Source organism: Periplaneta americana, chromosome 10 (genome assembly GCF_040183065.1).
Source record: "Periplaneta americana isolate PAMFEO1 chromosome 10, P.americana_PAMFEO1_priV1, whole genome shotgun sequence".
In the NCBI taxonomy this organism is placed as follows: Eukaryota; Metazoa; Arthropoda; class Insecta; order Blattodea; family Blattidae; genus Periplaneta; species Periplaneta americana.
The window spans coordinates 182200596-182272684 of NC_091126.1; the positions used below are offsets into that span (position 1 = coordinate 182200596).

General features: G+C 36.3%; 3 protein-coding genes across 4 annotated transcripts; 1 reads left to right on the forward strand and 2 right to left on the reverse strand.

Moving 5' to 3' along the window:
* Positions 1-1076: 1076 nt before the first annotated feature.
* Positions 1077-23908, forward strand: LOC138708233 (cilia- and flagella-associated protein 157-like). Of its 2 annotated transcripts, none has more exons than XM_069838571.1 (10): positions 1077-1311; positions 5791-5990; positions 7117-7285; positions 9748-9850; positions 12580-12733; positions 12812-12935; positions 15220-15363; positions 15565-15846; positions 21088-21209; positions 23273-23908. In XM_069838571.1, exons 2-10 carry the CDS (start codon positions 5863-5865, stop codon positions 23631-23633), a joined length of 1587 nt encoding a protein of 528 aa, XP_069694672.1. In that variant the 5' UTR covers positions 1077-1311; positions 5791-5862; the 3' UTR covers positions 23634-23908. The 2 variants fall into 2 exon arrangements, with proteins under 2 accessions (XP_069694672.1, XP_069694673.1); XM_069838572.1 differs by lacking the exon at positions 1077-1311 and adding an exon at positions 1348-1576.
* A 1860-nt stretch (positions 23909-25768) lies between these two features.
* Positions 25769-32364, reverse strand: LOC138708234 (ribosome biogenesis protein NOP53). The gene is made up of 8 exons (XM_069838573.1): positions 32202-32364; positions 31958-32125; positions 31438-31622; positions 29701-29862; positions 29105-29250; positions 28049-28269; positions 27332-27595; positions 25769-25888 (listed from the first exon to the last, which is right to left on the reverse strand). Exons 1-8 carry the CDS (start codon positions 32342-32344, stop codon positions 25816-25818), a joined length of 1362 nt encoding a protein of 453 aa, XP_069694674.1. The 5' UTR covers positions 32345-32364; the 3' UTR covers positions 25769-25815.
* Positions 32365-41552: 9188 nt separating this feature from the next.
* Positions 41553-59321, reverse strand: LOC138708235 (probable cytochrome P450 6a13). Its single transcript, XM_069838574.1, has 4 exons — positions 58377-59321; positions 52601-52822; positions 50574-50825; positions 41553-41719 (listed from the first exon to the last, which is right to left on the reverse strand). Exons 1-4 carry the CDS (start codon positions 59290-59292, stop codon positions 41553-41555), a joined length of 1557 nt encoding a protein of 518 aa, XP_069694675.1. The 5' UTR covers positions 59293-59321.
* Positions 59322-72089: the final 12768 nt, after the last annotated feature.

Sequence of the window (72089 nt, forward strand, 5' to 3'; positions counted from 1 at the left end):
CAATCATAGAACGTAAATTATACGTTTTCTAAACAAGAAATGTCTTTCGTAGGAGCCAAGTATTTCGTGGAGCAACAGTCTAACAGAGAACTGAAGGCTGGCACAGTTTAACTTGGGATGAAGGATGAACACTAGCACATAAATACTAAAAAATAATAACTTAAAAAGTTCTTTCCAAAAGGAACGTTCTGGTAAATGAATGTTAAAAGTTCAAAGTATGTTAATATGAAGATACTTGTGAAAACTGTTAAAAGTGAAATTTTAACTGCTGCAAAAAGTCGTTATGGTCGAAGCATTTTCGTTTTGAAAGCCAGTCTTTGACTATACTTTGTCTTTTTCCTCTCCTCTTCCTCAAATAGTAAACATGACTGCCGGAGATGCCCTCCAGCAGGATACAGCCAGCACGTGTTAGAGGAAACTACTTACAAGCCGCCACCGAATAAATACTCTTCGCCACAAGTAACACCAAGCCAGCACGTGTTGGAGGAAACTACTTACAAGCCGCCACCGAATAAATACTCTTCGCCACAAGTAACACCAAGCCAGCACGTGTTGGAGGAAACTACATACAAGCCGCCACCGAATAAATACTCTTCGCCACAAGTAACACCAAGCCAGCATGTGTTAGAGGAAACTACCTACAAGCCGCCACCGAATAAATACTCTTCGCCACAAGTAACACCAAGCCAGCACGTGTTGGAGGAAACTACTTACAAGCCGCCGCCGAATAAATATTCATCGCCACAAGCAACATCAAGCCAGCACGTGTTAGAGGAATCTACTTACAAGCCGCCACCGAATAAATACTCTTCGCCACAAGTAACACCAAGCCAGCACGTGTTAGAGGAAACTACTTACAAGCCGCCACCGAATAAATACTCTTCGCCACAAGTAACACCAAGCCAGCACTTGTTGGAGGAAACTACTTACAAACCGCCGCCGAATAAATACTCTTCGCCACAAGTAACACCAAGCCAGCACGTGTTAGAGGAAACTACTTACAAGCCGCCACCGAATAAATACTCTTCGCCACAAGTAACACCAAGCCAGCACGTGTTAGAGGAATCTACTTACAAGCCGCCACCGAATAAATACTCTTCGCCACAAGTAACACCAAGCCAGCACGTGTTAGAGGAAACTACTTACAAGCCACCGCCGAATAAATACTCATCGCCACAAGTAACACCAAGCCAGCATGTTTTAGAGGAAAGTACTCGTAATCCGCTGAGAGACTCTATCCCAACCCCGGCAGCCTCAGCGCCGACATTAGTGTCCCGACACCATCAACGGGGCCAGGATCAACTGAAGAAGGTTAGCATTATAACCCAGGAGGTTAACATTTGCACTGTTTTATTTCATTGCTAGGCCATACATGTAATTTTTAGATTATGTAAGTGATTTAGAAATATCAGTCTACTAGCCTACATGATAATTTCAGGGTATATTTCAGAATGTTATATATTATGTGGAGCTGCTCCAAGAAGTCAAAAGAAGAATAGCAATGGCAAGGGAAGCTTCAAATAGAAGAAGGACCATCTTCTGTGGCCCTCTGGAGGAAGAACTAAGGATGAGACTAGTAATTAATATATGTTTAATTTTAATTGTCCCTAAATCATTCCTGCATATAATTAATATATGTTTAATTTTAATTGTCCCTAAATCATTCCTGCATATAATTAATATATGTTTAATTTTAATTGTCCCTAAATCATTCCTGCATATAATTAATATATGTTTAATTTTAATTGACCCTAAATCATTCCTGCATATAATTAATATATGTTTAATTTTAATTGACCCTAAATCATTCCTGCATATAATTAATATATGTTTAATTTTAATTGACCCTAAATCATTCCTGCATATAATTAATATATGTTTAATTTTAATTGTCCCTAAATCATTCCTGCATATAATTAATATATGTTTAATTTTAATTGTCCCTAAATCATTCCTGCATATAATTAATATATGTTTAATTTTAATTGTCCCTAAATCATTCCTGCATATAATTAATATATGTTTAATTTTAATTGACCCTAAATCATTCCTGCATATAATTAATATATGTTTAATTTTAATTGACCCTAAATCATTCCTGCATATAATTAATATATGTTTAATTTTAATTGTCCCTAAATTATTCCTTCATATAATTAATATATGTTTAATTTTAATTATTCCTAAATTATTCCTTCATATAATTAATATATATTTAATTTTAATTGTCCCTAAATCATTCCTTCATATAATTAATATATGTTTAATTTTAATTGTCCCTAAATTATTCCTTCATATAATTAATATACGTTTAATTTTAATTGTCCCTAAATTATTCCTTCATATAATTAATATATATTTAATTTTAATTGTCCCTAAATCATTCCTTCATATAATTAATATATGTTTAATTTTAATTGTCCCTAAATTATTCCTTCATATAATTAATATATATTTAATTTTAATTGTCCCTAAATCATTCCTTCATATAATTAATATATGTTTAATTTTAATTATCCCTAAATTATTCCTTCATATAATTAATATATATTTAATTTTAATTGTCCCTAAATCATTCCTTCATATAATTAATATAATTATGTTTAATTCTAACTATCCCTAAATCATTCCTTCAGTTTTGAAACGCTCTTGCCAAATTCTGAGTCATCATATTTACTCTGTTTAATTTTTTTTATTCACTTTCTATTCATATATGTTTATTTTAATTTTCTTTCTACAAAATTTATGTAAACATTTAATATTGCAAAATTCATGTAGGAGAGTTTACTGAGTCCTTCTCGGCTACCTCCAATGGGAGGTAGTTATTACCTTATCTTAATACATTACATGTTCAACTAAAGTACCGTAACTTTGTAATAGTATACCGGTAAAATGAAATATATCTCTGCTATTTGTACCTACTTGATATGGAACTGAATTTTAATTGCCTTGTTTTTGAAATGCTGTAAATAGTAATGTGGAAGGAAATACATGCAGGAGTTATAATCTGATATAAAAGCCAAGCTTTTTTAACATTTGTTACTTAACGATGTTATACCAACTGTGAGTTCATCTAATATCAGCGGAATTGGTGATAGTCAGGTGAGACCTAGAATTCGCAACACATTACCTGAGATTCGCCTTACAACTATATACTTTATTTCAATGTACAAACACATCGGAAAAACTAAGTAGACCAACAAAATAAATATTATCTCTCTCTAGCATTATGATATGATAGAATATTCAAAACGAAATCCCTGTTTTAACCACAAGTCTATAGTTGTGATAGGTGATCGAAAACTTTTGACCAGTAGTGTACTGTATATAAACAACGAGGTTGAGCCATGTCTGAATGCAGTCTTGGATGAGGAGACAGCTCTCACCCATACCCCTTAGCCTGTGCCTGATGGGGCAGCTGTAGAACTGAGAACATTATCAAGTACAGATCGCATAATTAAAAATTTAACAAAAGTAGATTATTTCTGGATGTATGAACAAGTTATTATGTTGTTTTCATTCTGTAAAATAGCGATATGGAGCTTGGTTAAGCAGTTGACACTGGTATTGAGAAGTTTGGGTTAGGCCTACTGTTAGCAGTAAAGTGAACATACTGCATGTACCTTTATTAGACAATTTCGTACACTTCATGTAGGCTTAACTGAAACTAATCCTTTCTCGTTAGTTTTTTTATTATTTGGTGGGTTAAACACTACATTTTAATTTTTGTGTTTTACTATGTTGTGCCTTGCAGCTTTACGACTTTTCCAAGAACCCCTACATAATTATAATAGTATGTTCACCAGGAACTAGTCAGATCTTAGTTGTAGTCGCACTCTTGACATCGTAAAAGAGTTTTGGAGAATTCGTTTTGAGTTAACATAGAAACGCAGATATGAAAATAGTTTAAACGTGTTTATAGAACTTCAAAAGACGTATATTGATTGAAATCTAGAAGTTGTTTTTTCATGATTGCTGCTATTTGATCCATTCATTCATATTATGGAGAAGAGGGAAAAATGTAGGCAGCACTGTGTACCGTTGGCCATTCTTCGTTGCTATGGTTACTCATACCTCCAAATCAACAACTTGCTAAAGGCATACGAGTTTACTCGATTGTGAATTTAGTGGTCTGTGAAGTCCTTGTAAGTGATGTAACTAGTGAAATGTCATAACAAATTATATGTTTGGAAGTATAATTCATTTTGATTCCCATATTAGATGATATTTCAGGGCACACGCAATATTGCATATAGCCTATTTAAAAGTCAAGTAATATAATTTCAGTTATTTTGTTTAGAATGTTATACAGTATGTGGTTAACACACAAGAATTTTAATATATCCTTAAATTGCATACTACCGGTATCTTCTATGTTTATTACATAAAATTCAGTGAGTTTTATAAAAGAATTGAGAGTTGGAATAATAATATATAGTAGTTTACTAGTACCATAATGGAACATCATGCTAGTTAGATTAGATTGGATTTTTATTAACCCATAGAGGTACAAGCATTCATGCCATCGCCAGTGTACAACAACAATATAATATAAAAAACTTAATTCTAAGCAAGCTTCGTGTGCAAAAGTACAATTTTATTCCTTTAATTATTATAGAATGAAAGTGGAAAACAGTAATTATGGAATATACAAGGTAAAATAAATTACAAAACAACTTAGTACTAAATAACCTGAAAAAAAACAAGGTCATTCTTAATTATACAAGCCCTGTCTTCCAGTCTCCAGGCAGGTGTGGCACTGTTCCATCCAGTCTATCGTCTCATTTTCCCAGTCTTGTCTTCAACTCTGCTTACCTGGAACATAAAATGATCAAGGGCAGTATCTAGGAGAGAACATTAAATATTAAAACTTTAAATTTAAATATTCATTTATGCAAAATGTCATATATATTAATAAAATGTTCTTTACTCTTTCTTTTAATTTTCCCATGTTAAGTTCTTTGATATTTTGTGAATGTTTATTGTATAAATTGCTGCTTCTATGTGTTATGCTGTTAAGACTTCTGGTAAGGCTGTGGTAATTCTAGTGTATGTTTTGGATGTTCTAGTGCTATACTTATGACAGGTTAACTTATATAGGCTTATAGAGTACCGGTACTTAATGTGTTGCTAGCAAGAAAACAAGATACGTTTCATATAATGTGTAGGTCCTAATATATATATTTTATAATTAAATAGCTTAAATAAAAATCTACTCAAATTTTCATCCTATTCTGAAAGAAAACTGTTTTAAGATTTGAAATTGCAAATTATGTGTAAGGAACTTTCCATACCATTACTTAAGTTATCATATTTCCGGAAGAGGAGACACAATAAGAGATTTCAGCAGCCTACTTTCAATTTGGGACATGAGTTTTGTTGTGTTTTCTAAAATTGTTGTACAATTTTTAAGCATTTGACAACTTTTTGTTAACCCTTAAGCAGTCGAGCTTAACCACCCCACTCACTTGAACCGTTATTATCTCGAGTATGCGAATTCCGATTTCAAAAATATTTACGGTTATTGTTGCCTTACCAATTCCATTAAAGGCACTGAAAGTTTCAGAAGTACAGGCTTACTGAATGTTCAGTTACGAGCTCCGTAATATCTGACTGGGGTGTTCACAACACTCCACGCGACTACTTAAGCGTTAGGGCTGACATGAAAATTTGTTACGAAAAATGATTGATTTACATTTAAATAATGAAATGTAAAATAATAATTAATTGTATAATATTTTGTCTCTTACACATACATACTTACAATCATTTTTGTAACTTTATTTTCAGACTGGTTTCTCACGTACAGAAAGTAGGGGAGTTCAAATTTGAAGAAAATATATCACTGCACAGATTTGAAACATGGCGAAAAAAGGTGGGAAGAAAGGAGGGAAGAAGAAAGCAGAACCGTTGGAGTCAGATATGATGACAGAAGTTGAAAAGGAGCTTTTCCAGATCCAGATAGCTGATTTAACGAAAAAAATTGAGAGGCAAGTGTGCAATTTCACAAAGTTTATTTCTTCCTTACCATATAGGCTCTATTTGTGTTAGAGTCACCGGTTTCCTTTTTTCAGTTTACCTGAAATGTGGCAATGAACCACTCTCCTCTATAAAATGAACCCACAATAACCTTGGTGCTCTAATAGTCATATGAATGTACACACGTGATTCTCTGTCTATTAAGGAAATTTCTGGGGCAACTCATCTGAAGCTGAACAAATTTTTGTTTACAAAAAAAAAAAAAATGCTCTAAGGATAATGATAGGTGATGCATAAAAGGACATCATGTAAAAAGATTTTCCAAAATTTAGAAATACAGTATTGACCTTGCCTTGTGGGTTAAAACCAATATTACTTACTTACAAATGGGTTTTTAAGGAACCCGAAGGTTCATTGCCGCCCTCACATAAGCCCGCCATCGGTCCCTATCCTGTGCAAGATTAATCCAGTCTCTATCATCACACCCCACCTCCCTCAAATCCATTTTAATATTATCCTCCCATCTACGTCTCGGCCTCCCCAAAGGTCTTTTTCCCTCCGGTCTCCCAACTAACACTCTATATGCATCAATATACATTTAATATGATCAGAACATACATAATTTTAATACAAGACACAAATCAGATCTCCATCTACCCTCTGCTAGTCTAAGCTGTTGAAAAGGAATTCACCATTCGTGTATTGTGTACAGTTTTCAATGCACTGCCTATTTATCTTCAAGCTTTCAAGGGTCAAGAGAAAAGTTTATAACAGAATTAACAAAACTTCTCCACACTGATACCATATACTCAGCTGATGAATTGTTTGTTGTTGTTGTTCAGCCAACTTTCCAAAGATAGGTTTGAACCTCCTCATTGACACCAATAAGGCATCACTTATGAGACAACTAAGCCAGGAGATGTGTGTATATTATATTTTATATAACTCTTGACTTGTTCCACATCTCAAAGCTATGACGTTGATGTAAGATATATGGAATACAATAAATGAAATAAAAATTAAATGTGGAAGATTTCTTAATAAGGATATAAGCTGTCCCGAAACTCTGGGGAAATAATATTTTAATGTATGGGTGCAAAATCGAAAATGTAATCACAGTGACTGTGATTTTTACAGACTGAAAGTCCGTTGTTTGGAGCTGGAAAGGAGCAACGAGGAATATCAGAAGAGATACGATCAGCTGGATGAAGAGAGAGCAGATATTATAGCCTTCCTCAAGAAGACACTGCAGGAGAAGGAAGATGAAATAACGGAATTGAAAGAACGAATAGAAGGTCTTGAAAAGGTACAAAGGTACATCGATTGTGGAACTTCAGAACCTTCATGATTTTTTCTCGTGATGATGTGCTGTCCTTTGTATGCTAGGTGGGTTACGCCACTAGACCCGTTTCATCTCCTGAATTCAGCTGATCTCGCCAACATTTCTCCGACATGCCGGTATTTTGCCTTTTTTTCAATGTCGGCGTCATCTGAATGCAGATGTATCAGGCCAATGTGTTGTGTTGATGTTCACCTCAATCATTAGGGACCTTAAAAATTTGATATGTAAATGAAACTTTATGTGAAGGCAAAAAAGAAACATGTTTTGATATTTGTAGTTATTTTATTTGTTTATGAACATAACAGGCAAAGCCCAATTAGTCTACAATGTTCAAGACTTACAATTTACATAATTTATAAAACATAAACAAGGAAAAGGAAACATGTCCTTATTAAAAACAGAAACAAAATAGAAAAGAGAGAAAGGAAAAAAGAAATTGAAAATAAGGTGTGAAAGTAGCTTGAAAGTAGCTAATAGCAATATTCTGCAAAATGTATGATTACAAATTATTCTGTATTTAGAAAAATTCATATTGAAAATATCAACATTTGGATGAGACTGTACTTTATTGTACAGTATAATTATTGCAACATTTGGAAAACTGGGGAATTTTTGGTATGAAAAATAAATTTCGGAATTTTGTATTGAGTTTGGGTGCATATAATGTTAAATAATAAAATAAACTAACACAGTCCAACTTATTGTTGATAATTTTATAAAGAAAGTTTAAAGATAGACAATTTCGTCTAATTTGCAAACTAGTAAAATGGAAATGTTGAAGCATTGTAGTATAACTCTTGTAAGTAGGACAACTCAAAATTTAAAGTTTTGATAAACCTGTATTTTAGAGCTTGTGTTGCTGTGGAAAACTAAAGGATAGTTGAAATTCTCCAAATTGTGTTAATACTATAAATTTAAAATTAGAGTGTGTTAATTGGATTTTTCATAGCAACATATCTTAAAATTCAGGTTTCTCAAAACTTTAAATTTTACTATTTTCCAGTTCCTTCACAATAGTCAGTCTCCACATAACCCCTAGTCTGCCTTTTCGTCTACTTTCTTGTGGGTTCCATTCCAAGGCATCCATTTCCACTTTTCCACGTCAGTCTCTTGATCTGTTCTACGATACCTTAAAGTAGTGTGAATAGCAATGCAGAAGTAGAATAGGAATGAATTTTTTTTATTTCTCAGTTCCAAAAAATACACACAATAATCAGAGTAAGCATTGGTTCACTTGTTACGAATGAAGAAATAAATATTTTTTTTATATGTACTCTTTGGCATTAAAAAAAAAACATGAAAATTCATTCCTATTCCTATGCACCACCGTAGTCTCTGGGCCCGTGATAGTGGTGGACATGAAATCGTTACCATAAACCTCCTAACAAGAAAGCAACTCTTTGCAAATGGACGTTTTTTTGTCCTTCATACTCGTCAGACATCAAGGATTCTTTGAACTTTTTCGCTCTGTTGGTCTGTTGCAGCATGGCAGGTCCACAGTTGGATTAGACAGTGCTAAGCATTTTGCTCAGCAGCTGATGGTGCTAACATCCATAGACGTTAAGGTACTACCTATCTGGACAATTAATTTCATGAAGTTTTTGTGCATGTTACTCAAAAACTGTTTCAAATATCTGACCAAGATTTTTAGGGAATGTTTTTACAATCTTTATTTTTAATAATACCTACTACAAATTGAATAGTGTTAATAGGTTTTGGCGTACTATAATTCTTTTAACGTAAAAAACGTAAATGGAGAAAAAATTATTCTGGTGCATTTTTTCAAAAAATGTTCTTCCAATAGGGAATGAAAATTTTTGTGCGCATTAACTAGACCCAAAAGACTAAAAATAGGTAAGAATTTTTAGTGTAATATTCTTGGAAACATTTACAAAAAGTATTGATATTAAATTTCAGCCAAAAAAATTGTGGAATTAAAAAAAATTATATCTCAATAATAGTTAACATTTTTCAACCTGTAGTAGGTATTATTAAATATAAATATTGTAAAAACATTCCCTGAAAGTCTTGTTGAGATATCTTAACAGTTTTTTTTTATTAACGTGCACCCAAACTTCATGAAAATAATATTGTCGAGAAAGGCAGTACCTTCTTATCTTAAGTGGCTGGGATTTACCGTTCTACCAGAAGAAACTCATTACTTCAATGGCAGACTCCGTTTTGAAACCCACTGCTACAATATTGTCTATTGGGAAACCTTACTACTACGTCTGCGAAGCGTTACAGATACAATATAACTTACACACAACAAAAATAAGCAGAGAAAAAAATTGTTGCGTTACTTTTGGCTGCCCACCCATATTTCATCTTTTGCTATATTGGAAGTCAGAATTATACTGAGAGAATGCGTGGAATGAAAGTTACACAGATATGTAAGTGTAGGCATTACGTTTTGCTTTGTGCAGGCCTTAGAGGAAGAGAAGCAGAATCATAAGAAGATGGTAGAGAAGTTACAATATGAATTCAAGATTACTCATGAGCGACTGACGACTGAAATCAGACTTCTTAGTAAGTTCTCTTATTTTCTTTGTTCATTGCTTGGTTGATCTTGTTTCTGAGTGTTGTGTCCCTGATCAGTGGTATCTGGAGAAATGTGTAATGGAATAGATACCCTTCATCAGTATATATAAGTAACTACCCTGAAAACGATCTTCTGTCCCCATTACTGTGGAACATAGCAGGAAAACTTGTTCGCTAATGTTCTTGTTTCCATTTGCCTACTTTCCTAGCTGAGAATTTTCACCAGCATCAGTCTTCGTGGTGCCTGAAAAGCTGTTTGGTCAAAGTGGGCAGTAAGGTGACTGCCAAACAGTCAAGTTCTGTGAGGCCTCTGATGCTGTCCTGGGATTACGTGTTTATTCCACTACTTGTTTTCTTTTTCGTTTCTGAAGAGTTCGTCTAATTTTGTTTTCATTGTTTATTGAATTTTAATTTTGCTGCTTCAAATGATGCTGCAGAGTTGGTTGTTTTCAAATTGTTAGTACTTTTTTTTTGGCAAGAAAGTCAGCATGTTTACTGTCAGTTTCCGACAATGAGATGGAATCCATTGGAAGAAAATTATTTTTCCTAGATTTTCTAAGTGTTTTACAAATTGAATTGTCTCATTTATCCCACAATTTTGGTGTGAAGGTTTCACTGCCTTTTGGATTGTGCTTTTGAATTACATAACAATACTGCCTTACTGGAAGATTTGCTATGAGTAAGAAGTTGTTTCGGTGAAGTTGGTGCTCTCTCGTTCCCTTGTGTTTGGTCCTGGGCTGATGTAAGGTGAGAATAATTTATTATTAAATTCCACTTTGTAAATCTTGTTGTGGAAATGTTGTATTGATTGTTCCCAGAGATAGTTTTTGCAATACTTACAGATGTGTTTCTTTCTTGAAAATTTGTTCTGCAGTTCAACTTTGTTCACTGTTTGTGGTATGTCGAAAGATAAATCAGGTGTGAATTAAATACGAGGCGTATCCAGAAAGTAAGTTTCCCTATTTAAAAAAAAAAGAACACACACTTTCAGGAAAACATTTATTGGCAACAGGTACAGCAATGTTTCAGCTATTTTTCAACATAGCCACCATCAGAATTGAGACACTTGTCGTATCATGGGATCAACTTTTGTATCCCTCTGTCGTAGAACTCTGCCGCCTGTGAATGGAACCAGCATGTGACAGACGTCTTCAGCTCTTCGTCGTTGCCAAAATGCTCACCGGAGGACAGGAATTTCTTGAGGTGCAAGAAAACGTGAAAATCGCTGGGGGCAAGATCAGGACTGTAGGGTGGATGACCAAACAACTCCCAGCCAAATTCCGTCAAAACAGCTGCTGTGCACCGAGCCGTATGTGGACGAGCATTGTCATGGAGGAGCACAACACCTGCAGTAAGCATTCCACGCCTCTTGTTTTGAATGGCACGTCGCAATTTTCGCAGTGTTTCACAGTAACGGTCAGTGTTCACTGTTTCACCTCTTGGAAGGAAGTCAATGAGCAGAATGCCCTTCCTGTCCCAGAACACCATGCACATCACTTTCCGTACCGACAGCGTCTGTTTGAATTTCGTCCTGACCGGAGATCCACTATGCCGCCAATGCATTGACTGCTGCTTGGTTTCCAGGGTGAAGTGCGAAATCCAAGTCTTATCGCCCGTGACGATCCTGTCGAGGAATTCGTCACCGTCATCGTGATACTGTTGCAGAAATGTCAGTGCTGCTCCTAAACGTTGCATTTTGTGTTCGGATGTCAGGTTTTTCGGCTCCCACCTGGCACACACTTTTTTGAACAGCAGGTGCTTAGTGACAATCTCATGCAACAAGGATCGCGATATCTGCGGAAAATGGCTGCTCAGCTCCGTAATCGTGAAGCGATGGTTCTCCATGATGCACTGCCGCACCAGCTCAACACGATCATCATTGATGAGGGACGGTCGCCCTCTGCGCTCTTCATCATGGACACTTTGACGACCTTCGGAAAACTGCCTACACCAGCGACGCACCATCTGCTTACTCATGATGTTCGGCCCATAGACCTGACAGAGCTGCCGATGAATTTCAATTGGCGCAATGCTTTGTGCATTAAAGAACTTTATCAGTGACCGAACCTCGCAGGCGGCGGGAGAAGGAATAAGAGCTTCCATTTCGGACCACTGCTGCCACGCTACTGGCACCAGGCGGGACCTGTCCGGCTGGCATATGATTGATACGTCATAGATCTGTTACGCATGACAATTGACACGGCTAATTACGTTTACTTTGAAGGGGAAAAAATCGGGAAACTTACTTTCTGGATGCACCTCGTAATAAAGAATTAGTGTTGCGAACAATTCTCTCTGTCAACCCATTAAAACAGAGATGAACAAGAAGCTATTCTAGTTGGCGTTATCTTCCTTTTTCGGAATAAGTCAAATATCTGGAAATTATAATAAATATGTACAATTTAGAACAGACAGCTTGAGAATATTTTTCTACTTTGTTTTTAACTGTATTTGCTTAAAATTTGGAACAGAGATTCCTCACTGATTATTGCAGTCGGTTCCTGATCTCTTTTTGTATAAATTTCTTGCTAATCCAATTTCTCAATTTTTTGGATTAAATTGATTTACAAATATCATTAAATAAAACTAATGATTTGCTTTGTAAAATGTTGTCCCCATATTTAAAAATTCTAATGCTGACCTCTTCGTATTCCTGGCTATAAATAATATCCTGTATCAGTCCTCTGAAAGATAATGTTGTGTGCTTTAATTTTCAGCTGGGAAACTGAACTCGCTGGAAGAATTCCGTGTTCAACGTGAGGATATCATAAAGCAATTTAAAGAGCGAGAAAAAGAGATGGTGGTAAAGGAAGAAAAGCACAAAAGAACAATTCATGACATTGAGACAAAATTCATTGTTGAAAAAGACAAGTATGTGTGTCTGGAAAATATGACCAGTGCGTGACTTGAAATTTATACAGATTTATCAGATCATTTTCTGTGTTTCAGGTTAAAGAAGGAAATGGAAGCAAGAATTATTCAGTTGTCCGTGGATTTTCAAGATGCCACCCATGTTCAAATGGCTGCAACTACACATCGTGCAATAAGGGAAAATATTGCTGTGAACAATGAGGTAAAATTCTATCTGCTCTGCTTTGATGTGGCGTATTTAGCATTTTAACAATTTTAATAATCATCCTTTGGTATATCGTCTATTAATTATTTTTGGAGAGCTTTATAAAACATTGTGCCATCTTTATCTTTTCCATGTACAGATGAATGGACTGCATTTATGCTTAAATATCCTGTAAACATTTAAAAAATCATCTCTGCAGAAAAACGTGCCTTTGTAATAAACCTGTAGTTATTCTACAGGTTTATTACAAAGGCACGTTTTAATGTTTTAAATGTTTAGGTTATGAACAGAAACAAAATATTTCACAAAATTGAATTGTTTTAATTATGCAATGAATACTATTAGTGACATTTTCAAATCTTCTCTTGTCCAAAACATACAAGAATCAAAGCATTAAAAATTTAAAATATACATTTTCCCCCGAAATATGCATTTATGATTATCAAACACCGGTAACATTGTCTGTGAAGGTGCGACTTACAAGGTATATCATATCCACATACTATTAAATGCATAAAAAAAGAACATGCATTTCGCATACAAATCTGGGGTCTAATGATGATGATGACAACAATGACAAAAAATCACAGTAACAATGACGATCATGTTGGCCATGATGATAATGGGAGGAGGAGAAGAGTTGTGGTGTTAGGCTGGGTGCACACAGAATCAGACGCGACATGACACGGCATGATGCTACATTTTGCTTTACAACGCCTCCCGACAACTTAAAATGGTCTGTTTGCGACAACTGATTTGCTGGCTGTGTGGGTTTGAAAAACTGACCTAGGCTAGGAAATGGCGTCAATGAAAGAAGTCTGTCTATATGAGAAATTCTATTGTATTTGGTTATTATTTCCTAAGGACGCTTAATACGTCTAAAAATCTATATGATTGAAAGTCTTAAAATTAAATACTACTAATGTACTGCACAAACGTCATTTTGTATGTTTATGATTACTTTACGAGTCACAATAAAGAAAAATAATATAGTAAATCAATAATGAATGATAGTACTGTATGAAGCAGAGAATTAGACTTATTACAAATTATTATTACCAATATTATTATTCACATGGTGCTTTCATCTCATTTGGAATTTCTCACATGTTCTTAGAAACCACATTATTGTCGTGATATTGTTTCAAATAATAATAATAATAATAATAACTGCTCCCATTGGAGGTAGCCCAGAAGGACTCAGTATACTCTTCTACATGAATTTTGCATTATTAAATGTTTACATAAATTTTGTAGAAAGAAAATTAAAATAAACATATATGAATAGAAAGTGAATAAATAAAAAAAATTAAACAGAGTGAATATGATGACTCAGAATTTGGCAAGAGCGTTTCAAAACTGAAGTTATGATGTCAGCAGTAAGTGTCTGTGGTAGTTCAGAAGTCTTCCTGAAGCGTTCAAAGAACTTGGGAATCACACCACGAGCTCCAATAAGAAGACCAATCACCTCAATGTCTTCAAGCTGGTATTTTGCTTTGAAGTAATCAACTGTTGGCAGATAAATGTTGATCTTTTCTTGATTGACAGCCTCTGGCTGGCTACTCCCCATTTCAATCCTTATGGTAGGATCAATTATATATCCTTTCTTGGTAGTCTGGGAATACGCTATGATGTCAATACATCTAGAGGAGCCATCAGTAGCAAGGCAAAAAACTTCCTCTTCTACTGTCCAAGACTTTTTTCTTAAAGCAGCTGCAATTAAGGATCGAACATGATGGTGTCTGGCATTTCGGAGGAGTAAACCTCTGTTACACTGACCTAGGACGTGGGCAAGGGTTTCAGTCTCCGGGTAGCCATGTCTGCACCGGGATCCGTCCAAAGAGCGACCAGGTACTACTCTAACTGCTGCTAAATTGGCATTCATTTTGAGGCAGGTTGCCCATTCAGATGTAGTTTGTACAGAACGTATATTTCCTGTACCGAAACAACTAATTTATCCGCATCAAGCTCCATTATGAATAATGTGCACTACACAACAATAGTATTCGTAGATGGTGAGAGCGTGCAATCATAGCCACTACTAACACATGCGCAGTACACTGCAGCTATCAGACAGTCTCCTCGCGACGAACTTCTAGCAGTCATTCGATGTTGTCTCTCCGTGTCTGCTCGTGACCGTTGCGCCGCATCTGATTCTGTGTGCACCACATCATAAGAAATCAATGGGAGACAAGTACCAGCAGACAAAATGTCGTGTCGCACCGATCTTACAGTTTTAATTACAATGAGAACTAATGATGAATTTCTACTTACTGTATAGCTCAGCAGAATGGAAGAAATGCAAAGAATTCTAACAGAAGAAAATAAAAATCTGGAAAAAAGGTACACGGATTTTAAGAGCAAGATCAAGTCATGTGAAGAAGAGAGGGACAATATCATATCTAAAAACATGGTGCAGTCTGTGGTGAGTGTGTTGCAATCTATTCCTTGTTGAGTAACAGAAATAATTTTTACTGGCGAAATGATATGCAATGAAGCATAATATTTGTTTGAATTACATTATAACAACTCGCGTACATAATTACTGAAGTATAGACAATCGTGGGTTTCATACCGCTGCACTGTTGTGACCTCTCAATGTGTTGAACACGTTTCTTTCCCACAGCTCATCAAATGCTTGTCTGCGGAACATGACGAGATGTCGAGGAACGTCGCGTTGCTGAAGAGCGCCGTGCAGCACACAGCGCAGATGGAGGGAATGATGACTGAGACGACGCAGCTCCTGGACCGAGCGGAGAAGCAGATCGCTCTGTTGGAGGAGAGACTCAAAGCCATCGAGTACGAGAACTGCAGGGCCAATGCCGAGCTGCTGGAGCTGAGTGTTAACATGTACAACCTGCAGAAGGTGCTCACTGCTGCCGTTGCATCTGTGAAGCACGCTGTGATGGTGAGAAACATGCCGTTGGAGTTTTGACCCAGTCAGGGCTGATTACATTTTTAAGGGCTCAATATCTATACTAATAATAAATCTGTAGCCGAAATTTTTCTGGTAATTTTCGATTTTCCAAAAATAATTGGTCCTAACATATATAATTAACCGCCCTGAAATCGAAAATCGCTTTTTTGAAATTTTTGTTTGTATGTCTGTCTGTCTGTCTGTCTGGATGTTTGTTACCTTTTCACGCGATAATGGCTGAACCGATTTATATGAAAATTGGAATATGTTGTTTTCTAATGCCAGAATTGGAATATAAATTAAGTTCGTTGTAATTTAGAATTTAGGCTATATGGCATTCAAAATATTTGATTTAAAAGGAGGGTTATAAGGGGGCTTGAATTAAATAAATCGAAATATCTCCCTTTTTATTAATTTTCATGAAAAATATTACATAACAAAAGTTTCTTTAAAAATAATTTCCGATAAGTTTTATTCCATGCAAAATTTTTATAGGACTGATATTTAATGAGATAAATGAGTTTCAAAATTACAATAACAATGCCATCTAAGGCGGTGTAATGAAATAAAAAACAAATGACTTCGTCTGGACAACAACAATCGAAAGCTATGAAACATACGGTAGCTTACAGAGAATGTTTCTGTGTTTGTATGAAGTAATACCAGAAGGTAAACTAACCGATTTGTATAATTAATTATTATTTCACCATTGGAAAGTGTAGTTTCTCTAGATGGACATAATGCTATAATGTTATTACAGTAACTTCTAAGTGAATCGAGAACAGGTAAGATTAAAATAGCTTCTTATGCACAGAAAACTTGATAGGCATTCGTTTCCTGTATTTCCTAAAATAATTTTTATGGCCAAATGAGTGGTCTCTGGATCAAAATGATCGCATTTTAATTTTTTTAATACAGTTTAAATTAAGTAACATAATAAACGATTATCCTTCTATCAAACACGAATGTTCCCTGCATCAAATGTCCTATTTTAATTATGTAATTATGTCCTATTTTAATTATGTAATTACTTTATATTTATTTCTAACGGGTGCAGCGGAGCGCACGGTACGCCTAGTAATTAATATATTTGGAACGGTTTCTTTCAGAAGTGAAATCAAGTCAAAGATTCCGTGTCATACTCTTGTGTAATCTAAACAGAATCATTAACTGTTTGATCCTCACTTCATCGACTATTTGCAAGAGTAGGGTTGCCGTATCTTGTCCATCAAAATGAGAATGACATCTATTAAAGGTGGCGATTACAGGTTTGCCCAGCCACCATCTTTATTATATCTTTTAATTGATTCGAAATTGAATAATGACTTCTTCCAATAGCATTTCTTTGTGAGCAGTGAATTTGTTCAAAGCTCTGCAGTCAACAGTCCAGTGAGATGTGACACCGTGCAGATGATCAGAATTGTCTGGTGCGCGCTCTGTATTGCGAGTGGCAGCTGGCCTGCATGTACAACATTAATGCAGTGTCCAGCTTGTTGTTTGCATTTGATGAAAGAAGTTGGAAATTGAAGCTTCAGGACGACCCATTCCAGCGGGATAGGAAAAAGACTATCATGAACGTTTCCATTCTCAACCAGAAAGTCATTGATAAGTTAGCTCATAGCAAAGAACGTAGACTAGATTTCCTTTTCAAGTAGAAGTGAAATTCATAGCATGAACTGCAACCTTCTACTGAGTGTTCAGTTCAAAGTGTGTCATGGCTCGCTGTATGCCGTCATGTGGCTAGTCGTTGAGCCTAGAGAATTCAATCTTCCTACATTTCTGCAGAGGTGTATTACCTATATGCCGGAGAAGTTGCCTGGCAAGTACAGTGTTCATTCAGAAGAGTACTTACCGATACGTATCGTAACGCCGGTAGTGGCAGGAATGTGAACTGTTTGGAAACACATACTGAGGTGATTTTTTTCTTACTGTCGGGATATAGGGAGAGGGTTAAGACGATTACTAACGTACAGTATTTGTTGACATTCACTTCGACGGTCAACATGGACACGGAGCATTTGATTTGTGGGTTATTTACAAGAAGTCGTCGTTGAACGATTCACATTATTTCCAGGTTAGTTGAATCAACTCATCTAGTGAACGATATAAATCTTTAAAATACTAGGTGTCTCTCTCCCTTGTTACTTGTGAGCCATCCCAAACCCCGACCTGCACCCCTAAGAGCGCCGGTCCTTATATACCCGTCAGTCAAGGCCTTCTGACAAATAAAAGCAATTGACAATAGATATCTCAGTCATGACAACCTCATAAAATATCCTATCAATTGAATAATCGATCTTGCTACGTACAACATAATTATATTATATTATTACCCATTTCAGCGAGCACTGACGACCACTGCAAAATACGATAATTGGTCCAGGAAGCATTGTCTTTTGGCACAAGGATGATTTATGTAACATGTTTCTAAATTATTAGTCTTTTAAATACCGGTATATTCTTTAATAAATCACTGAAAAACAAATGTAAATATAGGAAGTGGAGTGAGTACGAAATTATTATTATTTTTTGGCGCATCATTTTTACGTAAATAACGAAAAATAAAAAGGGATTATTAGAAAGTACGTACACTGCGTTTGTCAAATGCGCATCACCATGCTTTCGAAAAGGAACTTTTAAGTGCCCGACACCCCGCTTTTTTTCATCATGTGCTACAAGTCAGATCATCATCGGGGCTTGCAGCCCCGATACCCCGCTTTTTTCATCATGTGCTGCATGTCGGATCATCATTGGGGCTTGCAGCCCCGACACCCAGCTTTTTTCATCATATGCTACATGTCGGATCACCATCGGGGCTTGCAGCCCCGATACCCCGCTTTTTTCATCATGTGCTACACGTCAGATCATCATCGGGGCTTGCAGCCCCAATACCCCGCTTTTTTCATCATGTGCTACATGTCGGATCATCATCAGGGCTTGCAGCCCCGATATCCCGCTTTCTACGTCATGTGTTACACATCGGATCATCATCGGGGCTTGCAGCCCCGATACCCCGCTTTTTACATCATGTGCTACACATTGGATCATCATCGGGGCTTGGAGCCCCGATACCCTGCTTTTTACATCATGTGCTACACGTCGGATCATCATCGAGGCTTGTAGCCCCGATACCCCGCTTTTTACATCATGTGCTACATGTAGGATCATCATCAGGGCTTGCAGCCCCAATACCCCGCTTGCTACGTGCAAAACAATTATATTATATTATTACCCATTTCAGCGAGTACTGACGACCACTGCAAAATACGATAATTTGGTCCAGGGAGCATTCTCTTATGGCACAAGGATGATTTATGTAACATGTTTCTAAATGCTACGTACAATATTATTTTATTATATTATTATTACCCATTTCAGCGAGTACTGACGACCACTGCAAAATACGACAGTTTGGTCCAGGGAGCATTCTCTTTTGGCACAAGGATGATTTATGTAACATGTTTCTAAATTATTAGTCTTTTAAATACCGGTACATTCTTTAATAAATCACTGAAAAACAAATGTGAATACATAGGATGTGGAGTGAGTACGAAATTATTATTATTTTTTATTTTTTGGCGCATCATTTTTACGTAAATAACGACAAATAAAAACTAACATGCCACATAACATTATTTTAAGAAATACAAGAAACAAGCATGAACAATATTCACCATTCTTAATGATCGGGGGATAGAAAAAAAACCGTATGGAATAGAAATTACATACAAATGTGCATGTAATAAACAATAAGCAAACCATCTTCGATTAATAATTCCAAAACAACGTGAATATAGCGTGGATTGTGTAGGAAAATAATTTCTTATAAGTTGCTCCCAATCTGCATCATTGTTAACTTATGAAAACAAATGAAAATTAACATGGCATATAAACACTATTTGAAGAAAGATAGGAGATATTAAGTAATATTCATTGTTCTTAATGATGTTCGGATGGAAAATAACAATGAAATATGTATAAAATAGAAATTACATACAGGTGAGCATATAAAAAACAGTAAGTAGAATTATTTATTTGATTAATAAGCTTAAATTACTCCAGGTTTAGTGTGTTGTGTAACAATAGACAATGGAATCGTTCACAGAAGTGAACTATAAATGATGTGAATCGTTCAGTGCATCCATCTTGTTGTGTAACAATACCCTAGAAGTGAATTATAAACGATGTGAATCGTTCAGCGAAAACTTCTTACAAATAACCGATTTGTGTTGTGGAATGTTGCCGTACGCAACCGATGATAACAAATACCCTGCGTACGACTTGCCCACGCAAAACACAGTTCGAAAGAGGTTATGGTAGCACACAGACCGTACAGACCGCCATCTGTTGCTATGATATTCAAGTTATACCGTACACGTTCCCAAGTTCAAATTGAACGCCTTGATTCAAATCGCTGACTCGCTAACAGTGACGTCATGACACACTTTGAAATGAACACCCAATATTAAAGTCGTCTTCTATTAACTGCTGCAAGGGTTGGACTTTATAAGGGTGATATTCAATATTCTCCAGGAAGCTGCTTTCCAATGTCTGTTTCACGGAGAGAAGAATGTACCCATTAGCCAAATGTCAGGTTTCAAATTGTTGTCTGAATTTCGCTTCTATTCTACTCACAGTTCACAGAGAAATAGAATGAATTTCATCGAAAAGCGTGCATACCTCTTGTTGTGTAAGTCTTCTGTCACCAGATATTCCCGGTCGAGACAAGTTATCTGGTTGAGGTTTTTTCCGGGGTTTTCCCTCAACCCAATATGACCAAATGCTGGGTATTTCACCGGCATTATCACCTTCATCTCATTCAGACGCTAAATAACCTAAGATGTTAATAAAGCGTTGTAAAATAACCTACTAAAAAAAAATTTTAAAAAGTCACCAGAACCTATCGTCAGGGTATCAGTTTTCTTGTTTTATGTTGATTTCGTCAATACAATTGCTTTCATACATAACACAGGGATTAATAAAATGTATCAACCTGTTACTATAGTGATTCTGTATAAAACAAATGAAGTACATATTGTATAACAAAATGCTCTTTTAGATGATATTAAAACACTACAGGTGTCATTTAATCGATAACATAACTCATACGACAATAGTTACAAAAATATTTCTTTCCAAATAAGCTGCTAAAAGCACAAAGGCAGCGAATAAATTGTGTCTCATAAAATACTTACACAGCACACAGTGTTAGGCTTGATTTGCTTGATGTAGGTTCAATTGAAGCCCACTTCGGACGAAGACCTGACTCGCAGTCACAGAGAGAACTTCCTCAACAATTTGCTGCTGCTGCTCAGCACGGCGGATCTTGCAGGTTACAAGGAGCGGAAGGAAATGTATGTAAATACATTCATTTTACTTTAATACGCATTAATTATGTTAGTCAAGTAGATTCAGAGAGGCTGCCTGGATTAAGCTACTATAGTCCCGTCGCTCTAATTTCCGGCAGCCAATCACTTTGCAGGTCGGCTACATTCAAACGTGTGCGTCTTGTGATTCGCTGATGAAGACGTTATTCATTTTTTAAGGCTCGGTAAATACTTAATATAATCGCCCGCCATTTTGGCTCTTTCGTTGGCGTTCGCAGAAAGCACATGACGTTATTTGCCGCTCAATTATTTCCTGAATTACAGTGCGTTTGATTTATTATCATAGGAGCTACAACATGATAATGTTTAACGGTGTGGCAAATAGATTCCTCGTATGGTAGCTCGGGAACGAAAGAACAAAAATGGCGAACGATACTACCTACCTAGACTTTATAGAGCCTTCACTTCCTAAGATGTAAGCACAGAGGTGGAGTCACGCCGGGAATAACAGCGTCGCGACTATAGTTACTGTTAGTGGCTATTGTACAGATAAAGAGCAAAGGGCATCTGTGGACATTAAGCCGTCGACACCGTGCAGGAGATGTTGCTCCATCTTTGAAATGTTATTCTTATACCTCTCTTCTCTTTAGCATGGCCTGATTTAGGCAAGAGCCAGAATCCAGGAACAAGCCTTCTTTTAATGAATTATGCAAATCAAATAGACAACTCTGCTAACTGAAAATCAGAAATTGAAGAAATAAGTAATTACATAATGAATTATTATGTTAGAAAACTAATCAAAAATGACTTCAATGTTTTAAATTTAGAAGCATAAGTTGATTGCAAGTTTAATGTGTTCAGCTTGTGAACGTTGGCTACCATGTGCAGTTTATTCATAGTGTCATAGTAGCCAATTAAAAAATTAATAATGAATTCAGCAGCCAAAGTCAACATTGCCAGTTCTCATTGCATTGCAGCTTATCCAATTTCTGTTGGTGTAGGACCATTATCGGTGCGTAGTGGTAGTGTTAAAGTGTTTGTATAGGATGTCCATAATTGAAATGAAATTCCCAAGCAATATGAGTTAGGAGTCAATAAAAGACGGTATCAGTTTTTGCATGTCGTACTTTCAAAGTCAGTCATTCAGAAAAAGAGATCAGAGTCAGGTGTGAATGAGCGAGTTATTCTGTGATTTAAGTTGAATATGATTGACTTTGCAGAGAAAATGGAGTGAAAACTGCTGGTCGCGAGTTTAGAAATACTTGCCACTACTACTTCGTAAAAAAATTTGAAATCTTTTCGTTGTGTAAAATCGGGGAAGTATAAGGAAGTTGATAGAGAAGGCTTGAGTGGCTGATAGAAACTAGAAATATTGAAATGTCGTGTCAATAAAAGACTAGCTGCATTGGCATTTTAAAATTAATTTCTATATATGGGCCTACTGTTAAAGAAAGGCAAAGGTATCCCCGTAACATGTCATGAAGGGACTTGGGGGGCATGGAGGTAGAGCCCCATGCTTTCCATGACCTCGGCACTAGAATGAGATGGTGTGGTCGGCACCACGCTCTGACCGCCTTTTACCCCCGGGAAAGACCCAGTACTCAATTTTATAGGAGGCTGAGTGAACCTCGGGGCCGTTCTGAAAGTTTGGCAACGAGAAAAAATCCTGTCACCACCTGGGATCGAACCCCGGACCTTCCAGTCTGTAGCCAGCCGCTCTACCAACTGAGCTACCCGGCCGCCATATGGGCCTATTGTTACTTATCTTTAAAAACTCATAAGTCCAGGACAACACGAAACCTTCTGTAAGTGGCCTAATTGCACTTGTGATACCCGGGTAATGTTAGGAGGCAAAGACTTTACATCTACGTCTTCCTCGGTGAATCAGAGTGGTTGGGGATGGCCTGGATCGTTGGATTCAGTATAGTGTTTGGCGCACAGAAAATTCAAGTCTTGATTTTTTAAATTTGATTTCATTTTTTTTTTCGAATACTTTCGATCTGCGGTTTGTTGAATATTCATATATGGAGCGCGCAGGTACAGAACGCCGGCTAAACAGTATGTACTAATGATTATTATCTTTTATTTAGGTTTGAGAAGAAATCTGAAACTTCAATAAAACCCGTGATTGAAGAGTCAGATCTTCTGTCCAAAAGCTCAACAGATTTGCTTGCTGAATCATATATTGCAATTGAATCGGAAGGATCAAGTCTAGCACAAGACTCAAAGGCAGAAGAGGTGGAAAGCTCCAGCAAATCTGAATTGTTAGAAGAAGAAGAAGAAGAAGAAGAAGAATCTGAAGCAGGTGAGGAGCAAGTGAGCTCTGAGAAGTCTTCAGAAGTGGAAGAAAAATCTGAGAGTCAAGAAGGTGAAATTCCAGAACAGGAGATAGTGTCTGAGAAGTCCTCACAGGAAGTTAAAAAAGGCGAAGATGAAACTTCAGAATCCTAGATTAATGGCAGACCCGTGAAAGATAACTATAACTAACACTCGTTGTTGTGAAATAGTTGGTGGTTTTACAAATCCAAATATATTGGGACATTATGTAAAATGTTGTGTTTCAACTTCATTTTTATATAAGGAATCATTCACTTACTGCTAGGTAATGCTTAAAAATATCTCTGTGTGTGTATCATTGTAGTAATGGTCATATTCTTCCATTTCAAAAAAATTAATTTGCTTCTGTAATAACATAACAATTATAAAAACTTATAAATGAAAACTTATTCACTTTTGGCTAGTTTGTTCAGTTTTTCACAGATATAGGTAACCTGAATATATATCGTCACGTGAATGCAAGAACTAGGTAACTCGAAATTTGCGTTTTTTAGTTACCTCTTTTATAGCATAGCAAAAATCGCACAAAATGTAATGCAAAATCTAGGTAACTGATCGAACGATACCAGCGACATCTATTTTCCAATATAACAAATAGGTACAAGAAAACGAGACATTTTCCTTAGTGCAATAAATATGTAAATAGGCAATGTTACAAAATATGAAAAATCAAGTTAGCTAGTTCTTGCATTCAGGCGACGATATGTAAAATGAAAATCGCACATTGCATAACTGATGCAAACGTCATATTCTTTGGAAATTGAGCATTTCATTGCATCCATATTTTTTCATTTCTAGTAACAAGGCTAGTGGAAGACGAATAGTAATCATTTAGTGGTATATGTTTTTGTAAATTGACTCTTTTTCCATTTCTATCATGTGTGCATACTAGTAACATCTTGTAACATAAAATAGTAATATGCGTTACAAGAGCGGTATGTTGAAGTTTTCATGTTCGAGGAAAAGTTTGAAAAAGCGAAACGTAGTTGAGCTTTTTTAATTTCCTAGAATTGAAAGAAAACATACCGATCGTGTATCGTACATTAGTTTGTGCGAAGATCGTTTATTACATACCTGAAAGAGGAATTTCTAATTAGTTGCAATGAAATCTCCATCTTGGTTTCTGTTCAATGACGGCAAATTTGTAAAACAAAAATATCTATCGTCAACATTGTTGCTTTAAAATGTTTTCTGTGTTTACTATACTCCAGCAGGCCATGATATACGTCTGTCTTTTTTTTCCCCCAGTCCATAAATGCGAACTTAAAACAAACAGTAAGGTTATGTAATGATTTATTTTTCATTTTAATATTTTAACAATATTATTTATATAACATATTGCAGTAATAACATCGGCATCTGGAATCTTGTTGATTTTTTCACGGCTTCCTTAATGTTACTTGCATCACGAATCCAGTGACTTTAGTGGAGTTGTAGAGTTTACTTAATTTTTACAAATATTTAAAAACAATTAACAGTGCAATTTAGGTGAAATTGCAGTGGTAAGTTTCCAATTTATAATTATTACTATATTGAACGTCTATAAAAATAATATGTTAGAAGCCTAAAGCAGTAAAATCAATATGTCACTTAAGCGGTAAGAAGAGGGAAATTGTTATGTGTGTTAGGTTGGGAATACTGAATGTGGAATTTTAGACTTTCCGCGGATTGGTTTTGTGCGGAAACCACGCAAATATGCACGATCTCGCACAAAGATAATTTTCACTATTCCTGCTATATAAAGGCCCACCAGTGCACACGAACTAGAGATGTGCAACATATATTCCATTTGTAGTTCATGGTTTTTCTTGCTCCTATAGAAATTTATTGAAGTGTTCTGCTTCCATAGATGGCTATATAGTTTGTTTACTACAGTATTACGAGATACATTAAATATTAAATGTACAAAAGGAAAAAGGGCGAATTATAATTAAATTTAAAATCTGAATTGACAAACATTCCAAGTCCAAAATTTACCGAATTTGACTTTTTACTGACATACTGTGTTTTTGCATAGGTTATCATCCTGTAAAAAATAATATCCCAAGTCCGACTCTGTGTTTTTAATCACACATTTATTTCAATACTCTTATAGGCAAGCATATGTAGTTTTTTTGCTCTCTTGAAAAAATCTTAGAACTTAGGATATGTGTCAATTCAGTCTCCAATTGTAAAGCAGGGATGTTCTTGATAAGTAGACAGGAAGGAACCTGCTTCTTGTACTTCCACAGGCAAGAAATAATGCACAGTCACCATCTGCATATTATTTATTAGTAACACACAACATACAATGCAGTCAGTATCCTTGTGGCTCCCATCCCATTTTATGGCTTTTTCTCTCATAACGTTTGACTTTTGCTTTCTTTATCCTGGAACAGAAAAAAGAAGGATGCCGGTATGTGTAATGACAATAAATGATGACACATTATTTTGTTAAAAGTTTCATGCAGTGAATCTCCCCAATTCTTACTGAAGATAAGACCACTACTCATAATTTTATATAAAACTAAACAAAGAATGTTACGGCTTTCGTACTGTGGACTCCATTTTGTAAAAATGTAGTTTGAAGTTAAGCAGATACTTGCTGAAATTGTACAAGTCATCAAGTGTGAAAAAATACAGAAAGGTTTTCCAACGAATGATCTTGTCCAACATACGACAACTTTTGTAATACTGCTAATGAAAGTGATATCTGTTTCTTCTAGTTTACTAATAGTGATGCATCTTTAGTTCGGGTACTAAGGCTCCCTCGTGTGTGTTCTGAAAGCTGACGTGATGGGCCAAAGGTAGGATTTTAATTTATTTATATTAGACTTATAACGATGGTGATGGAAGTTGACTTAGCTTTAATGTAGCTCTAGTTGTAAAAACTTCGTTTGTGGTGTATTGAAATTTTAAGTATTACTATGTAAAATAAACCAGAAAAAAAAAACATTTTATGAACACTGTATTGTATCTCTTAAAAGCTTTCCTTTTCTAAAAATGAGATATCAAAGATGTTACAATGAAACATAAAAGTGTAAGCATACCTGTTTCTAATGGTGGGTTCAACAATGTTCCTCAAGATATCAAAGATGTTACAATGAAACATAAAAGTGTAAGCATACCCGTTTCTAATGGTGGGTTCAACTATGTTCCTCAAGATATCAAAGATGTTACAATGAAACATAAAAGTGTAAGCATACCTGTTTCTAATGGTGGGTTCAACTATGTTCCTCAAGATATCAAAGATGTTACAATGAAACATAAAAGTGTAAGCATACCTGTTTCTAATGGTGGGTTCAACAATGTTCCTCGAGATATCAAAGATGTTACAATGAAACATAAAAGTGTAAGCATACCTGTTTCTAATGGTGGGTTCAACAATGTTCCTCGAGATATCAAAGATGTTACAATGAAACATAAAAGTGTAAGCATACCTGTTTCTAATGGTAGGTTCAACTATGTTCCTCGAGATATCAAAGATGTTACAATGAAACATAAAAGTGTAAGCATACCTGTTTCTAATGGTAGGTTCAACAATGTTCCTCAAGATATCAAAGATGTTACAATGAAACATAAAAGTGTAAGCATACCTGTTTCTAATGGTAGGTTCAACAATGTTCCTCAAGATATCAAAGATGTTACAATGAAACATAAAAGTGTAAGCATACCTATTTCTAATGGTAGGTTCAACAATGTTCCTCAAGATATCAAAGATGTTACAATGAAATATAATAAAAGAGTAAGCATACGTGCTTCTAATGCTAGACTCAACAATGTTCCTCGAGATATCAAAGACGATACAATGAAACACAAAAGTGTAAGCATACCTGTTTCTAATGGTGGGTTCAACTATGTTCCTCATTTGCAAGCTCTTGAATCTGTCTTCCAAGATGTTTCCTTCTGGTTTGATGCCTCGTATGTTGCCTTTCAGTTCATATCCTAAATTGAATTCCTGACTCAAAGGTTCAAATTTCCTTTTGCCGAGCTGTTTTGGTTCCTTCACTTTGATAGCCTTTATCTTCTCTCGTTTTGCTCTAAGTCGAGCCAATTTTTTATCTCTAGCTTCCAACTCTTGCGCCAGGAACTTCATCCTATAAGAGATTAAAAATTAGGAGATTATGGAACAAATAACATTTTTCACAGGTAACACAAAATTCATCAGTTGTGATCGAATGCAATTTATAGCAACTGATTACGATGAAAGTATTCTTACATCAAAAGAGATTGATTCAAAAGTCATTAATCCATTAGACATAAAATTGTTTATTCCTACATACCTCTACATTAAAAAAAAATGTTTTATTTAACGGCACTTGGAACTGCTGAGGAAAATCTTTTTAGGGGTTTAAAAATTATATCAGCATCGCCGTGTACTGGAATTTTGTCCTGCAGGAATTCTTTTACATGCCAGTAAATCTACTGACATGAGCCTGTCGCATTTAAGCACACTTAAATACCATCGACCTGGCCCAGGATCGAAACTGCAACCTCGGGCATAGAAGGCCAGCGTTATACCAGTTGTGCCAATCAGGCCGATTACATACCTGTATAGATCTGAAACTTTCTTCTTCTCTGTGAGTTTTCCCTTTCGTTGCAGTTGTTCCTTTTGAGCTTCTTTCATCTTCCGTCTCTGTTTCAGAGTCTTTTTAACATTCTTAGCTGGAGGGTTTATTGCTCTATACTCATTGTCGCTTTCGTTTTCTTGTTTTATTTCCATTTCAACTTTCGTTGGTAGTCCCTGTGACATCTCCTTCATCCAGGTATTCTGTGGACAGAGAACATCACAGTTGCTTCGGAAAAGTTGTAGGTTATGCCCTACACTTACATCTCTTTGACTGTATCACGATACACTAAATAGCAAATATTGTCAACCAGTCATTTGACAACGCCCTATCAAGTGTGGTGACCTAGTGGTCTCCGAAGGAATGGCAAATTATTATATGAAGAGAAAACATACACAAACACATGCTATATCTGAAGATATGACTCTTATGACTCACCACGACTGTGCAGTCTAGATTAACAAAATCCATCAACCATCTGTCAAAATCAGCTGCATAGACGGCATTTTTTATTTTAATTGGTTATTGTATGATGCTTTATCAACTGCTAAAATATCTAAAGTCTGAATGAGATGAAGGTGATAATGCCAGCAAAATGAGTCCAGGGTCCAGCACCGAAAGTTCCAGCATTTGCTCTTAATGGGTCGAGGAAAAACCCCGGAAAAAATCTCAAGCAGGTATTACCTGAGCATCAGATCTGAAACGTGCCATATGAGGAAGTGGGGAGACTGACTCAGGAAGCGTAGTGCAGCCTACAGGGTTCCACAATGCAATCCTGCCGCAGTTTCAGAAAGTAACTTGTCTCAACTAGGATTTGAACCCAGGCTCACATGTGTTAACACAGCGGTGGACCACAGACTACTTCTGCTTGGTAGTGTGAAGGAACATACATCACTGGTGGCATAACTATTGGTTAGAAGTATACCATGCGATATAAAACTACAGAATTTTTGGGAATAAAAGTAGCAGATTGCAAAAGAATGACAACAGAATGAAAAAGTTGATATGTGACAAATATTCGTATAAACGTAGGCCTACTTCTCTTTCAGTTTCTGTAATACGTGAAAACATCTTAGAAGTAACTCGATGCAGATGCTTCTCCTCTTTTATTAGCTCTATTTCTTTATTAGCCACTTCTTGCAGCAAATTCTGATGATCGCCATATGTTGGATTATAGGAAATACCTGAAACATAAACAATATCATTACTGAGTATGAAATAGTTTACTACATAATGTGAAACTGGGAATTGTTACATTAATTGATACACATGAAGGTAAAACGAGGTCTAATTGTAAGAAGAGTTATGGGTGAAACGAGCGTTGAGCAGATTCCGCCAATTTTGGAATAGACACCGACGTACTTGAACTGCCAACATAGAAAACAAAAAATTACACTCAATCGCTTTCACCTTCATCTTGACGGGAAAATAAAAGACTAACCTAAGTGCGTCGGTATCTATTCCAAAATCAGCGGAATCCACTCAACGCTCGTTTAACCGAGTTATGCAACCAAGTTTAAAAATTAAATCGCAAAGAAGGGTTGCTTTCAATGTTCTCAGCTCAAGGCTTGCGCTTCTAGTTAGCTACAAGAACAGTCGAAATGATTCTCATGTAATGATACAACACAGCTTACCAGGATGCGGTATTTGCACTGCAGGGGTCTCCGATGGTTTTGTCAAGAAATTGTCTGGCATTTTCTTCTTCAAGTTTCCTGTATTTTTCAACACATGGAACTTAGTAGTTGGTGTGAGCCATTCTGAATCGGGACCCAGGACGTTCTCCGCAGTTTCTGGTTCTGCAAGAGCAGCACAATGTTGGCATGAATTGAGCTCCATGTTGTATTTTTTCAGAATATTAAATATTGTCCTAATATTCAGTAGTAAGTGACTTGCAATGAACATTTAATCATCTCCAAACAGAATTGATGTGTTTTCTTTAATCTTTAGGATTTGTAGTTTTCCAGTCCTGTATTATCTTAATGAAAGGATATATCAAATACATTACTAAGGGGAAAGGCTACAGCCTTGTGAGACGAGCAAAATTAGATGATAATAATAGATTTAGCTTCCCTTATGAAAAGGTTGCCAGATTTGACAAAGTGTATTACATATAATTTGGAAACACACCTAAAAGGTAAAATGATATACATTTGAAACGGTTAGGGAATCGAATATACAAAATGTCAGAAAAATTTACACCTAAGTAGCGTTTGTGCTCATTTACAGTTAAGAAAGGGGGAAAAAAAATGTCATCAGATAGGTTAGAATGATTTGAATGCCATATACCGCGAGAAAAATAATAGTACGGATTTACTGGCATTGATATCTAAACCAATTAACAGCCATCGGTTAAGATAACTTCAAATTTCCATTATCACTCCCATACAAATGATTTCTCAATATTTGAACCGATCCTTTGAGGGCACTAATGACTACTTCCTTCACAATGCTGTGTGTTAGCCCAGGTTTTTACATTTGTTGGCAAAGAAGGAGGGTATGGTACCTCGTGCTCCCACCCTATTACATCAATGTGGGACAGGCTATATTTATCTTTATAGAACGGGATTGTTGGTTCATAGATCCGTTTCTTTTCACTGTCCACCTCATGCAGTTGATCTGCATGTGTCTCAAATCTGATGGTGGGATCGAGAATGTATGCCGAGTTGTTCTTAATGGCAATGATATCAATTCCTTGTGTGGCTAGTCCCTGCACCTCTTGATGGACTGTAAACCCAACTTCCTTCAGTGCCTCGGACAGCATGGTGACGGATGTTGCGAAGGGCCTCACATAACTGAATCTAGATTTACAGTAAAACTTACTAAAATACTATAGAATAAGTGGTTTTTAAGGAAATAGTTCAGTAAATACGTGTCTAAAGATGTTCAAATAAGATGTATAACATCAAAACCAGCGCCAGTATATGGTAGTTAGACGTGAATTTTACGTAAACAAGATAAAAAGCATTTAGAGGAAGCACAGATGATATTCATTAGATCTGTAGCACGTTAGATTATTTGACAAAACAAAAAGCACCGATATACGAGGACAGAAAATTAAATATTGTTGAAAAATATCACACTGGCAAAACACCCAACAAGAATCCCTTTAGTACTTTTAGACCAGCATATTATCACCCTGCTGGCAAACAGGATGTAGACCGCCCTAGGAAGAGAAGAAAAGAGATAGAGAGACAGCTTTGGAATGCGACAGCAATGACCATCTTTGACTCTGAAGAAGATAACAATAATTATTCAATTACAATGAAGTCTCGTGCTGTATCATAGGCTACAAGGGGCAATGCCAAAAGTTTTATTTGGCAATAAAAGTATTAATTGATGCATATTTCCAGAGAAAAGTGAATTAATATTACCTTCCCATAAATCATTATTAAACTCTCCCCTCTTCGGCCTACTGGCGGCTTTCTTTTGTTCAGCTAATATTCTATTTTTCTGGGCTTCAATTTCTTTCGCTTTCAGAATTCCTCGAGCTCTCCTATCTGCTTCAATTCTCTTTCGTGCCGGATGTTTCCTCTCTTCTGGTGTTCGAACCCTGTTCCTGTGTGAATTAATGCAGTCCTATTAGTGTATGCGGAATATATTTATAAGCAGTGCTTCTTTTCTGGCGGAACCCGGCGTTTCGGCACCTTTTTTATTGTATTTTTCGTTATGGAATCGAGAAATATTTTAATACAATAATTACGTTTTAACAATTTTTCTTTGAACAGGCTCTGGAAACCTTAATTTGGACGAAAAGGAGGAAAAAAAATGGCGATAGTTCTGGAAATCTCCCCATCTACTATAATATATTTTACACAGAGTTCCGCCACCTTTTTCTCCAGACGAAAAGCACTGTTTATTAGTATTAAGCTCATTACACGTAAGGTTACTTACCTCTTTGTTATTGGGTCAGGTACTGCGGAACGTAATTCAAGTATCTCAAAACACTTTACGGGCTTCTGTGATTTCTTTCCGCTACTGACTTCTTTAAGTTCATAATTAGCATTTGCTTCAGTGTCGATTTGGAACAATTCATCATCGTGCCGTTCAGCAAAAGGCTTTCTGAAAGAAAAACACGTGTGAGTGATAGGTTATGTTGTTAGAAACATTGACATTTTGCCATAGCAAGAAGACATACCCCAAACGTTCTTCCAATCGCTTATCATCCAGAAAAGAATCTACATCCTTCGTATCAATGTGTTTCCTCCAGGATTTTTTAGTTTTCTTTGAAACTTTTTTCTTTTTCGCAACATTACCAACTTTATTTCCTTCTGACACCATGGTGGACAAGGAATGAACCAGATGTTTTCTGGTGATGAAGGAACACGGAATGGTAATTTGCGCCACATTGCGGTAATAACATGAAACTTCAATTCCCTGACATTTCAAATTATTTTGCTGTCATTTACGTGGAAATACAAGAGTTTTATTGGGATGTTATGAAATGTGTGTAAAGTGTATGTTGCAACAAAATTTGGTTATGTAGCATTGTACGTATTTACTATTATTGAAACAATATTTTAGTACATAATTACAAGCGGTATTTTGAGCTGTATAGAAATAACTATTATACTAGTAGCATCAGTATGGGGACGTGAGAATGGTTAAATTAAGTAAATAGTGTATTTGGACTACATTTTGAAATTGGAATTTCTGAACTCAAAATAAGAATTCAAATTTTTAAAAATATGTTCTTGGCATGCCACGTTATGTTGATATCTTATTGTAAGCGATAAAAGTGTACACATTTCAGCTATCTTATTTCCTTATAAACAAACTAGAAATTAATGGGTTGTCTTAGTAAATTACGGAGTTATAAGTATGAATTACACAATGCATAATATTAATCTACGTTGCATTTTTCGTTACAATGCTTGAATTAGAATGTTTTCGTATTTGTTTAACATAAATTGCTCATAGAAATTTTGTGAAGCACATTTATTGTTTCAGAATTTTAAAAGGATAAAACAACTTTGGACATTTTGAATTAAAATAATGTTTTCGTGATATGATACAAATTTTTCTTGCGACTAGCCTACGTCATACCTTAATAATGTTACAAGTGATGAAACTTTTTAAAATAATTTAGTCATATTTGATTAATGTGATTCAACGAAATATTATATTCTTTCGTAATGTCACCAAAGTTATGTTGATATTATAGAGGAGACAGCTGAAGGTGTGGGAATAAATTAGGAAGTGAACTGCCTTAGCGCTAGTTTAACCAAATTTCAAAGATTTCTTTTCTTTAAAATACATCTTTGATGTGTTAAAAATAAATTACATAAAATTGAATGCTCATTTATGGCCTTGACAGCTGATGTGACGTCATTTTAAAACTTTCTCAGGGTTTTTAAACGATACTCTTATTCATTGATAGTCTTATTCTCCGCGGCAAATCTCCTGCATAAAGCTGCATCTACACAGTTCAATTTTCCATGCGCGTACGCATGCAATCTGGAAAGAATATTGAAAGAATCAAGTTTAAAACGCGCGTTCAATTAAGATGCATGAAGATTTTGTGTCTACATGGTACGCCGTTTTGAACGTCGTCTTCACTGCGTAAATATAGCTTATTAAATAATATTAAATATCAATCTTGTATGCATTGCTTGAATGCGTAAAGTTGAAAGAAAAGTTGAACTATGTAGATACACCTTATGACCTGAGGAGAGCAACGTTGCCTAATGAAGGAGTATTGCTATCAAAGGGGGCATGGTTACACTTCGTTTTCTTACACCATAATTATTAACGAAGCCAATGTCCGAGCACAGAATGCATGCAGAAAGATCCTTCCTGTAGGAACGCGTGTGACGCACCGAATACAACAGTTTCTTTTATAGATGAATTATAAGCAGTGCTGCCAACCTGTAAGGAACATTCCGGGAAACGAGGAAAAAAATATCGATAGACTGGAAGGAAATCCTTTTAAACGTCCATTTCAGTATTAATTAAAGGAAAGCTATATTTATTATTACAAATTATTGTAACAAATAGAATGGAGATTTCTAATAAAAATACAGATACTTTTCTTGGTGAAACGAGCGTTGAGCGGATTCCGCCGATTTTGGAATAGACACCGACGTACTTGAACTGCCAACATAGAAAACAAAAAATCACACTCAATCGCTTTCACCTTCATCTTGACGGGATAATAAAAGCCTAAACTAACCTAACCTAACCTAAGTGCGTCGGTGTCTATTCCAAAATCGGCGGAATCCGCTCAACGCTCGTTTAACCCTTTTCTTTTAGCATCACACGTGACATTGTTTTCAATTTTGGGTTGGTGATATAAACCTGAATGAATTATTAATCAAAGAATTAGGCCTATTACAATATCATTCAGTTCTAAATTATTTCAAATTAATTGCTCTCACCATCGTTGTACTTTTTCTTTGAACCATTCAATTCACTTTTTGACATTTTATTAATCAGGGTCTTACTTCGAAATTGAAACAATCGCTTTTTCTGGAGTTGTGCACAGGTTGTCACTTCCACTCCATTTTGAGCAAAGAGTAGCATTTACTTCATTCCACTTTGCCGTTTTCTTATTTTTTCAAGCAATAAATGATCTAGATACAGGTCAAGTCATCTACATTTGAAGAAAAATAATAGACTGTCTCTTCAAATTTTTCTCTTTTCAGAGGAGGTCTCAGCGATATCAGATAAACAGCCACTACTATAGTTTCCAATTAGTACGTTACACGGCGCGCGGTGCATTATTACCAAATTCAATCCTAAAGTTTCACTGCGCTGTCACGACAGCCTCCCGTTCTTCGTGGGAATTCTATTACGCAAAACTCCACTTGCTTGCTTCGACGTCGCTATCTCGTGTAGAGTTGGGCCGATTCGTGAACGAATGGTTCATTCTAACGACTAATAATAAAGAATCGTAAGAATCGATTCGTGGTATCAACGTATCGTCGTTCAAAAGAATCGTAACGAATCGTCGTTCAAAAGAATCGTAATGAATCGTCGTTCAAAAGAATAGTAAGGAATCGGCATGGTATCGTAACCCACGATTCTATTAGTTGTTTGATGTAACCTGTCAACGGACATTTCCGAATCGTGCCGAATGCTCCCGAGCGAGAGTGAAATCAAAATACTGCATTTGTTAAGTATGGCAAATAATGAACACAAACCTGAAATTTGCATAGTTAAATAGAGATGTAATGCAAAAAATGTACTTCATAATAAGGTTCAGTTGATAAATTATAATTTAGAGACATTATCTTGGGTAATTTTGTAGACTAATGGAGGTCATACTGAATGGTTCCAGGCAATGAGAAAGAGACAATCCAATGTCTCGCCTCTTATGCCATCTATGCGAGAGATGTAGAACGTTTTTGTTCTACGCGTGGTTTGCAATGGAAAGTGTCTTGCGACGATTCAAAAGAATAGTTGGAATCGCAGACTGGGAAGAATCGTGAACGAATCGTTAGAATCGATTCGTAATGTGTGATTGAATCGTTGGAATCGATTTCTGAAAAAGAATCGTGCTGCCCAGCTCTAATCTCGTGTAGCATTACACTAGCCTACGTCTCTGGTGGTGATGACTTGAACTATAAGTCTAATTTCCGGCAGCCAATCCCGTTGCAGGTCGGCTACATTTAAACGTGTGCGTCTTGTGATTCGCTTATGAAGACGTTACGCATTTCTTAAGGCTCGGTAAATACTTAATATAATTGCCCGCCATTTTGACTCTTTCGTTGGCGTTCGCAGAAAGCACACGAGGACGTTATTTGCCGCTCAATTATTTGCTGAATTACAGTGCGTTTGATTTATTATCATAGGAGCTACGACATGATAATGTTTAACGGCGTGGCAAATAGATCCCTCGTCTGGTAGCTCGGCAACGAAAGAATAAAAATGGCGAACGATACTACCTACCTAGACTTTATAGAGCCTTGACTTTCTAAGACGTAAGCAAAGAGGAGGAGTCACGCCGGGAATAACAGCGTCGCGACTAACACACAGTACTTGAAGACCTGTTGCTTTCATTGTTTTGAATTATTGACCGTTTATCATTGTTGTCACTCTCCTCTCCAATTTGCATCATCCTTCTTAATTACGCTGATATAACCTCTGCAGTTGCGAGCGTCGTTAAATAAACCATAACAATAGGCCTACTAATTGAGCTATGAACAAAAAGTGAGCCAGTTAAAACAAAAGAGCAACAAATAATGGTTAATAAACTAAACTTATTATTTGAAAAGTCTTACAGCACCAATTAAGCTCTCACAGAACACAAATAAATCACTTCCATTGTTGCACTGTGAAGTCCACACGAAGGTTGGCAGTCTAAATCGCTGTATAGTTGAGACATCTGCTGAAAAATGTGATTTGTAAGAGAAAAGATAGATTTTCCATTTAGTTAACAATATAATATATATTTACTCGTACACTCTCTAAATTTACAATTGACATACATTAATACATAATCAAACGAGTCTATTTATATGTAATTATTTATAAATTCGTATTACAAACATTGTCGTACACAGTTATTATATTTTACAGTTGGAATATTTTATAAATTAATCTAAATTACGAATTTTTAATATTATTGAAAACTTATTGTTACTAATGACTGAAATCTACATACAATGACCGACATAAAAAGAAAACACTTAAATTTTCTTACATTTTATTATAAAATCTAAGTTAGTGTTATTGACAACCATTCCTACCGAAAATATTTTGGCTACCACAATAACATATCGACATTTTATAACATTTCGTTTAATTAACAGTTCAATTGTTCCCTACTCACAAACACACAGCCATTTGTATAAATGTCTTAAAAAACATGTCGGCGATGTGCTTCTTAATTTTCTATGTTTTATACTTTTATACAAACATACATTTTTTTTTGTACAAGCAATTATTCAGCGGCGGCTCATTCATAAGCTCTACAGTGTAAATAAAGGGATGAGATGGATAACTTATTATTTTGCTCTAAGTAGTCCGTAGTGTTCATAACTGTCGCTGACAAGGTTTGGTGGTGTAGATAAAGTAATATGTCGTGTTGCGTAACTATGTTCAAATGCGTACCGCATCTTAAAAAGGATGTTTGTGGCAAGGAAAACTGAGCGGTTGATTGAAGAGGAATAGTAAATATTTTAGAGGGTGTTAGTACTGACTGTTCTGAGTAAAAACGTTCATATCAACATGTGTTCAATTTACAATGGGTGTGGAGATGAATGTTACGCATAACAAATGGCAAGAAGGAAATATATATGACTTAATGATTAGGCTACATTTATTGCTTATTTACAGTTGAAGCACTTTTCTGGTAACATATTTACTATTTCTCCTGAATCTACCAGAACACAGCTTAGAGTTCATTGTCACCCCTGAGTTGAAATAAACAATTGTGTATTGAATCATAATTAGATTTCCTATTTGCACATATCACTGTGCTACCAGTTTCAAATAAATTGGACATTAGTAATGTTGGACATATGAACTTGCAGACTTTACGGAACTCAATTTCATATCTTATAATATAATTGCATAATGCTACAATACGAAACGAAAAATTCATTGTTTATTATATTATGTGGTGGATTTATGTTATTTATACAGGATGTAACGAAAAAGTGGGCAAAACGTCAGGTATGGATTCCTCATATATATAACAAAATGGTTATATCAACATGGGTCCAGTTCAGTGTATGTATGTATGTATGTATGTATGTATGTATGTATGTATGTATGTATGTATGTATGTATGTATGTATGTATGTATGTATGTATGTATGTATGTATGTATGTATGTATGTATGCATGTATGCATGTATGTATGTATTTACGCTGCAAGTGGGCATGCACCGGTGGCAGTGGTATACACAATATAAACAATACACAATAAAATTACAGTACACAATACAATTATACAATACACAATAGGCCTACAATTTTATACACAATACAATAAGAATACACAATATAATTTAACACAATAATAATGCTGTGGAGTAACGCTTAGCACGTCTGACTGTGAAACGAGAGGGCCCGGGTTCGAATCCTGGTTGGGACAAGTTACTTGGTTGATGTTTTTTCCAGGATTTTCCCTCAACCCACTGAGAGCAAATGCTGGGTAACTATCGACGCTGGACCCTGGACTCATTTCGCTGGCATTATCACCTTCATCTCATTCAGACTTTAGCAGTTGATAAAGCGTCGTAAAATAACCAACTGAATAAAATAAAAATTATGGCTCCGGAAACATTTGTTTCTGAATAGGGATCGTAAGCACTGTATGATCACAGTGCACCCCAGTACGTCTGTTTTGATGCGTTCTGTTTACAGTTTCCTAGACGAACTGTTCAGCATGTTCAGCTCCTGCCTGAATACAGACCGCAGCTCGTCGCGTTATGGAGATCCGAACATGTTTGGCCTCCACGATCACCAGATCTCAACTATTGCACTTTTTTCTGTGGGGGCACTTAAAGTCGTCAGTGTATTCTACTCCTGTGGATAATGAAGAACTCTCCATCAGCGGACGCTGCAAGCTGTCAGACAATAAGAACTATGCCAGGTTCGGATCTCGATGAGACGACGAGCTGCGGCCTGCACTCAGGCAGGAGGCGGATATTCTGAAAAGTTTGTGTAAAGAAATGTAAACAGAACGCTTCATAATAATTCCAGCAAGCAAACACAATGATCATACTCAGAAACCAAGCGTTCCGGACCCATGTTGGCATAACCATTTTTCCTTTTATACATATGACTAGGGCTAGGATTTTGATGAAATTGCATCTTTTTTCTAGTAAGCCAGAAACATAGCCGCTTTAGTATTTGTATGTTATGTGATAAACCGAGTGTTTTAAGACATGTTTGTAAGGGCAATTTTTTTTTTGCATTTTTTTGCCTGTTTCAACTCATAAGAGCATCTTTTGTGTTATTCGGACATTTTTGAAGCATTTCTATTTAAATTTGGCCACAAATCCCCATTATTAATATAAAATAATGTTTATTTCCTTTGATATTTTCTCTACATATGTTGTCCATTAATACCCTTTATTTTTTACTTGGTTATTTAACGACGCTGTATCAACTACGAGGTTATTTAGCGTCGATGGAGTTGGTGATAGTGATATGATATTTGGCGAGATGAGGCCGAGGATTCGCCATAGATTACCTGACATTTGCCTTACGGTTGGGAAAATCCTCGGAAAAAACCCAACCAGATAATCAGCCCCAGCGGGAATCGAACCCGTGTCCGAGCGCAACTCCGGATCGGCAGACAAGCGCCTTAACCGACCGAGCTACGCCGGTGGCTAATACCCATTATTTTGTATAATATTTTAATCGTTTTTTCTACACAAATATTGCCCTTTTAACGTAGTACACCCCATGTAATGGATCAGTCCAACCACCCCTTCAATGTAGACTCCTCTATACCTGCTAATTCCGGATAAGAGTGGCCTTGTGGTGGGCTACATGGAAACTACATCAGGTAAAATAATTAATTAAAGTGTACCACTTAGAAAAAAATATGTAAAATTAAATAAACTTAAATGTTAGCACTAGAATTTAATTTAATTACTAGTCTAAATATTAAGTAGCACAAAACTCCTTTTCCTACTAAGCCAATTTTAGAATGTAAGATAAATTTGTAGGGCATTTTTAAGGGCATTTTTGAAAGATTTGTAGGTCATAAATGCATTGTTTTTAGGACATTTTTTAATGGTTTATAGGTCATCAAAATCCTAGCCCTACATATGAGGAATCCATACCTGAAGTTTGCCCACTTTTTTCGTTACACCCTGTAGGCCTATTTCTGTTCAAGAGACATGACAATACCAATCCTGTACGACGTTAATTCAGTTCGTCACAACACGAAGTTCAGACTATTCGTAATTTTTATATTATTTATAGATTTTGTTTTTATGTCTGCTTCATTTCGTTCAGAGCTTACGTTAGGTACTTGCACGAGCCGCCGCTGTTTTTTCTATTAGAATTCTTTTCAGTATCAGATTAATGTCAGGGCCCATCTTGCAGTATCTTCATTTGGCACCACAGCAGTACTGAACCTTAACCTTTAAGACTGTCACCCTGATAGCTTGACCTGTCACAGTGCCATCCTATGGATGAAGAAGACAACACTCCACTTTGTTAAGAATATAATAGTTTGCGTCATGTTCTTATTCATATATTGAACAAATCGTGTGACCAATTGCTGCCCGACTCCTTGATTCCACTCCCAACAGAGTGGAGCAGTAAGGCAGGTAGCCTATTCTACAAATACTTCGGTATTCCAATTATTATCGTTATTCCATTTTTTGCCCAATACATCCATGTTGTCTGTGTGCATGTATATCCAGTGCCTATCCACTTCATTTCGTGATTCGGGTTCCGCATATTGCGGATAGATGGTAGGACAGGACTGTGACCCATTTTAAATCGCCCACCACTTCGGCAGGCCACGCTATACATGATGTGTATTTGTTATCTGAACATCTCTGAAATGTGCATTTAAAGACATAGGGTTGTGCAGTGACTGGATCACAGTATGGAAGTAGTTTTGATCATAAAATGAGGGCATTTTAAGATGAATGCCCCAAAGAAAATAATATGGATAACTGTTAACTCACTATTCATTCCATTAATACAGTTTGCCGCCATAACTTCAATCCTGTTTCATGATTTATGGATACAATGATTCTTACAAATATGGCGAATACATGAATGCATATTTCACAGCCGCGATTATTATCGTCTAACTAACTACTAAGATAATACAGAGCGTTCGCCTACGGGTGGGGCCAGGAAAGCGGCCTGTCCTGATATGCCGCTTTGTGCGCGCAGTTGTTGAGACACGCTCGACAATCAAGGCCATCAAGGTCGACAAGTTATCAGTTGTGAGCCAGATGTTGCAGTATTTAACACGTACAGTGCAGTTTCTTGACACAAATGCTTAAATATCCAGCGTGTGTGTAAAATTTGTTAACAATGCAAAACGCAAAATTCACACTTGAACAGAGAGTGAAAACAGAGTCATGTAGAGAGGTGGGTAGGCAATTTGAAGTGAAATATCCGGGTGCTCCAATTCAGGGAAGAGAAACTGTTAGACGTCCTGTTAACAAATTAAGGACAACAGGGTCGATAAATGCTACAATTCCTAAGCGAAAACAAAGAGTATTGACGGGAGAAAAAAATTGATGAAATCAGTGCATCATTTACACGCTCTCCTAATAAATCTCTTAGATGTGTTTCACAGGAAGTTAGTGTTTCAAAAACATCAGTCTTTACTGCTGCTAAACTTTTAAAATTAAAACCCTACAGAGTATAGTATAGAAAGCGGAAGCTTACGGATAGACGATTCCGCAAGCGACACCGCAGGCAGGCCGCTTTCCTGGCCCCACCCGTAGGCTAACGCTCTGTGTATGTACATCTTGATTAAACAGTTCTAACACTTCTATCGTTAATGATTTGTATGGTATGATTTGGATTGTATGAGTTCCTCGATCTGACGTATCATTCACTGTCTCTTCCGAATTCTCAGCCGCATTCCTCCGGCGGGGGAAGTGACCCAGGTGCGACTGTGGAGGTCTGGGCAGCTCTTGGTCTGCGGACACGCGCTGAATTCGTAGTGCAGCAGCAACGCCGCCAAGCCCACCTTGACCTGCAGCACGCCGTATCGGAACCCTGCGAAGAAAACAGCCTGGTGAGTACACATTCACATTGTGTACATAGTTCAACAAGCAAGAGTGTAAAACATCTGGATTTGCGAAGCCAATGAAAGATATTTAGCCTAGCTGGAATGACTGAACATTGAATACTGCACACCTCGTTGAGCGGCAGCCGTGGCGAAAATGTGGCTCGCAATGATAGCTATGCATTTCTCTTGCTTCCTACCTCCCCCAACCCTACCCTCTCACTCACTAGAGTGAAACTCCGTTCTTGTATTTGTCTCTGACCTGCGAGTGGCGTATCATCTCAATGTCTCTCTCTAAAGCAATGTACCTCTACAAAAACGAAAGTTTCAAGTAGGATGGGAGGACGCTTTTTTTCTTTTTGCTGCCAATATGATGAGAATATTAAATGTATGATTTGTTCACAAGTATTACGAAGAAAACGGTTGTATAACATGAAACGGCATTATACTACATGTCACTCATGAAACATTATTATTATTATTATTATTATTATTATTATTATTATTATTATTATTATTATTATCTCTGTACGTCGATCCTTTTTCAGCAGATGTACGAATAATGCGGTTAGATCTTCAATTTAAACTCACAGATTTACAATGTGATGTCAAATGAAAGCTATATGTAAGGACTTGACAAATGTTGAAGTTTTCAAATCTTTGCCAAAAAATAAATATCCCAAGCTTCGTTCTTTTGCTTGCTCTGTTGAAGCCATGTTCGCTACAACTTACGTTTGTGAAAAATTATTTTCAACAATGAAAATAGTAAAAACCAAATTTAGATCACGACTGACAGATAAACACCTTCGTGATCAACTACGACTGGCAGTAAGTGACATAATTCCTGATTTTGAAACTTTGTCGCAGAGACATTCTGAAGACAGTTAATTTTAGGTTGTGATAATGTGCCCTATGTTTTCTTATTCATGTATTTCTTCGTTACACGTACTAAATATTAGTTTGTAGCCTTGTACTGTATAAAATTATATTTAAGTGCTTGACGTAAGAAAAATGAAAATCCGTTAATAAGTCAGGCAGTTGCTTCACTTCCCCTTCGGGTGTCCGCCTCCCTCCATAGGTGCTATGCACGTTGCAGGTTACACATGGGCTCGGCGCACGATCACATTTTCGCCACGGCTGCATTATGGGAAGAGAGGCGCATGAGCGTAATGCTGTAATATTTTAATTTATAGGCCAGTAATAAAGTATTTACATTATTTTTCTGCTTTAATTTCCACAATGTGAGTAGAAAACTTAAAAGCCTTAGCGAAGATTCTGATACCTTTACTGTGCCTCAGTAACGAACAAGAAAATTAGTCAGGGTAAACATTCACGTTGTGGAATTGCGTTTGAGAACGAAGCACGCACATGCATGGTTCATACGCACTAAAGGGACGTTAGCAGGTTTTTGAAAATAGTTGTTAAATATTTAAATTCAGATGCAGCCCAACCCAACCCACTGTAGCTTGTCACTGTTTATCGCGGTCGTTGACTCTTCTGCAGTCATTTGGACGAGATTGATGCTACATTAAGAACAACATTGTCGCCAAGCTAAACTAATGACAGTCGAACATGGAAAGCAGCTGATTTGGCTTCAGTTTGATCGGCGTGTTGTAAACGAGTTCTTCTCTTCCATTTCCATGTGACCTTCGATGAAAGAAATCAGCAAGTTCTCTTGATGTGAATCTTCCATAACAGCCCCAAACAGAAGAAACATCAATGTACAGTATCGCACGTAGTGTTTGACACAAATAACTCTAACGTAATGTACAAAGGATAGTTATACAGGGACATCATTTTATTTTTACTTGCATTTTTATTGTACCTGCATTTCTGAATGTACTTCACTCCCACCCCTTCACTAATGTCCTTGCTCCCGTCAGACACACAAACTTACGGCCGCTGTTGCATTCAAAGTCTTCAAGCAGTGAAGTAAACACTGCAGTGTATAGTGTGTTTCATAAATATGGTTGCGTTTTCTATAGAAGAAAGAACCTATATTAATAATATCGTACTAAAAAATTATATTCAAGAAACGATAAATTCAATTTCAGAGAATATGCTTCAAAATGTTTTTAATAATATGCGTAAAGAATTGAAACCTGCATTGTAATGAACGGCAACCATTTTCAGCAACTTGTTTAAACATTCAGATTAGCTTATTTTGAATTGAGGTGGCTAGAAGCAAAGGAATGCTAGTGACATTTGTAATAACATGAGTTAAGTGCATCCAGTGTAAGCTAAAGTGTCTAAAATTTTAGTGGCAAAGGGATATTTTAATCGCAACACACATTAAAATTTAAATAAAAATTTCACCGATTTTACGAAAGCTTAAATATTTAAACCCCATTTTCTCAAAAGTAACTTAAGTGCACTTACAGCCCTTTACTTATGACCCCCACAATTTAAATGCACTCTCTATATTGTATGATAACATCAATAATTAATATACTAAATAAAGTAGATATTACATAACGAACATAGCCGCCTGAAAAGTTGAGTTTTTAAAACAAGAATGTTACTACTCTACTGTATTTTGATAAATTCCGTAAAAGTGATGATCAAACTGAAAATCGTAATATCGTATTTCCCTACAACATAAATGGATACACTACTTTTCTCTCCTCCTATACCTAGTAAAATGATTTGTTTACATACTGCACTAGTAACACCAAACTCCTGTAATGGAAGGGGGCAACAGTGTTTTCGAATATAGCCAGGTTAATGTTAAAAATGTTGGTAAAAATAAAATGATGTCCCTGTATTTAAACTGAGGACAGGTTTCCTGAATTCGATTCCAGTTGGCTGTTGTAATGTACACGGTAGCAAGGTTCTGTATGTACAAAATTCGCATGAACTTTATGATGACCCACATTAAAAAAAAGGCAACATGATTACCATGGGCCCTTAATCGCTTGAAAGAAAAGCTGTGTTAACTAATATGATACAGAAAGCAAGCTTACTGGACAAGTTAAGGCTACCGAACGAAATGTTTCCAGATATGGAATTAGGCCCTATTGGTGACCTGTACTACTTAAGTACTTAACGAAGCCTTCGTTACATCCTTTATGTAGGGTGATTCTAGAAAAAATTAAACAGGAAACTGGAGATGCTCTACTGAACATTTTGAGATAGGGAACTTTGGGTCGAAGAGTCAGTACTACTCCAGCGTACTGTGATTAACTCTTGGAATGCTATGAAAGGGTCTCTGGTTCACTCATATCGTGTTTTGTGTTGTAACAATTGCGAACACGATAGGTGAACAAAACATGATGGATTGCCTACATGGAAATATTAAATGTAAATACAAAATGTAAATAATAAATGTAAATATGAAATATAAATATAATAAAATGTAAATATTACATGTAAATACGAAATGTAAATATGAAATATAAATATATTAAATGTAAATAATCCTCTGATTGAGATTCTGGCTGATATCTACATCTATTATCAGGCAGTACATCTCACTTGACGATATGTGTCGGAGGAAGAACAGTTGTTTGTATGCATCTGAAGTCTGATTAGTGTAATATGTAACTAGTCGGCGATGTATGCAATGGAAGGGGAAAGGGACTGGCCACTCTACCCCATTATCTTCTGGCCTAGTTGCCTCGTAAGTGGTGTCTTCTTGGTATCACTTGTGAGGTTCAGACCTGTCTTCGGACAGTTGACTAAACAACAAATGTAAAACAGTAAGCGACCACAAGTTGCTATCTAAAACTGTTCAGTAGAGCACCCTGTGTCATGTTTAACTTTTGCTCGTTTTTATTGAATTACTCTGTATAAACATAAAATAATACTTCGGAAAATAGAATTTCGAATAATTCGGTAGATTTGGGCCCAATTAATTGCGGTAAGCGAAGTTCTTCTACAGTATATTCTGAACATTAGATAGAAAAATAGCATTCATCCGCGCTTATTGCATTCAAACATAAAGACGGTGGATACTTATCAGTGCGGGATCAAGGTTCGTTTATATAGCCTACTGCATTATTGTCTGGCGAAGAGTTGAGTGTTGCTTTGTGGAGTGCAGTAAATAACGGTTATTATTCAGTGACATTCTCGTATGTCATGGCGTTTGTTACGTCATTAGACATATAGCGTCATTTTAATGAATGGCAGCGAGCTTTATTTCATCGTAGTAATTGTGTGGCATGGAGCTGTAACGGCGACTTTCATATCATTTAAAATTTGCTTTATTGGATTATCTGGAAAAGGTTTCAATCAAAACGCTAATGTTGACGTGCTTATACGAGTGTAGATTTTTTGATGACAAATGTACTCGTCTCTACCAAGGGAATGTTTGACTAATATTTTTAATGTAGTTACAATTTTACATAATTTAATTTTATAACTAAAGGCTCATTCACAATGAAAATGAAACATAACGTAAGCGTTAACTTAAGAATATAAACGTTACGGTAAAATTAAGAAGTCATACCATCATTCACGATGGGAACATAAACATAACAGCAAACATACATGGTAACCATGGAAACATAACAACGACGCCATTTCCTCATATTCTGTCGTATACTTCAGCGCTCCACGATTGTGTTCTGTTTGAAAATCACGTAAGCATAAGCATGAAAGTTTGGAGTTTGCAAACTTTCATGTTAACGTCTTACGGAAATGTTTATGTCAATGCTTATGTGAATAATTGTGAATGATCCCATTTGATAGCCTGGGCGCAAACTTCTGTGTTTATGTTACGGTTATGTTTAATTCTCATTGTGAATGGGCCTTATCAATAAGTGAAGATAAAAGCCGCGCCGCTATCTTGAACGAAGTACCGTGTGACTCGACGTTATCTTTTGTAATGTTGGTACGCGTTGTAAGACAACATACGACATTTTGGTCCTCATTGTTCATAAGCCGAGGTCATTAGGAGATAAAGAATTGACATAATTTAGAAATCCGAAATGTATAGTGGTGGGTGATTGGTCCGTCGTGGCCCACTTGTTTTCAGGGCTCACCCTGTTGTTGTGTCAACATCTTAGAGAAAACTACACCCAGATGAGTGATCGAGCCAGTTGGCTCCTTAGTAGTGACTCTAATAAAAAATCGAGGGGTTCACTGGAAAAGAAACCATAATAAAAGTTGATAAATCTCCTGTAATACAAGCTGAGGATGGATTTGTGAAGAACGGTTAACACATTAACATTCCCAAGTTTTTTGAAGGCTCGACCCACTTTGAGCGAGACTTCTATATACGGTCCCCACTACCGAATTTTCTTTCTTTCTTTCTTTCTTTCTTTCTTTCTTTCTTTCTTTCTTTCTTTCTTTCTTTCTTTCTTTCTTTCTTTCTTTCTTTCTTTCCTTTTCTTTTCTTTTCTTTCCTTTCCTTTTTCCTTTCCTTCCTTTCTTTTCTTTTCTTTTCTTTCCTTTCCTTTCCTTTCTCCTTTCCTTTCTTTCTTTCTTTCTTTCTTTCTTTCTTTCTTTCTTTCTTTCTTTTCTTTTCTTTTCTTTCCTTTCCTTTCCTTTTTCCTTTCCTTCCTTCCTTCCTTTCTTTCTTTCTTTCTTTCTTTCTTTCTTTCTTTAGTAGGCCTACAGACCAGAAACAAAAATTAAGCCACCTGAATTTTCCAAGTTCCAGTTATAAATGCTGCGCTCAGGTACAAGAGAAAGCACAATTTTTTGGTCCAGGGAAAAGTAATCCTATTTATTCGCTGATCAAATCATTACTCATTTTAACTAAATATTTTGCAACAACATCTGCTGAGCTGGCAAAAAACTTTTGTCCAAGCATAATAATTATTCGGAATACTTTGCACAGCTATCTTTATTGATTTTCACCTCTTTCTCCTCTCCTTTTACCCGAGGCTCGACACTAATGCTGGAACAGTTGGCTTATAATATGTCTACTAGAGTTTAGCGCACAATTGCGCATTAAGCATGTTGTGGGTGTTAAAACAGGAGAATCGGAAGAATCTTTCCTGTCTGGTTCTCCCTATTTTTCTGCGATTTCAATTCCTTTGAATTTCATTCATTCAGTGTTCTACACAAGGGCAGGTATTTCACTGCAAACCCAGCCTTCTCCAGTCTTTCTTATTTTCTGTCTTCCTCTTTGTCTCCTCATATGATCCATGTATCTTAATGTAAACTATCATGTGGTATCTTCTTCTGCCTCGAACTCTTCTCCCGTTCACCATTCCTTCCAGTGCATCCTTCAGTAAGCAGCTTCTTTTCAGCCAGTGACCCAGCCAATTCCTTTTCCTCTTCCTGATCAGTTTCAGCATCATTCTTTCTTCACCCACTCTTTCCAACACAGCTTCATTTCTTATTCTGTCCATATCCACATTTCAAATGCTTGTATTCGTTTCTCTTCACTTCGTCGTAAATGTCCATGTTTCTGCTCCATACAATACCACACTCCATACAAAGCACTTCACTAGTCTCTTTCTTAGTTCTTTTTCCAGAGGTCCGCAGAAGATGCTCCTTTTTTTCTTAAAAGCTTCCTTGGCCATTGCAATCCTCCTTTTTCATCTTGGCAGCAGCTCGTGTTATTACACACAGTACACCCCAAGTATTTGAAGCTGTCCACTTGCTCTATTGTCTCATTTAGAATTGGCAAGTTTACCTTCTTTATTTTTCTTCCCGTGACCATGGTCTTCGTCTTGTTTGCATTTATCTTCATCCCATACTGCTCACAGCTGTCGTTTAGCTCCAGTAGCATATCCCTTAGTATCATCTCCTCTTCTGCTAACAACGCCATATCATCAGCAAATATTATGCACTTTATTCTTCTTCCTCCTACTATCACTCCTCCCATGTTCTGAAAACAGTTCTGCACTAAATCCTCCAAGTAGATGTTGAACAGGGTAGGTGATAAAAGGCATCCTTGACGTACTCCTCTCCCAATTTTGTTTCCTTTCGACATTTCTTCTTCTATCCTGACTTTGGCTCGTTTCATATACAGATTACTGAACAGCATTCTCTCTTTCCAATCCACACCTATTTTCTTTAGGATCCCCATGAGTTTATTCCAATCCACTCTGTCAAAAGCCTTTTCTAAGTCCACAAATACAACATAAACTTCTTTATTCTTCTCCAGGTATCTTTCACCGATTGTTCTTAGCAGTCCAATTGCATCGCTCGTACCTTTTTCCCTTCCTGAAGCCAAACTGCTCTTCTTCCAACTGTTCTTCCATCTTAGAATATAAACGTCGATTCAGTATTCGCAAGAGAATCTTCGCCGAGTGCGATATCAGGCTGATAGTCTTGAACTCGTTACATTTCTTGGAATTATTTTTCTTCGACATTGGAAGCAACGCTGTCTCCGTAAAATTTTTTTATTACTTGGAAAATCTAATTTTACACAAAAAGACAAATAACAATAAGGGAAATAATCTAGGGCCGGAAAGACAGTACAAGACTCCATTACTTTGCGTTACTTACTTACTGGCTTTTAAGGAACCCGGAGGTTCATTGCCGCCTTCACATAAGCCCGCTATCGATCCCTATCCTAAGCAAGATAATTCAGTCCTTACCATCGTATCCCACCTCCCTCAAATCTATTTTAATATTATCCTCCCATGTACGTCTCGGCCTCCCGAAACGTCTTTTCCCCTCAGGTCTTCGAACTAAAGGCTGGTTCACAATAAACCGGAAACGAGAATCGGAACGAAAACGAAAACTGTAAAATTGTTAAAATGTGTACATTTAAATGTGAGCATTCACAATTAACGAAAAGCTTGCCGGAGCCCGGGATCGGGAACGGAGAGTTGGCCAAGTTTCAACTTCGGCGTTCACGTTTCCGATCACAGCCCACTAGATTCATTCTATTGCCATCTAAAAGCTATTTTGTGTTGTCGTCGTATATTTTGTAGCAAGAAGACCGTGACATAACCTATGCATTATTTTGTTCTGTGCTGTGCATCATGGAGCAAGTTTTATTTGATGAGATTCTAATATTGAGTGTTGAGGAAAATCCTCACGTTTACGATAAGCGGCGCGCCTCGTATAAAGATGAGAAAATGAAGGAGAATACGTGGCTTTCAATAGCTGCGTCTTTGAACACCGATCGTAAGTGAATCATATTTTATTACTGTATTGGTTGTATTACACACTACATATTCATGCTTCAATTCAATAACTACTGTTGTGTTCATTTTTGTTCTATTACAAATGTTTCTTCTCTAATTATTTTACGTTATGGTAGACTTAAAATAGGTTGTGATAATAAAGATGCATGGGCATATTTATAGTACTGTTGAAATTTTGAAGTTGATTTAACCTGTGTTTATGTTGGCTGCCTTGTACTCATGAGAGAACGCCGTTGGTCAATTATACACAAATAACATCAGAATGCGTAATATCGACTTTACATATCGTTATTGACATACATATCGATATGCATAGTCGTCTACGTTCTCGGTTTATTGTGAATCAAAAATTTTCATATTCACGTCCTCTGCTTCTCGTTTTCATTCTGGTTCTCGTTCCCGGTTTATTGTGAACCAGCCTTAACACTGTACACGAATTTATAGATTCACCCATACGTGCTACATGCCCTGCCCATCTCAAACGTCTGGATTTAGTGTTCATTATGTCAGGTGAAGAATACAATGCGTGCAGTTCTGCGTTGTGTAACTTTCTCCATTCTCCTGTAACTTCATTCCTCTTAGCCCCAAATATTTTCCTAAGCACCTTATTCTCGAACACCTTTAACGTCTGTTCCTCTCCCAAAGTTTCACAACCATAAAGAACACCCGGTAATAAGTATACTGTTCTGCGTTATTACTCATAATTATCAGCACGCTCAGTTGTACGAAATGATCTACTTTACTGGATATCCGAAGCCTGCAGTCTTTGCTTCGTGTCCAGTGGAAGACTTACCGATGCACACACGCGGTCCCTCGCCGAAGGGCAGGTACGTGAAGTGCTGCCTAGAGTTCTTGTTTGCGTCTGTGAATCTGTCAGGGTCGAATTTCTCCGGATCCGGGTAATACTGCGGGTCGTGATGGATCGCGTACACTGGGATGAGGACCTTGGTGCCCTCGTCGAGTCGCACCGACGTGCCGGGGATGTTGTAGGGCTTGCTGCATACTCGGTAGATGTTGGCTTCCAGTGGATACTTCCTCAGCGTTTCTGTAGTCATAAAAATAAGCACGTACTATGAGACACGTATAAAACTATTAATACTAAGCAACAATTGAACATTGAGCACATTTTGGAATCGTAGGTACTTAAAATTAATAAGATTTGTTGCTGGTAAATGAAATACAATTTTATAAACAAAATAATGGGGCGGTGATAATGATGGTGATCGAACGTGGACTCAGTGAAACGTACAGCAGAGTCCGTATAGGTCAGTTCCGTCGGACGCTTTTTCAATTCATTGTGGGCTAAAGCAAGGAGATGCACTACCACCTTTACTTTTTAACTTTGCTCTAGAGTTTGCCATTAGGAAAGTGCAGGATAACACATAGGGTTTGGAATTGAACGGGTTACATCAGCTGCTTGTCTATGCGGATGACGTGAATATGTTAGGAGAAAATCCACAAACGATTAGGGAAAACACGGAAATTTTACTTGAAATAATAATAAGATGGGTTTGGAAGTAAGTTCTGAAAAAACAAAGTATGTGATCAGAAGATAGTACGAAGTGGAAATATAAAAATTGGAGATGTATCCTTTCCAAAGGCAGAAAAATTGAAATACCTTGGAGGAACAATAACAAATATAAATGACGCTCGGGAGGAAATTGAACTCAGACTAAATATGGAAAATGGCTGATATTATTCGACTGAGAAGCTTCTGTCATCTAGTCTGGTTTCATAAAAACCGAAAGTTAGAATTTATAAAACAGTTATATTACCGGTTGTTCTGTGTGGCTGTGAAACGTGCACTGTCACTTTGAGAAAAGAACAGAGGTTCAGGGTATTCAAGAATAAGGTGCTTAGGAAAATATTTGAGACTAAGCGAGATGAAGTTACAGGAGAACACATTGTATAGTGGAGTGCAGTGTGGAGGCCTATTCTCAGTAACTGTTTCACGTTGCTTACCTACTGCTACAGTACAGTATGGAGGAATCTAAAAGACGGAACATAACATTTAACATTTAACGATTTACAGCTCGAACTTATTGATCTTCAATGTGAGCTAAGGGCTAAAGATCGCTTGAATAATACTACTAGCCTAGTTGAGTTTTACAAGACTAAACATTAGCAATAATATCCACGACTACACAGGCTGGCTGTGAAAATGATTGCTAAGTTTGGCTCAACATTTATATTTGTGAGCAATTGTTTTCTATAATCAACTTTAATAAAGGCAGACATCGAACATCTGTAACTGATGTTTCATTACGATCAGTAGGCTACTGTTCCTTTCAGCTGCCAACAGCATAAAACCTCGTTTTGATGTACCGATAAATAAAGATATAATAAAATGATATTGTACGTTTAAGTAGCTATAGAATTTCTATTATTTCTGTAAAATAAATATTTATTAATTAATTAATAATAGTCCAAGATAGTTTTGCAAACACTGAGCGGGAATCCATTTCATAAGCACTCGTAATAGTACTTCCTTTTGTGTATATTTTGTACGAGATCACCCCTTCTTCCAGTCCACCCTTATACAGAGCGCAGCTAATATCTGCATTCCGCTCATGAGCTGTGAGCCGGCTCGGAGAGCGCAAACCTTGTGCAGGCCTGACCTAACATAATTAGGAACATTAAAGCCAAAATTTGGAGATGGGCAGGGTATGTAGCATGTATGAGTGAATCCAAAAATGCATATAGAGTGTTAGTTGGAAGACCTTTGGGGAGGCCGAGACGTAGATGTGAGGACAATATTAAAATGGATTTGAGGGAGGTGGGATGTGATGCTCAGGATAGGGACCGATGTGGTCTGCTCACCTGCCACGACCCTGTCCATGAGCTTGAGGCCCAGCACGATCTCGTACGTGAGTCTGCCGTCGTGCTCCTCCCTGGCGGCCTCCACCTCCGCTCGCAGCTCCTCCTGCAGGTCGGGCTGCAGAGCCAGCTCGTTCAGGCAGAAGCTCATCGTGGTGGACGCCTTCTCGCTGCCCGCCCGCAGGAACATGGCCGCCTGCGCAGCCAGCATCACGTCGTCGAAACCTGCAGAGCAGACATTCTGTAAGGTCCAACCGCTCAGCACATCGTGTTGCAAGAAATGAATGTCCAGGCTTGGATGAAACGCACCACGAAAAGAACGCTTACTTTGCATTCCACCCGTCTATAATGGGGAGTCGTCAAGTCCTATCTCACTAACATGGATAAATATATAATAGGATGCGAAACTGCGGTCAGCACCATCTAGATTTGGTACTCTGAAATAAGATGATCAGCGCCCGACGTCGTAGGTGGTGAACATTAGAACTACGTGTTGGGTACATTACTGAGAGTTCTCTATCTATCCGTTCGAGATATTGTATGGGAGAGTCGAGGAGAGAAGATGGCGGACTGAAACTTACTAATAAGTGAACATAAAGTGATACGTGTGTGTATAAGCAGAGTATGTTAAACAGTGATGTTTGTAAAAATAGTGTTGAATGTATTGTAAAGTAAGAATAATATAATAAATTGAACTATCTACGTAGTTCTTGCAGACTTTTCCATTGTGCTGTACAATAAATACCCAAAGAATACAATTTCAATTATCAAACCATTTGCTTTATTTTTTGTCTCTGTCTGGTTATATTTTAATCGGATAGTGTAAAACACATCGTCTCTTTTATCTTCCTGTTGGCTCCGGTAAGAATTTTCAGTAGAATATGCTATGAGGAATAAAACTGTAAATGTTTTACTTTAAATTGGGTTAGTTTTAAATATCGATGAGGGTGGGAGGGAATACTTTCTGCACACTTTAACATTTTCGTCACCAGGTGCGCTGCTAAATGCATGGAGTAATTACTCTTTTCGTTACTTGGTGCGCTGCTATTTGTAGTAACGCCTCTCCCAAAAATAGATGGCAGCAAGATCAATTTCAACAACAGCGCCTCTAGTATGTGTTACGGGAAACTCATTAAGTTTCGCATCCTATTATATATTTATCCATGTCACTAATGTTAAAACAGCCATATTAATGACCCGTTATCTCAGGACATGCTAGGTCAGGCCTGCAGAACTGTAGCTCTTGAGATCGACTTCTTTCCTCCCCTCTCTTATCCCACCCACCTTTTCTACCTGTGCGGTCACGGCGTTCTAGTTACGCTCGGCTGCATCAATATTCATTCTCGGGGCGGAAGTCGACCATCCCCAATAGAAGTGGAGTGAGGCTGACGTCATAGTTCCCCTACTTTGCGAGTTCTGCAGGCCTGTACTAGGTATAGAAATGTGATATTTTACAGAATGTTTATACATTTTTTTCTGAGTGCACTGATTCGTTTTGATGGTAAAATATCTAGTAGAAAAAAGGTATGTTTTTTATAAACACAAATTTTCAACAAAAAATTTTAATTTTTTAAAAATAAACTATTACAGCAAACTCAATCAAAGGAATTCCACAAGTCCACACCTGCGGAGTAACGGTCAGCGCGTCTGGCCGCGAAACCAGATGGCCCGGGTTGGATTCCCAGTCGGGACAAGTTACCTGGTTGAAGTTTTTCCCTGGGTTTTCCCTCAACCCAATATGAGCAAATGCTGGGTAACTTTCGGTGCTGGACCCCGGACTCATTTCACCGGCATTATCACCTTCATCTCATTCAGACGCTAAATGACCAAATATGTTGATAAAGCGTCGTAAAGTAACCTACTAAAAAAAAAGAATTCCACATCATCACAGTGTTATCTGAAATGTACGGTAAAAATGTCATGCAGATAGACCTAGTAGTTTCTGAGAAAACGGGTCATTTATGTAGAAAAATGTAGTTTTAAGCGAATCACGTTGAAAGTAAAAGTTTCCATAAAAACTCGCCTATTACACAAAAATTTTTTAAAACCCTCCCGGTTGGTAGTCCTCATCTTCTTCTCCATCCTACCCTCCCCCTCTTGGATCTTGCCTCTTTGGTTGTGTTTGATACGGCTACCTCATTCGCAATGTGTCCAAGTTCGCCATGTTTTAGAGGTATTATGTCCTATTTGAATACCTAGATCCTTCAACACCTGTATTCTTGCAGTGTATCCATCATGAAATGTGAGTACTGCATCTAGTGCACCAAGTTCCAACGCTAACATACCAACAAACACATTTTTGGGACTCGAAACCAAACAACTTTATTGAACGATTCATTAGTATTCTGAGTCTTCCTCTCAAATATTAAAATTAAAATATAAAAAAAAAAATATATAAAAATTTCTTAAACTGATGGTCGTTCCAGTTGTATTTTATGAAAATGCGAAGCAGATTGAAACTGTACCTGTTAACACATCGGAGATATCAGACAGGAATTAGATTACACAGTTTTAAATTATTAGATAAAGTAAATAAATAAATATAAGATAAAGTGGAAACTCAACGTTGATGGAGGGGAAGAAAATAAAATTCCAGAACAGCTTGTAAAATATGACTCCAAATAAACAAAGACCAACGAGACGATAGACAGCCCAGTACATGGAAGAGAAAAACACAAGCTGCTAGATTTAGAGCTTGCATCCGATTCATGATTCTCGGCCAGGTTTGAACTGCGAACCTCTTACCCAATGGTGACTATTCCATCATAGAGGACGATAATGCCTCTGTGCTACAGGGAGCTCTTACACAGGTGACCGGGTTTGATTCCATTCGTAAAAAGATAATGTGACCGTCTTTTCAATGTTGCTGTTACCAGATATCGTAATGGTATGTATTGAAACAACAACAAGGAATGCGCCGCCGGAGTTGCGCTCGTGCGCGGATTCGATCCCTGCTTGGGCTGATTACTGGTTGTTTTTTTTTTTTTGAGGTTTGCGAATGCTCGGTCACACCTCTCCAAATACCATCTGGCTATCATCAATCTGAATAATCTAGTTGCTGATACAGCGTCGTTAAATAAACAAGTAAAAAAAATAATTAATAAAAAATTTGGAAATGAATAAATGAAAGTAATAAATTGGAAAATTAACAAATGAGAAACTGAATAATGAGAAAATGAATAAACTGAAAAAGTGGGTAAATGAATGAATGATGATTAGAAGAATATTTTAATGATTGAAAGAATAATTTAATGATTTAATGAATAATTTAATGATTTAAAGAATAATTGGATGATTTAATGCATTACTTAATGATTTAAAGAATAATTGGATGATTTAATGCATTATTTAATGATTTAATGCATTATTTAATGATTTAAAGAATAATTGGATGATTTAATGCATAATTTAATGTTTAAAGAATAACTGAATGATCTAATGCATAAATTAAAGTTTAAAGAATAATTGAATGATTTAATGAATAATTTAATGATTTAATTGATAATTTAATGATTGAAAGAATAATTTAATGATTTAAAGAATAATTGAGTGATTTAATGAACAATTTAAAGATTTAATGCATAATTGAATGATTTAAAGATAATTTAATGACGTATTGAATAATTAAATGATTTAAAGAATAATTTCATTATTTAATGAATAATTGAATGATTGAAAGAATAATTAAATCATTAATTGAATAATTGAATGACTGAAAGATTAATCAAATGATTTCATTAATAATTGAATGATTGAATGAATAATTTAATGATTTAATGAAGAAGTGAACGATTTAAAGATAATTTAATGATGTAATGAATAATTGAATGTTTTAAAGAATAATTTCATTATTTAATTAATAACTGAATGATTGAAAGAATAATTAAATCATTGATTGAATAATTGAATGATTGAAATAATAATCAAATGATTTAATTAATAATTTAATGATTTAATGAATAATTCTATAATTTAATGATTTAATGAATAATTTAATGATTTAATGAATAATTGTATGATTTAATGAATAATTGAATGTTTGAAGGAATAATTTAATGATTTAATGAAGAAGTGAACGATTTAAAGATAATTTAATGATGTAATGAATAATTGAATGTTTTAAAGAATAATTTCATTATTTAATTAATAACTGAATGATTGAAAGAATAATTAAATCATTGATTGAATAATTGAATGATTGAAATAATAATCAAATGATTTAATTAATAATTTAATGATTTAATGAATAATTCTATAATTTAATGATTTAATGAATAATTTAATGATTTAATGAATAATTTAATGATTTAATGAATAATTGTATGATTTAATGAATAATTGAATGTTTGAAGGAATAAGTGAATTATTTAAAGAATAATTGAATGATTGAACGAATAATCGAATGATTTAGTGCATAATTGCATGATTGAACGAATAATTTAATGTTTTAATGAATAATTGAATGATTGAACGAATAATTTAATGTTTTAATGAATAATTGAATGATTGAACGAATAATTGAATGATTTAAGGAATAATTGAATGATTTAAATGCATAATTGGATGATTGAACGAATAATTAAATTTTTTAATGAATAATTGAATGATTGCACGAATAATTGAATGATTTAAAGAATAATTGAATGATTGAACGAATAATTGAATGATTTAAAGAATAATTGAATGATTGAACGAATAATTGAATGATTTAAAGAATAATTGAATGATTGAACGAATAATTGAATGATTTAAAGAATAATTGAATGATTGAACAAATAATTGAATGATTTAATGAATAATTGAATGATTGCACGAATAATTGAATGATTTAATGAATAATTGAATGATTGAACAAATAATTGAATGATTTAATGAATAATTGAATGATTTAAAGAATAATTGAATGATTGAACAAATAATTGAATGATTTAATGAATAATTGAATGATTTAAAGAATAATTGAATGATTGAACAAATAATTGAATGATTTAATGAATAATTGAATGATTGAACGAATAATTGAATGATTTAAAGAATAATTGAATGATTGAACAAATAATTGAATGATTTAATGAATAATTGAATGATTGAACGAATAATTGAATGATTTAAAGAATAATTGAATGATTGCACGAATAATTGAATGATTTAAAGAATAATTGAATGATTGCACGAATAATTGAATGATTTAATGAATAATTGAATGATTGAACAAATAATTGAATGATTTAATGAATAATTGAATGATTTAAAGAATAATTGAATGATTGAACAAATAATTGAATGATTTAATGAATAATTGAATGATTGAACAAATAATTGAATGATTTAAAGAATAATTGAATGATTGAACAAATAATTGAATGATTTAATGAATAATTGAATGATTGAACGAATAATTGAATGATTTAAAGAATAATTGAATGATTGAACAAATAATTGAATGATTTAATGAATAATTGAATGATTGAACGAATAATTGAATGATTTAAAGAATAATTGAATGATTGCACGAATAATTGAATGATTTAAAGAATAATTGAATGATTGAACGAATAATTGAATGATTTAAAGAATAATTGAATGATTGCACTAATAATTGAATGATTTAAAGAATAATTGAATGATTGAACAAATAATTTAATGGTTTAATGAATAATTGAATGAATGAATGGATGAATAAATAAATACATAAATGAATGTGTGAAAATAAAAATGAATGAATAAATAAATATTATTAGGCAATTGTTTTCCTTCAGACTGCAAGTAGGTTCCTCACCTTCGTCTCTGTCCTGCGAAGCCTCCTCGCTGCCGGAATGCTGCGGATCCTGCTCTTCATTTGTCTTGTTGCGGGCCAGCATGAGGAGATGCATGACGTCCTTCTTCATGATGTGGTTCTCGTCTCGGTAGTCCACTATTTTCTTCACCACCGTCTTGAAAAACGTAGTGACGTCAGTGGGAAAAGTTACCATCTGAAATATTTTGGGCAGTTTCGGCGAAATGGATTCCAGAATATCGATGAAGGTGTCGCCGTGGGCGTGTATGATGCGGTGCCCCATCTGCTTGAACTCCGAGTCCCGGTCGTGCATGGCGTTCACCTCCACGCCGAACGCGCAGGAACCCGTGGCGTCCATGGTGAAGTTGACGAGCACCTCGTACATGTCCAGCACCTCGCCTCGGCTCGCGCTTGCGTCCAGGTGCTCGATCAGCTTCTCCGAGTAGTGGTCGATGTGCTGGTACACGACCTTCAGCTTGCCCGGCGTGAAGGCCGGCGTCAGCTTCGTCCTGATGTACCGCCACTGATCGCCCTCCAGATTGAACAGGTTGCAGGACAGAGGGTCTTGGTTCAGGTCTGGATGTGTCCCTTTTCCAGGGAAGCAAGCGAAATCTTTAACAAGCACCTGCTTGATTAGCTCCGGATCCCGGATCAGGAGTACCGGGGTTCTGGCCTGGTGTATGCCGCCGTACCTCTCTCCGCTGAACTGGTTGTAGAGGTCCTGGAACACCAGAGCGGGCGAGCGCTGGCGGAGAGCGAACTTCTTGACGTTGCCAAACAGCGGGACCGGCTTCAAGGATTTGACGCCCCTCTTCCTCCAGTAGCCGAACGTGGCGGTGCTGTACCAGTAGAGGATCAAAGCCGCGACCGCTGCGAAGCCCAGCAGCGCGGTGAACACGGTCCGGATTATCAGCTCCATCTTGGCTGCTGTCCAGAAGCGACTGATGATCAGCCATGCTTCCTGCCGCTTATATGCGAAGGCCTCACTCTGCCTCGTCATTCATTCAGAACGAGTCTGCTTAGTGCAACAGCGTCTCAAGGTCTCGCACTCACTTACGGCGTGATGAAGCACTTTTCTAAAAAGACTGCGACTTAGTCCCTTTTCCCACTCGTCACTTTGTTTATCTCTTCATTGTTCTGTTATTTGCCACTTGTCTGGCGCTACGTTCCTTAATGTACTTAACGACGCCTCATCAACTTAGTGTGGTATGCACAAGACCGTTGTAAAATATATCCGAATCCACCTTAAGAATTGGGGTGGCAATATTTCTGTTTATTTCATTGCGCCAGGGGTTTCAAAACTCTGGATACAAGGGAAGATGGTTGTTATGGTATATGAAAAATTGAAAAAAAAAAAAAAGAAAAAAAAAAATGTATGATATCAAATTGCCATAGATTTGGTTGTAATATATAATATTTTTTAATTTTCGTGGTCAATAAGGGATTTTTTGGTTATTAAATTAACCTAGAGCGATTTTTATGCACTGTATTGTAAGCTGGAAATATATTTTATGCTCGACCATGCCGAAATGTAGTAATTATACACCTGGTAGCAGTACTTTAATGCATGTCATTAAACTACACCTATTCATCAAAGTTCAGGTTTTCGATTATTCTCGGATATGCAATCGAAAGACAACGAGGGAAACGTCATGGAGGCTGGAAATCCAATACTGTCGCAGAAGGTTATGTTCTGTTACTATAATAATTAGCATTAATTGTAAATAATATTCAAATAAATTCAATTTGTCATCTCGTTTTTCAATTCTAAATAAATTTCCAGGTTATACCAAAATTAGTTCATGTTATTCTCTACATCAAGGTCAATGACATTATTGTTCCTCGGAAAAAATCAATACTTTCGCGTCTGCGCACATCTCACAATATACGAGCTATGCACAAGGTCACTTCCGATCTTGAGTAAGATACAAATAAAATGAGTACGTCTGAATAATTTCAAGTTAGAAATATGGTCGAGCATAAAAAGTCGTATGAAACTTGCCTATAATGGTAATTAAGACGCTCGTATGAAAATTATGAAACTCGCTTGCACTCGTTTCATAAACAAACATACTTGAGTCTTAATTACTATCATTATAGGCTCGTTGCGTAATGTACTATTAAAGGTTTTTATTTATATTATATTATTACCACATCTCTGCATATTGGTCCGTTCTATTCATTTTCTATAGTTCTGACGGTAATAGAATGTCAACCACTTACTGTCGAAGAGCACTGAAGTAAAGCCATACAATTCTTTTTAATATGCCAATTATTTTTGTACCAGGGCTCACATCGTTCAAAAATTATAATATATAAAAGTGATCTACAAAAAATAACACAACTCCACCTAGCCGTGGAGTAACTGCTAGCGCGTCTGGCCGCGAAACCAGGTGGCCCGAGTTCGATTCCCGGTCGGGGCAAGTTACCTGGTTGAGGTTTTTTCCGGGGTTTTACCTCAACCCAATATGAGCAAATGCTGGGTAAATTTCGGTGCTGGACCCCGGACTCATTTCACCGGCATAATCACCATCTCATTCAGACGCTAAATAACCTAAAATGTTGATAAAGCGTCGTAAAATAACCTACTAAAATAAAAAAATAAAAAAATAACATAAATTAAAGAATATGATTCTGTTTAATACAAATATATTAACATTTACAATTACTGCCAAAGAAATTATTTCTTAATATGGAAATAGACCTCAAGCCAGCAATGACATTGTGACTTCTGTAGTTCTAGTGAAGTCCAAAACTGCACCAACTCTTTGGATAGGCCTGTTGTCCCTCGTGAGCCAACAACGTTCATACGGGCTATTCCATATGAAATCGATCAGTAAGAAACCTCGCATTTTTTTATACTCTAATTTTTTCCCTATTTATACAAGGTGCTGAAGAGAGTGCATTTGCAAAAATATACCATCGAAAGTCAAACGGTTTTCGTACTACTGAGCGACAAATTTAGCGTATTTTATAAAAACAAGCCTCTTTCAGCGCTCAGAACTCTGGAACCATTTACTGCAGAACATTGAACGAGAGCTCATTTTGAAGCTGACATTTGGTAGGTTATGTTAAGAAGTAATCCTTATTTTTATTGTACACAGAGAGACAGTTAATATGATTCACTTACTTTTAGGCTTTTTGCCCATTTGTAAAAATGTAAAAAAAAAAAAAAATGAGAAAAAACCTTGCATTATTAAGAGGGATTCGGCATTGTTTGCTTACTGGCTCGGCAATAAGTTTCGAGGGTATTAGATAAATTATTTTCACACGCCTAGACTTGAAAGGCTTAACACAGCACACACTGGGCGAGAGCTGAAGATAAGCGAGCGTTGGGCGTCATTTTACTCCTGTGTTTATGAAAACCTGTGATAAAGCTCGCTGAGCTATGCGCTACTAGACGAAACATCACGTGTTTGTCTCCTGGCCTTGCTTGCCTAGGCTAGCTCCCGCCTCACAGTCAGCTGGTTAGTTCACGCGTGTACTATTTATTTTCTTTATTTGATTTTTCAATACTTTCTTATCAACGGTGCAGCAGTAAAATATGTGTTTATTTGTACTTTCAATGCGGTATCTAACCATATATTTTAAAAATATTTTTTCGTGGTCAAAGGTATCTTAATTAAGAAAAATCTAAATTTCTCCATTTCCATAAAAAGTAAGAAAAACTGTTTATATGTCAATATAAACTTTAACTTCTCAGCATCAAAATAAACCATGATTTTGATCATTGGGTGAAAGGGTTTCGGAGCCACAACAGTTTAAAGTTGCTAATTTTATGAAAATACGATAAATTAAAATATTTTCAATTTAAACACTATGAAGTTCTGATGCCTCAAACTTTGCACAAAGCATTGTATCATAGTTGTCTACGGACAGAAAAAGTTTCATTGTATTTAAAAATTGCAAGGTCAATTTTCTCTATATTTAGGTCGATTTGAGATGGAATAGCCCATACTGTGTAGCTTGTACAGTATTTGTGTACGTGGCAATAGGCTCTGCTTGTTAAAAACACCCACTCAACTATAAAGAATTGTCAGCAAGTCATTTTCGTAAGATAACTTACGAGTAATGAGCTTCTTTGGGTAATTTGTTAAATGATTTTGTATACATTGAATTTATTTATTCAGTCTAATAATTGACGGTTAGTTTAGTTAGTGATAGTGTTTTGTTTAGTTTTATGGCCTACTCAGCATGGTTTTACATACTTTCAAGTCCACGAAGCGAGTTGAATAAATAGTTAAAAGACTTGAAACGGGTGAATGGGTTTAATTTCTAAGTATTCACGCGTACAATTTAATGGAGATTCGGAATATGTAAATTTTAATAGGATGCCATTTAAAAAATGAACTTTACTGTCACTCCCTGTGAATAACTTTTTTGGAGCACTGGTATCATATTGTATGTTTATCTCCAACAGCTTTTGTACAAAACTTTTTTTTTGTAAAACTAAAATGTAAGAAGTTATTAGCAATATTCTATATTTATTGTTCACTCAGTATATAAACGAAAACCTCGAACAAAATAATTGGATTTGTTGGAACTGGATCACCTTTGTTTTTTATTTCAAGGAGAGACGTATTAATTGTTGTGAAGGATTGTTACGAGAAATGCATAATGTCCGAATATTGACTTATACTGAGTGTAAACAAATTTGTCTAATAGCTCAGGAGATATAACTCTACAGAGACCGACGACATCCCATAAACCGCTATTTTTCAGCGTCAGGGTTGTAGAAAACCTGTAGTCTGTTTTCGTGAAATATCTTGAAATGTAGGCTGCGGTTTGCAGTGTGGCAATATTTCCTTTTAATGTTATTTTCTTTAATGAGGAAATAAAATACCGTGTGTTTTTCTGGGTATAGGACAAGGAATTTAACATTGCCATTTAATTTACATTAACCTATGTATAAAAACGACGAAGAAATAACTTAATCCATGGTTAGAAATAAGGAGGCTTTGACAATTTGTAAAACAAGAGAACATCATTTATGGTTACTAAGTCAATGTCTGGTGTTCTCTTGTTTCAAGCCTGCTAATTTCTAATCATGGCCCACCTATTAAGCTATTTTCAATTGTTTTCATACGTAGGTTTCTTTTGACAATGTTAAGTTGCTATGTGCTGTACCCAGGAAAATCGCGTAGGAGTGCGCAGTACTTCATTTATCTGTGGCGATGCTTATCCCGAAACTTTCATCATCCATAATGCTGCTGCCGTCTTCAGAGAAAGTTGACTCATATCTTCGTTTGCGCTTTTCCGTGTGCTGTACGTATTTTGTCATGTTTGTAATCTCAATTTAACGCCTTACTGTTGCTTAAGATGAATTAATTATGTGGCAGAAGATGCTGGCGTTAATTCAAACGAAGTACAATATTAATGATTAGAGCTTGTTAATGATTATGTCTCGTGACGGGAATATTGTAAGAAATGGAAATATAAAAATTGGAAATTTATCTTTTGAAGAGGTGGAGAAGTTCAAATATCTTGGAGCAACAGTAACAGATATAAATGACACTCGGGAGGAAATTAAACACAGAATAAATATGGGAAATGCCTGTTATTATTCGGCTGAGAAGCTTTTATCATCCAGTCTGCTGTCAAAAAATCTGAAAGTTAAAATTTATAAAATAGTTATATTACCGGTTGTTCTTTATGGTTGTGAAACTTGGACTCTCACTTTGAGAGAGGAACATAGGTAAATGGTGTTTGAGAATAAGATTCTTAGGAAAATATTTGGAGCTAAGAGAGATGAAGTTACAGGAAAATGGAGAAAGTTACACAACACAGAACTACACGCATTGTATTCTTCACCTGACATAATTAGGAACATAAAATCCAGACGTTTGAGATGGGCAGGGCATGTAGCACGTATGGGCGAATCCAGAAATGTATATAGAGTGTTAGTTGGGAGGCCGGAGGGAAAAAGACCTTTAGGGAGGCCGACACGTAGATGGGAAGACAATATTAAAATGGATTTGAGGGAGGTGGGATATGATGATAGAGAATGGATTAATCTTGCTCAGGATAGGGACCAATGGCGGGCTTATGTGAGGGCGGCAATGAACCTCCGGGTTCCTTAAAAGCCATTGAGTAAGTAAGAGCTTGCTTTCACGCATAGAAGTCAGTCTCATGTAACATTCTAACATGTATGCGAAACTGGCATCCTTTAACATTTAAGCCTGGTGTGTACTCCGATGAAAAAGTAATTTGTAGAAGGAACTCTCCCATTCTTCTTTAAAGAAAATACATATTTTTTTATTGGTATTAGTCCTGGTTAAAGTACAAACAAATCTCACTTTTTTCTATTTCCATCATGTGTAGTACGTACTACATACTGATAATGCTTAGACGAAGAGATAGGTTACAGGAGGAAATGGAAATGATTAAGTCATTTGTCACTTTCGCACGCACGCATCTCTCTCTTGCACGGCCATGACGCAATATCATGGTCCACTGCATCGTTAAGGAAACAATTAAAATATTTAACATATGAACATCAGCCGCAACGATAGATATTAAACAAATGCAATCGATGGTTTGCTTTGATTGGTTAAGACTCGATAGATTCTTACACTTCATTGGTGCAATGGTACATGAGCGAAGTTACAAGAATTTCTGCGCCACAGCATAGTTGGATTCGCTTTATGGAATGAACGTTGGTTAAAATCCTTGTAAGGGGAAGGAACTTTCGCATGAAATTTCGACCAGTGTATGAGACTGGTGTCCACCCAGCATCGTGATGATTTTGGGAGCTACAGTGAGTAGCGAAATCCGGTTTCGAAAATTGGCTATAATTTATGTATTTATTTATTTTGCTAATAATTGTAACATGAAATATAATATAAACAGATAAAATTTTAGCTCGCCCCTGAAAGAATATTGCTCGTGCTCAGGGGCGGATTCCTGATTTTAAATTAAGAAGTATACAATACAATTTCTATTATGTCTACCACACAATAACAATATATAAATTTAAAATTTACAATTTTTCATTATTTATAAAATCCATATATATATATATATATATATATATATATATATAACTTTTTTAATTTATTACTAGAACTATTAGAATTGACAAGATTAGGATATTTAAATATAAATGTATTATTATATTCTTGCGCCTAAATTCCTACTATGATTAAATACTGTAGCAGTGTTGCATTTGTTCAAACAATCTTAAAGAATTCATACGTTTTGTTTCATAACTATGAGAATACAATTCAAAGATATTTGGATTTTTGTGTATTAATTCTATTAATACAATACAATAAATTTGCCTTATTTTAAGAACATTAAAGTCTAAAAACAATTTTTGAAATGGAAAATCAATATATTTATGAAGACATATTTTAATTATTTTCTTCTGTAATAAATAAAGTGGATTAAAATTGGATTTAAATAAGCTACCCCATCCTATAATTCCCTCCATAATTACCGAATGAAATAAAGTTAAATATATTGTGCGTAATAAACGTATTGACAAGTAATGCCTAAATAAAACAAAATAATATTTTATTTTACGTAATTTATTACAAAGGTAATTAATGTATTGGTTCCATTTTAAATGATTGTCGAAAATTATACCTAAATATTTAACTTCAGAGGACTACTTAATATAGATGTAGAAGGTTTGTTACATTTTTCAGATAATGAGAAACTGAATTGAGAATTATTGCGCTGTCCACACGTTTTCCCCGTGCTAGTTCATCCCTGCAGACGCATGCGAACGCTCTTCATGGGCTGTCTCGCAGTTTCTTCTTGTGTGGCAATAGCTCGATAAAGCACGTTACCATTTTCGGCAGGGATGCACAATGTTTCGAAGCTGCTTATCAGGGATGCGGAAACACTACTGCTTTTAATATGACTGCTACTATCACTACAGCTGATACTGCTACTCTACGCTCTCCATTGTCACATTAGTGAAGCCACAACAGTAAATAAATTATGACTGATGATGATTATCACGATGGAAATGAATTGTGCAGACCAATCGTCTGTATTGGAATCCCTTCCTGAGCACGAGGCTTAAGGCTGGTTCACAATAAACCGGAAACGAGAATCGGAACGAAAACGAAAACGGTAAAATTGTTAAAATGTGTACATTTAAATGTGAGCATTCACAATTAACGAAAAGCTTGCCGGAGCCCGGGATCGGGAACGGAGAGTTGGCCAAGTTCAACTTCGGCGTTCACGTTTCCGATCACAGCCCACTAGATTCATTCTATTGCCATCTAAAAGCTATTTTGTCGTCGTATATTTTGTAGCAAGAAGACCGTGACATAACCTATGCATTATTTTGTTCTGTGCTGTGCATCATGGAGCAAGTTTTATTTGATGAGATTCTAATATTGAGTGTTGAGGAAAATCCTCACGTTTACGATAAGGGGCGCGCCTCGTATAAAGATGAGAAAATGAAGGAGAATACGTGGCTTTCAATAGCTGCATCTTTGAACACCGATTGTAAGTGAAATGGTTATATTACATACTACATATTCACGCTTCAATTCAATAACTACTGTTGTGTTCAATTTTGTTCTATTACAAATGTTTCTTCTCTAATTATTTTACGTTATGGTAGACTTAAAATAGGTTGTGATAATAAAGATGCATGGGCATATTTATAGTACCGTACCTAATGAAATGTTTCAGTTGAAATTTCGAAGTTGGTTAACCTGTGTTTATGTTGGCTGCCTTGTACTCATGAGAGAACGCCTTTGGTCAATTATACACAAATAACATCAGAATGCGTAATATCGACTTTACATATCGTTATTGACATACATATCGATATGCATAGTCGTTTACTTTCTCGGTTTATTGTGAATAAAAAATTTTCATATTCACGTCCTCTGCTTCTCGTTTCCATTCTGGTTCTCGTTCCCGGTTTATTGTGAACCAGCCTTTACTCATTCAGGAGTGGGCTAGTTTATCTTTCATCGTATTTATTAACTTGTATTCATTTCAAACTTACTAGCAATAAAATAAATAAACACTATTGCAGTATGTAGGTATTGATATGCAGTGATGCGGTTTAGACGGTTTTGCAATTTAAATGCTTACGCACTGCTGCGAACGCGCCCGTGTTACAAAGCGTGTTGTCTGCTGGCTGACGCAATGAAGGTCGCTCTACTGCTGCATCATGCCCAGCTTTCCTTATCGAGGCCTGCCTGCCTGCCTGCCTGCGGTGTGTGTATTGCTATGACGGTTATCGGTTTGTGCAAGTCAAAGCAATTTTGTTTTCCAATCGCTACATTCATTTGGGGCTAAGAGGTATGAAGTAACAGGAGAATGGAGGAAGTTACACAACACAGAACTGCACGCATTGTATTCTTCACCTGACATAATTAGGAACATTAAATCCAGACTTTGAGATGGGCAGGGCATGTAGCACGTATGGGCGAATCCAGAAATGCATATAGAGTGTTAGTTGGGAGGCCGGAGGGAAAAAGACTTTTAGGGAGACCGAGACGTAGATGGGCGGATAATATTAAAATGGATTTGAGGGCGGTGGGATATGATGGTAGAGACTAGATTAATCTTGCTCAGGATAGGGACCGATGGCGGGCTTATGTGAGGGCGGCAATGAACCTCCGGGTTCCTTAAAGCCAGTAAGTAAGTAATCGCTACATTCAAGGAAGGACAATTTGATTGCAATTTCCCACAACTTTTTTTTTTTTTTAATTTTCTTTCGTATAAAATACTCTTTGATACTATACTCCAACCACGAGAAAGTCTTTGGGGAATGAGACGAAGCGGGGTAATACTGTGAATGAATGTTGATGTCATAAGGTCACACACGTGGGTACTCGTATCTCTATTGGCTAGCTCTCACAGCACAAATGATAACATTGATACACACATATTTATACTACCCTAGTTACAAAATTAGATCACTGTTAATCTCCTGGTCCTTTAATTCCTCCATAAAGGAAATAACAAATGCAGGAGAGCGCATGGTTTTTAAACTGACGTTATAACGATAATATTATCTATCTACTTCGCTCCAATAGATGACGCAATAGTAAGCACATTCCTTTCACGGTTGATCTCCTGATTGGAGAACAGTAAGCGGGATGAAGTTACAGGAGAATGGAGAAAGTTACACAACGCAGAACTGCACGCATTGCATTCTTCACCTGACATAATTAGGAACATTAAATCCAGACTTTGAGATGGGCAGGGCATGTAGCATGTATGGGCGAATCCAGAAATGCATATAGAGTGTTAGTTGGGAGGCTGGAGGGAAAAAGACCTTTGGGGAGGCCAAGACGTAGATGGGAGGATAATATTAAAATGGATTTGAGTGAGGTGGGATATGTTCATAGAGACTGCATTAATCTAGCTCAGGATAGGGACCGATGGCGGGCTTATGTGAGGGCGGCAATGAACCTCCGGGTTCCTTAAAAGCCAGTAAGTAAGTAAGTAATCGCTACATTTAAGGAAGGACAATTTGATTGCAATTTCCCACAACTTTATTTTTAACTTTTCTTTCGTATAAAATACTCTTTGATATGTAAAAAATGTATCACATAAAATTTAATCCGCATTTGTGTCCTTGCCAGCTGCTATGACGTCATTTTTAAAGCTCTTTTTGCTTCTTTAATGATACTAAACTTTGATTGAAATTTCCCATGGTTTAATTTTATGCTTTATTCCATACAAAAAGTTACACATATTCCGAACTATTCATGCTATTTAGTTAATACATCCCTTACGGATTTTGGCTATTGGGGAGCTTTTCTCTGGAATAGAAATTTGTTATTTTGTTGTATTTGAAAACTGTGCCTCCATATTTCCATAAAAGTAGGCTAAAAATGTAATTGTTTATCTTAAAATTTTAAAACCAATATCGAAATTGTACTGAAGACATTTTAAAAATATTCATCAGGGTAAAATATCGTAGGAATTTTTCTTTTCTTGTGATGTTTATGCTTTAACTTCAATTCATGATTTTATATCGTACTATTTATCGACTCTTCCAGGAAGCTACTCTTGGTGCAATCCCATGAACATGAGTTCGATTCTCGACGTTGAATTTTAGTGATATTTACGATGGACAATATAATATTTGGTTCGAACTTATTCCATGGTTATAGAGTATGCTTACACTATCAGAAAATTCTAGATCCGATATCTTTGAACGCCGGTGTACCATGCCTATGGCGGTGATCTGCCGTGCCTACACGAGTCGTATCCCCGCCAGCAACACCCACCATGGTTGACGATCACGAAAACATAAGTGGTATCCTATTTTACGGGACGGAGGTGATAAAAAAATAGAACTTGTGAACAGTGTTGCTGCAGCTTCGAGGAAAAACCGGAGAATCCCGAGGAAAACCTTCACAATATTGACTTTGTCCATCGCCGGGGTTTGAACTCGACCAACGTTCTGAGGCACCAAAAAGGAAGAGCACAGTCCGCATGTGCTAAATGACATTGAGAGTGTGCTTGTGCGGCGTGTTCTACAGTCCACAGCTTCCTAGAACGGGAAAACAAATAAAAAAGTACAATTATTTAGAAACCAGACGTTTTCATTGAACTCGAGTTTTACGTATTTACCAGTAAAAAAAAAAAATCGCCAAAGCGTTCGCGGTTAAAAGTTTGCATTTTTATTCCAATAAAAACTTGCCTGTGAATTGCTTTTCAGCTGTTCGCTCACCCAATACTGTTTTTTAACTCCGCACTCTAAGCTAATAAGGCCAGGAATAATTAAATCCACCACAGTATCGTGAGGTTATGCCGCCATATTCATAACATTACGACACGTCACACATTGTTACGTGGGTAGCAGCCGTAACTTCGCTAATTTACACGAAGCAACAGTATCCCCTCCTACAGGTAAAAAGCGAAGTTAATATATGAGCCTAGCCGAGCTGCATTCTGCAAAAATGACGTCACCGACGTGATACAATACTGCACGTGCCTTTTCATACGGTCTGCTACTTCTGCTGGCTTTATTCCTTTTTTGCAGACACAGATATGCTTTATTGAATCTGGCTGTGTCTGCAGACAATCAAACTACGTCACAGTAATATGCCCTTAAGTATTCATACCACTAATTTTATGACGAAGTGTTTTAAAATGTCTCGCATTTAAAGTTCTTTCATCATGAACAATTTATTTTTCATGTGAAGATCATTACAACGTCTGCCGATGTATCCATGGTAAAGAAAGCAGAGATTAATTTCTTTTAACTTGTAACTAAGCAAGTTTAAATATACAAACATGTCGGCCTCGGTAGCGTAGTCGGTATAGCGCTGGTCTTCTGTGCTCGAGGTTGCGGGTTCGATCCCGGCCTAGGTTGATGGCATTTAAGTGTGTTTAAATGCGACACGTTCGTGTCAGTAGATTTACTGGCATGTAAAAGAACTCCTGCGGGACATAATTTCGGCACACCGGCGACGCTGATATAACCTCTGCAGTTGCGAGCGTCGTTAAATAAACCATGATTTAATTTATACAAAGATTGATGTGTCAAGACCCTTGACACTACCCCCTTCCACTAGCTAAACTCTACCTGCTGGGAAAATCGCTCCCCACCCCCTAGCTAAAACATCAGTGAATGGACAGTACAGCCGGTAGGAACTGAATATGCGTCGTCACTACTGACGGCTGGGGGACACGGACGACTAGTTAATGTTTGTAAACAAAACGCACGGACCAAGGTTGCCTATCCTGATACAGCTATTTTATCCGAACCTTAATAATACACAATGGTTTTCAGTGCCCTACTTCACCACTACCTGATAAAATTCTAACAGCCTTATTTCGTAATATAAAAAATTTCATTAATACGGAAGAATTTCCCCAGAGTTTGATAACCACAATTTAAATGACAATGCAACAAGACATACATACATACATACATACATACATACATACATACATACATACGTGCATACGTAGACTACACACGCATGCGAGCACACACACATATATATATATATATATATATATATATATATATATATATATATATATATATATATATACACACACACAGTATATACATACGAAATGACTAAGTGAGTAATTCATGGCCTATAACGTAATAGTACATTATGCAACGAGCCTAAAATGGTAGTAATTAAGACGCGAGGATGTTTATGAAACGAGCGCAAGCGAGTTTCATAATTTTATTACGAGCGTCTTAATTACCATTATAGGCGAGTTTCATACGACTTTTTTATGCTCGACCATATTTCTAACTTGAAATTATTCATAAGTATTCATGTTGTTATGTGAGTGAGTGCAATAGCCTACATCATAAATTGTGAGATGTGCGCAGACGCGAAAGTATTGATTTTTTTCCGGGAAACGAATGTCGACGACCTTGATATAATCTAGAGAGTAAGATAAACATTAATCTTGATATAACCTGGAAATTGATTTAGAATTGAAAAACGAGATGACAAATTGAATTTATTTGAATATTAGTTACAATTAACGCTAATTATTATAGTAACAGAACATAACCTTCTGCGACAGTATTGGATTTCCAGCCTCCGTGACGTTTCGATACTTGTCTTTCGATTGCATGTCCGAGAATACTCGAAAACCTGAACTTTAATGAATAGGTGTACTTTAATGACATGCATTAAAGGACTGCTACCAGGTGTATAATTACTACATTTCGGCATGGTCGAGCATAAATGTATCTACAATACAAAGTAATTGTGCATCTCGCCTGACGATGTGTGCAGGAGAAAGAAC

Excerpts from the sequence above, each read along its gene's own strand:
- LOC138708235 (XM_069838574.1), bottom strand. The coding sequence starts at position 59,292 with ATGGAGCTGATAATCCGGACCGTGTTCACCGCGCTGCTGGGCTTCGCA. Across the intron at positions 52,823-58,376 it reads TTCGCAGGACAGAGACGAAG|GTTTCGACGACGTGATGCTG; the intron begins GTGAGGAACCTA and ends TCTGCTCTGCAG. Across the intron at positions 41,720-50,573 it reads GGGACCGCGTGTGTGCATCG|GGTTCCGATACGGCGTGCTG; the intron begins GTAAGTCTTCCA and ends TTTTCTTCGCAG.
- LOC138708233 (XM_069838571.1), top strand. The coding sequence starts at position 5,863 with ATGGCGAAAAAAGGTGGGAAGAAAGGAGGGAAGAAGAAAGCAGAACCG. Across the intron at positions 7,286-9,747 it reads GAATAGAAGGTCTTGAAAAG|GCCTTAGAGGAAGAGAAGCA; the intron begins GTACAAAGGTAC and ends TGCTTTGTGCAG. Across the intron at positions 12,734-12,811 it reads TTCATTGTTGAAAAAGACAA|GTTAAAGAAGGAAATGGAAG; the intron begins GTATGTGTGTCT and ends TCTGTGTTTCAG.
- LOC138708234 (XM_069838573.1), bottom strand. The coding sequence starts at position 32,344 with ATGGTGTCAGAAGGAAATAAAGTTGGTAATGTTGCGAAAAAGAAAAAA. Across the intron at positions 29,251-29,700 it reads AGTGCAAATACCGCATCCTG|GTATTTCCTATAATCCAACA; the intron begins GTAAGCTGTGTT and ends TTTATGTTTCAG. Across the intron at positions 28,270-29,104 it reads TTACAGAAACTGAAAGAGAA|AATACCTGGATGAAGGAGAT; the intron begins GTAGGCCTACGT and ends CTCTGTCCACAG.